This window comes from Corapipo altera, unplaced genomic scaffold, assembly GCF_003945725.1.
Source record: "Corapipo altera isolate COAL_440 unplaced genomic scaffold, ASM394572v1 2, whole genome shotgun sequence".
Classification (NCBI taxonomy): domain Eukaryota; kingdom Metazoa; phylum Chordata; class Aves; order Passeriformes; family Pipridae; genus Corapipo; species Corapipo altera.
Genome location: NW_020884890.1, coordinates 199,557 through 271,645, shown reverse-complemented (window position 1 = coordinate 271,645; position 72,089 = coordinate 199,557). Strand labels below are relative to the sequence as shown.

At 40.7% G+C, this 72,089-nt stretch overlaps 2 protein-coding genes across 3 annotated transcripts in view; both read left to right on the top strand.

The window, feature by feature from the left end:
- Positions 1 to 3,525, top strand: part of KLHL31 (kelch like family member 31) — an 8,753-nt gene extending 5,228 nt beyond the window's left edge. Inside the window, exon 3 of the mRNA XM_027644929.1 lies at positions 342 to 3,525. Coding sequence (XP_027500730.1) covers positions 342 to 1,074 — 733 coding nt within the window. The 3' untranslated portion in view covers positions 1,075 to 3,525. The remainder of the gene's footprint in view (positions 1 to 341) is intronic.
- A 29,227-nt stretch (positions 3,526 to 32,752) lies between these two features.
- On the top strand, positions 32,753 to 70,695 carry GCLC (glutamate-cysteine ligase catalytic subunit). Of its 2 annotated transcripts, XM_027644912.1 has the most exons (16): positions 32,756 to 33,132; positions 47,472 to 47,584; positions 48,909 to 49,091; positions 51,707 to 51,820; positions 52,592 to 52,650; positions 52,740 to 52,876; positions 58,566 to 58,640; positions 59,547 to 59,663; positions 60,497 to 60,635; positions 61,152 to 61,264; positions 61,938 to 62,030; positions 62,779 to 62,883; positions 65,000 to 65,081; positions 65,178 to 65,281; positions 65,374 to 65,494; positions 69,010 to 70,695. In XM_027644912.1, the coding sequence occupies exons 1-16, from the start codon at positions 32,983 to 32,985 to the stop codon at positions 69,213 to 69,215; spliced, it is 1,911 nt and encodes a 636-aa protein (XP_027500713.1). In that variant the 5' UTR covers positions 32,756 to 32,982; the 3' UTR covers positions 69,216 to 70,695. The 2 variants fall into 2 exon arrangements, with proteins under 2 accessions (XP_027500715.1, XP_027500713.1); XM_027644914.1 differs by lacking the exons at positions 60,497 to 60,635; positions 61,152 to 61,264 and having other exon boundaries at positions 32,753 to 33,132.
- The last annotated feature ends 1,394 nt before the right edge of the window (positions 70,696 to 72,089 follow it).

The following is a 72,089-nucleotide window of genomic DNA, read 5'->3' as shown; positions in this document are numbered from 1 at the left end:
GTGTAAATTGCAAAAAAAAAAATTTAAATTTCTATTGTATCTTGAAAGTATCTCTTCCCAGTATTCTAATGAGATTATTGTACAAAATCAAGTTACATAAGAATTAGATTTACTTCATTGAAATAATAGGTTTTAATGACACAAACAGATATTTCTCCCATCAAAACCTGAATTTATTTGGAAATTTAACGAAGAATACCAGTTTCATTACACTGACTTTTCATAGGCTAAATAACTGACTAAAATTTTAGCAATTTTGCTCTTGCAGCAGTGACATGGAAATCCTGTACAGTTTAGCAGAGCACTATGTGAGACTGTTACCCTCTTTTTAATGCTTTCAGATATGATCCTCGTTTCAACAGCTGGATTCACTTGGCAAACATGAATCAGCGGCGCACCCATTTTAGCCTGAATGTGTTCAATGGTCTCCTTTTTGCCGTGGGCGGTCGCAACTCTGAGGGATGTCTCTCCTCTGTTGAATGCTACGTGCCCGCAACTAACCAGTGGCAGATGAAGGCACCGCTGGAGGTGCCCAGGTGCTGCCATGCCAGTGCCGTGGTGGATGGTCAGATCCTGGTCACAGGAGGCTACATCAATAACGCTTACTCTCGCTCAGTGTGCATGTACGACCCCAGCAAAGACAGCTGGCAGGACAAGGCCAGCCTCAGCACCCCAAGAGGCTGGCACTGTGCAGTGTCCCTTCTGGAGAGGGTCTATGTCATGGGTGGGTCTCAGCTGGGGGGGCGAGCCGAGAGGGTCGATGTTCTCCCTGTGGAGTGTTACAGTCCTTACACAGGGCAATGGAATTATGTGGCACCACTTCAAACTGGAGTTAGTACGGCTGGCGCCTCCACCCTTAATGGGAAAATTTACTTAGTGGGTGGCTGGAATGAAATAGAGAAAAAGTACAAGAAATGCATTCAGTGCTATAACCCAGATCTCAATGAATGGACAGAGGAAGATGAGCTGCCTGAGGCCACTGTGGGTGTATCCTGTTGTACAATATCCATGCCCAACACGAAGACAAGGGAGTCCAGGGCCAGCTCAGTCTCTTCTGTCCCAGTTAGTATTTAAAGACGGGTCTAACCAGCAATAAGTTAAAAATGTTTACCAGCGCAGCAGTATAATTAACCCTTTAAGTAGAATTTTTGTGCTTATATGGAAAAAAAATAATTGGCTTTGCAAATATTTTAACAGTGCAAACTGGCTGGTTTTCATGAACTTTAGTACAGGTGGTGTGAAACAGCACATTAAGGATAAGATCAATTTTCTTAGCCTGAAGAGAGAGTTAACCCATAGCTGCAGGATTTCATTCTCTTCTTGACTTTGCCATTGACTTACTATTCTATCTCTGGCATATCATTTCATTTTTTTTATGCCTTGGTTTGCTTACCTGTAAAATTGAGATACACTTGCTGTAGAAGATTGTTATGAGGTTTTTTAATACTAAGCTTTAAATGCTTTCAGAACCCAAAATGAAAGTCAAATATGGCTAGTAATAAATCTCAACATAGATCAGAAATGGGCAATTCATCATAAAATTGCCATAAAATTCATCAGTTTTGTTATTTTCTAAGTTTTTTTTTTTTTTTTTTGGACAAACAGAAGGGAAAAAAGGCAAACCAAAAATATAGCATATAGCATGTGCATACTTTCCTTTTGGGGCAGCAGTATTCACAAAAAAATAAACTCCTTCAGAATTTAGGAAGAGAACTTCATCTTCTGCCATGAAACCCTTTAATTCTTATATCAAATCCTGTGACATGGCTTTCAAGACCTGAATCCACAAAATACCTTAATTCCTGTAAGCGCTTTGGGCCAGCCCCAAGAGCTACCTTGGGTGCCAGATAGCTCTCCCAACCTCTGTTTATACCAAGGAGGTGACCACCACCCCATCTTCCTCCTCATGCCAGGGAGACACCCCTGTCATTGCAGGTGGGAGGCACAAAGGCCAGTCTGTATGACTCTTCCTGTTCCTGCTCTTCCAATCTGTGTAGAAATGTATGTCTGGGTTATCTTCTCATCTGAGAAGGTCCTCAGCAATGCAAGGAGCTGGGAGCTGCTGCAAGGGCAAAACATGGAAGTTGAGTTCATACCAGGAGACACCAGGGGTTCATGGCATCTGAATACGAAGAAGATGCACAGAGCAAACTCTCTTAAGTATTATTCTGGCAAATAACCGGTGGAGTGAGGAACAAGGATATAATAAAGACTTCAGGATCTACCTTTCAGAATAGGACGTGTGGAAAACTGAATCATGGGAAAACTTTCCTTAATAGGAACAAAGAGATACCTTAACAGCTTTCTTACCAGGTGTGGGCACAACACCCAAAGTAACCTTCTCCTGGACATACCATTATGTATGTCCTTCTGAAGCCTTCATTGCAGCCCTTTCTATGGAGATTTTATTCACGTTATTCCAAAGGCTAGACTAACGCTCTGTGTGGTGAAGTCTGTGAATTTTTCCCAGTGAGTGGAGTCTTTAATCAACTTGGATTACCTTCCAAGAACTTTTCTTCCTGACTTCAGCGTGAACTGGGAGAGTTAAGCAGGAAATCTAAGTTTATTCCCATAGCCAAAAGCCCATCATGTCCCCTGAGGATTTGATACCAAAAGACTGCTGTCAGCACAAAATTTCTACATTCTTTTCTCTGGAGAGGAAATGGGGAATACAAGGAATTAAAATTATTTAATATAACCAAAAGGGCAGCAAGTCACTCACCTTTTTCTAAGGTATCCAGAGATAGTATTTAGAAATTTAAAAAACAACTATTCTGGCCTCAGACACACGTTGGATGAAATTGTCATGAAATTGTCATATGCAAGTGGCTCTTTTTTTTTTTAGGAATTCAGTCTCAAAGTGCTATGAATAGTCAGATGTTGCTCCATGCTTTCCTATTTGTGAGTAAACACTTCCTGTACATTGACAACCATTTTGGTTTTGAGTAGAAAGTTATTTGTGAGTGATGGGCTAAGTGCAATGAAACTAATTTCTACTACTTAAAGGGTTAAAAACTTTGGGGGCCAAATCCTTTTCATCTTACTCACAAAAACAGTTCCATTGATTTCAGTGGGACTACTGAATAAGATGTACAGGATTTTGAACTCTTGGCCAAATTCTGGCAGAACAGTAGATAAAGATGCTTGCTATAACTGTCATACCCAGAAGGAAGACTGTCCTCTGCCTCCACTGCCCTTCACCACAACAAATCCATGAAGGCATGTCCTAGGAGCCAAATACCAATGGCCACGTGTTCCTTCTGTAGCATAAATTAGCTATGTACTTTAGGACAAAAATCTTACACAGATTAGGAAATGTTATTGTTATCAGTATAACACTTCAGGGTGGCTTTATATTATTTTCTCTAAACATCTGTTTAGGCTTCAACTGCACATTGAGCCAGAATTTGGCCCTTAATATGTGACACTATTTGCTGGACTTAATATTATGTTGATGATAACATGTACTGAGCTATTTGTGATATTTTTATGTATGATCTTGTATTGTTAGAACTGTGAAAATTATTTGTATGGTGTGTTTTATGGGACAGTGTTCTTTCATTGTCCAGTACTGCATCTTTGATCTTCCAATGTTTAATAACAACATGTCAGTTGAACTCGAAATATTGTATATCCCAAAAAGAAGTTTTAAAATACAGTTTAGGAAGTACTGTATACATTAATATTAAGTAGAGCAGAGGACTTCTAACTGTATGAGATGTAGACTGTTAAAGCATTACAAGGGTCTTCTTTAATGATATACTAGTAGTAGGCCCCAAATCTTCGTTCGCGAAGCCTAGCCATGACTAGTAGTAGGAAAAAAAATATAAGCCGTTATCCTCAAAATTCCTTATAAAATGCCCATGTGTTTTATAGTCAACATCTGTGCTTCAAATTCAAATCTGAAAAATAAGCTTTCTTCAGTCTGTGAGTGAAGCAGTTTGCTAAGGTTTGTTTTCTTGTTTATTCATGATTGTTTAGGTGCATGGGAGAGTGTGTTACAAGGTTGTGAGGGAGGAACTTACTGTTGTAAAGTTGTCCTGAAAGGAAGATGTTGCGCTTAGTTCTTAATTGAGATGAGATCATGATCGTTTAATCTCTTCTTAAAGTTAACCTTCAAGATCATCTGTGGATCAGTCAAGAGTCCAGTAAACTTAAATGCCAACTTCTAGCTGGTCAAAGAGGGAAGCAGATAAAATTAACATCAACCAAACCAAATGAGGTGTTCAAAAATGCTTTGCGTTGAGATTTTTTAAATGGCAGTTTTTGCAGGAAAAAGTATGTGATAAATGAATTGACTGAGTAAGACCATGCTTTATATTATCCTGAAACCTAGATTAGTTTATCTCATGGTTGTAACTCTTCTCAAACCATAGTGGTTTTAGAGGGAGTTTTTCCTTAGTAGCAACTGGGTTTGGTAATTCTAGTTGCAAACCCGACAGTCACACAAATAGTTTTATGAGCATGCGTACCTTCTTGAATTCAGTGGGACTTCTGCTATATATGGTTATTCTCATGGATTTGTATTTGGAAAATTAAAATACAAGAACTAAATCCATGAGTAGACAAACATAATGGATTTTTGACATTAGTGACAACCAACATAAATGTATTAGACTGATCCTCAACATGACCATTCACTTACCATGCTGGCGCATGACATTTTTTTGAGACTCAATTACCCCATAAGGATATTATTTCCTGGGGAATTGTTGCTCAATGAAATCCTATGTATGCTCCAAGGATTTTTGTGCAACACACAGGATGGGAGATGCTTGAGGCTCCAGTCAGTAGAAAGGGGAAGATGGAGCCACTTATAAGAGTCAGTAGACTGAGATTTTATTAGCAATTCTCAAGAATGTTTGAGAAAAATGTGCTGGAAATAAGCACCTACTTCAACACATAGCTTTCTATAAGCAGCTTTGCTTATGTTGCATGACTGAGATGGGCTCCATAACTGAGATTTTTCTAATGAAAAGCAAGGCTCAAGTTTCAATTGCCTGTAACTTCAGTTCTCATTTGAACTCAATTTTCAATCCCTTTTAACCCATTTACCCAAGCTGGGAGATCTTGTTCCAAGTCTGGATTCACTCAGAGAATGCGATTAAAGCCAATAGTTAGTCCTTGTATAGTTCCTTGGGCTTTTTGCAATTAATCTTCTCATCTTTTTGCATAAGTACTCAAAAACATTGTAATGCACAGATTTATACTTTGATTCCTCCTTGCAAGAGGAAGGTCTCTTGTCCCTATTAGTTTCTCTTTTCTTATCCATAACTGAATGACTAAGAGGGTACCAAAGGAGATGCACAGATGTGAACAGCACATAAAAGCTCTGATTTTAAAAATGTCATTGCTGGTGGCCACAATAAAGAAACAGACACATTCTGAAATGCCTGCTGAAAAAAAAAAAAAGGTGAAAAATGAGTTACTGGTGCTCATTTGCAAGTGTGACACTGCTCAGAGCTCTGTTCCCAGGAATTTCCTAAAGAATAAAGGAAAATAGATGCAATTCTATACAGCTGGTATGAGAGATTTGGTTAATGCCAGATGAGTTTTGCCATGCAAAAGACATACTTGTCTCAATGAAAATTTTCAATAACAATATAAGCAATCTATAAACTTATAAGGAATATATAGTCAGTTTCTGTTGGTAGAATGGGAACACACACACTTATATAAACTGGATGTTATGCTAGTTGCAGCCTTGGCAGTTTTTTTGTCAACAAGAAAAAATATTAACTTATTTGTATAAAGCATTTTCCTGGTTTGTTAAGTGCTAGACATATTGCTTATACAGAAGGGTTTTCTAACTGTACACTTTAAGGATGGACTGTGATAACACAAGGGAACATATTTCAACAGAAAAAAAATCTGTAAGTGTAATGTGAGAATGTTACTACTTAAAAATTAAAATTTGTAGTGCAGCAGTTGTTGTTAAGAGGAAAACAGCATGTTGGTATTTTTCATTGTGTGCTTTAAATAAAGCTGGCGACACATGGTGCGAACAAATTATTCATATTGTAAAATCAGTTGGAAACTGCGAGACTGTCTTTCTGACAAATGGCTGGTTGCAGTTAAAATATGCTTTGTTTTCTGAGCCCCGGGTTGATCCTTGCTTTCATATCAGCCAACTGGAATGTTTGTTACACCCGGACTGTCAAACCACCTTCACAATAAGCTGTATAGTGTGACACTGGAGCCATTTTTATCTTTTCTGTTTCATTACAAGGACAACAACTTGCTTTTTAACAATAAATTTCACAGTCTTTTGTTGTAATCAAAATGCCTAACAAGAAGTGATGATAAATCAGATGTCTGATTAGTAACTGAACATGTTTTCATTTGGATTGTATGAGTAACAGTATAAAAAATAAAAACATCTAAATTTCAAGGAAAAAAAATAGTCCAAATTCTGAAGACCAAATAAGTTGAGCCACAGATGAGAGGATCTGAAATGCCAAAAATCATTCCACATGTTTTAACACCAAGGGCTTGGTTCAAAGTGTGATTCTGTAGATTTGGCAGATGTCACAACCTGAAGGGTTACCCAACCTGCAGCTGTGCAGAGATCATGACTGTGCGTTCCTAGGATTCTGTAACACACAAGGATGCAGAGGCTTTGTCCTCTAAAATTTTCTACTTTATTACAGATTACCACAAAAATCACTGCTAGCAAATATACTGGTAGTTAATAAAGCTAATATGATGATTAATAAAGTCAATATGAATGAATATATGTCAAGCTACTAAAAATTATCAGCAATCAATAATACAGTATCAATTAATAGTATGGTGTCAAACAATACTAGCTTCAAGCACTGTAGTACAACCAATGATAACAACAACCAAGTAGGTATATACTACTACAATTACTGTAACTTATCACTGGTGAAGAAAATTTATCAACAATAATATAATAGTATATATACTTCATATATATTACATTTACATGAAGAAAATTAGACAGACTTAAGAAGAAGCCAAACCATGTCAAAGGGAGGAACAAACTGATTCTGGAGGGGACACCCAACCAACCCCAAAAGAGGGGAGCACAGACACAAGCAGCAAGAGAAAAGACAGAGTCTCCCTTCCAGACAGATCCCTGACACAGAATCTGGAATCAGCCAGCATCCCCAGTGAGAGTCCAAGTGCTTGTGGACACTTCATGTGGGATTCAGCTGGAAAGTTCTCAGAAAGAGACTCCATTTTGGATAAAAATTAAGTCTTTTTTATAACAAAGGGACTTAAGCATGTAGGAGATCCTACTTTGAGCGGTTAATAGATGATGTTAATTTCTAGTTTTCATCTCTAACAGCCAATAGGTGATTCTGTTTTCTACTTTTCCAGAGCAATTTTATATTTCTGTGTTGTTTTCCATTTTCTCAGATGTTAAGTTGTCCTTACAGTCTCTTGGTCTTGTGTTTAGTGGTGCTACCTTGGGATGTCTCTGGTTTCTGGGTCCCCAGCTGCACTTTTCAAGGATGCTTGTGATTCCCAGGCCTAGTCTTCAGCCTCACAGTCCCATGCTGGCTGACCTTTCTCTGTCAGGAGTTTCAACAGACAATTTCTTCTGTGCAGCAATTTTCCTCTTCTAACCTTCTAACAGCAGGTGAGCCAAGGCAGCAGGGAGAGCCTGATGGCTATGAACCAGGACCCATGCACATCTGGAGCAGCAGCTGGGCTCCTTAGGGCACCTGAAAAGCTGCTACATGCCTGTGGCTGTGCTCACCTGTGCATCAAGTCAGGGGGTCAGGACTCAGTTGTCTGAATGTACCTTGTGCAGATGCCCCAGGTGCTGCAGAGCATCTCAAATGGCACTAGGTGTCAACCTGTGGGCCGTTAAATCAAGTCTGGAGACAGGGATTTATTTGACCCTTTAGTCCCTGCACAGCAGTCCAGAAGTGCATGGCTGTCCTGTGTGTATGCTAATATGTCCACTGGTCCTGGCTGCCTTGGGTACCTTCAGTGATGATGATTTTGAGGAAATAAGAGGGACGATTTTGCCTCAAAATTCAGGGGTGATTTTGAGGAGTCAAGCCATGAGTCTGTATTGTAAAAACTGCTAGAAAGACAGAACTTAAAATTAGACTAAGATATAAAAGCAAAAATATTTTAAGCAATTCTTGACAATGCTAAAGCAAACATGGATTCAAGTAGAAACTATCTGGATCCTTTATTTCTTAAAATATTTGCCTTGTTTCTGAGAAATCTTTATTGCAGATATATTTCAGAGCTTACTATGTCATCATTTGCCTTCCAAAAACACTGAAATAATATGAATGAAATATTTACTTAGCAAAAGCTGGTTTTCTGTAAATTATCCATAATTTAGCTATAGGTCTTGCATAGATTTATGGTGTCCATTGTAACAACTAAACCCCGATATGTAGAGGGTATAAATTGGTATGCTGCTTCTTTCTGTGAAATGTTTATAAGGTAAATGTTACCCAAGCCTATGGCAATATGTTATTTTTTTGTCTGAAGGACACCGTGCATTCTTTAAGTAGAATCCCTATATAGCACAGGAAGTTCCACCTGAATATGAAGAAGAACTTTATTTCCACATGTGACCATGGAGTGGAACAGATTGCCCAGAGAAGTTGTGGAGTCTCCCTCACTGGAGATATTACAGAATTGCCTGGATGTAATCCTATGCCATATGCTCTAGGATGCCCTTGGTTAAGCAGGGAGGTTGGACTAGAGGATCCACTGTGGTCCCTTCCAGCCTGATCCATTCTGTGACTCTGTGACTCTGTAGTCATATGAGAATAGCTGAGTAGAGTCAGAATTCTGCTGAATTTAATTACAAACAGACAAATGGAACAGACTGCTTTTTTTGGTGTTATTTATATATGGGATTATTCTGAGCCAAACAGTAAATTTGTTGAAGTTACTTATCTAAAGGAAGAGAATAAATTGAGATTAAAGGTCTTGCAGCCTGTAGCTTGTGTTCTTATCACTGAAACCGACCACAGAACAAATCACGACTTTTCATTCTATGTTGAGTAATGCCACGGTGCAAATGGTTATTCAGGGAATGTCTGTGATAAAGCAGCACACTGAAGAGCTGCTCAGACAACCAGGTGTACCTTGTTGCTTTCCTGAAGGTAGCAAAGCTTGCCTTCCTCAGCCTACCTTAATGTCAGCTTCTTGCCTTTAGTCAAGGACACGCGACTTGCCCAGTAAATTAAATTCCATCTTCAATTCGGCGCCAGATCCTCAAGCATCCCGATGGAGCATCACTCTACGCGGGATCTCCTCTTAAGGGCTCTGCTCCCCTAAGTTGTTTCGGGAAGGAGACACTGGAGGGCACCAGAGGGCCGGAGCTGGCGGCCGCCGGGGCGGTCGGAGTAGGGGCAGCCGGAGACGGTCCCCTGCGGCAGCAGCTGGAGCCGAAGCGTCTCTGCCAGCGTGGGCGTGATGCCGTGCTGCGGCATGTCCATCCATTGTCCGCAAACATGCGGAGAAAAGATTCGCACCTCTGGAGGATCCCAACAGGCTAGTGCCAGAATTCGAAAAATGCAGCCTTATTCAATGAGGATGAGATGAAAAATTCACATTCGGTAAAATCAAAGTGCACAATGGTGCGTGAGTTTTGACAGCACCAGGAAAAGGCTTCTCGGCTTCAGAATGAATTTTTGGTTATCTCAAGAGTACCATCCCTCTTTCACAGGGAAAAGGATACAGCCTTGACTGGGGAACATATATGTCTTTCATCTTTTTGGCTCACACCAGGAACTTGGTCTGCATGTTTCAGATACATGATCTCTCCATCAAGTTTTTCAATCTTCTCTGTCAGAGCTGTTCCAGTTTGAATATATAATTTAATATTTACCTCTGTTGCAGGGATGTGTATGTGAATACATTTCTTTTCAGCTTCCCAAATCAGTGCCCTAAATGTTGATATCTCAGCTCAGGAAAAGTTCTTGCAAGAACATATTTTGCTTTCATCCCAGTGCAGTATGAACACATTTTTTAAATTACTGACATTTAGCAGATGGGAAAAAAAGTTATTTCCTATGTTGCTGCGAGAATGGTGCTGCCAGCAGATTCCTGGCCCAGCTGCTGCTCTGAAGCTGTTATGCTGGTCATTGCATATACTTGAGAGTTCAGCCAGTGAATTATGGTTTGCTGTAATAAGAATATTTTGCTTTCCATTAGATCACACTCAGAGGAACAATAGCAAATGCACCAAAGCAGCAAAAGTGGCCATCAGTGACATTTCAGGGTCTCTTTGCTTCATTGCTGATGTCAAACAAGTTCTGGTAAAAGGATACCTTGGCCACATTGCCAGAAGTAACAGATCAGCTCTTCTGAAGGATAAACAGATGAACTGCTGGCCAGGTGAACTGCAAAGCACTTAGACTCCAAAGGAATCTTAACAAAGCTGAAAAAAATGAAAGTGAAGATCATAAATCATGTATTAAAGCTCAATGCAGAGCTCTCTTATGGTGTTATACGAGTACTAAATAACACCCTAAGCTGTTAGCAGCAACTTGAATTCTTCTTTTTCAAAACTCCCTTTGAAACAAAAAATACGTCTATCTCCTGGATCAAAATTGTTGCAGTGAGTCACAGAAAAGAGTTTGGTTCACCCAGCAGAAGCAGAGCAGGAGGATAGGTCACTTTGGGTCATGCTACCAGAAGCAGGATCTGTTCATATGAGAAGTAAGTGTTCAAAGAATTCCCATATGATATCTCTTTGGAAGGGCAGACCACTTAAAAAAAGGCCAGATCAGTCATGCAAGTCATGCAGCTGAGGAGTTGTAGGCATTACCTTCTGTGTAACCTAAACGCTTTCATATCTGCCACTGCTCCTTTGAAACACCCAGGGCAACCCAAGGTCAGAAAGCAGAGATTTAGGCATCTATATATGCACTACATGTTAAACCTTCAGTTACAGGCAATACAGCCACAAGTACAAAATCAGCCAATTCAGGCACATGAAGTGATTTATTTGGTCACCCACAAGTCCTACTTCAGAATGACATGAGTTGCCCTCGAGGCTTTGTTGACTGTATTGGCTAGAGACAAGTTTCATACATAAATGTCCAGCACTGCTTGAGTGTTGGGAAAGTGTCCTGTCTGGCATCCAGCCATCCCAAAAGGACATAGATTTCCCTTATGTTGTAAGTGTCAGGCGTGTCTCAGACTTCCGAAATACTTACAAAGGTACCAATATTTAGGCAACTGAATCAAGGCACCAGCCTCCATAGTCAAAAAAATAGTAAGCATATTTTTATCCATACCTACATGTAGGCACATGTAGGGCCTCCACCTTGAACTGAATTCCACCTAGATATTACCTGTTTTTCTCTGCACTTGAAAATTTTGTTGTCTTGAAGCTTCATTTTGAGGCTGTCATGTCTCTTTATTTTAGCCGCTCTCACACTTTGTTTCACTCACCTGAAATACTGTCCATCAACAGTTCGCATTCTTAAGCCTTAACAGGCTCGTGCAGAACAAATACATGTGCATGCAGGTAGCTCAGCATTTAGAGACTGCATTTGAGCCTTCCTAACTCTGGATTACTCATGTTTTGCAAGGAGGTCCCTGGAAGGCAGCCCTATGGCCCTCCTTCAGAGTACAGGGATAAAAAACTGTAGTTAAGGGTAGTTATGGGTGACACAGGAATGAAGGTATGTGACAGCATCAGCAAAAGCAGTAAAGTGAGGACAAAAACAATGGTTAGTATTTCTAACCAAGGGCATGAATGGAAGCAGTCAGACTGAAAAATGCTGAGGAGTGAGTTGTTCATAATTACCAGAAGGCCTGTGCTCCCTCACCAAGAGGATGGCAACAAGGATGCCACATGTGTCGTGCTTCCTTCTGCTGTTTCATGAGGAAGATGATGATACTCAAAAAGAGGTATCATAGACAACAGACAGTAACCTTTCTGGAGGTTATGGAGAATGAACCTTATGAGGATGAAATGATGATCTGGCATTCACTGTTCATCATTCAATATAGGACTCTGAACCACATTCTGGACAACATCAGCTTGGGAATGACTATTACAGTTCATTTGTTTTGAAGTCTTTTCTCCCAGCCCGCATTCTTGTTTTGTTTTTCCTGGAATGAAACACAAACAAAACCTGCCTGCCATTTGAACTGCTCTGCTGATGACTCACTGACCCTCTCCATGTCTTTAAGCAAGCAACAAGCTCACTTGCTATCTTAGTTATGCCTTCTGAAAAGCAGGGTAATAAGTTATGCTTTACTGATTATGAAAAAGTGAATGTGAATGGAATTGTTCCCAGAAAGTAAATTACTAAATAAATATGCATTAACAAGTGATCCTAAGGTCCTAAGAATGTGCTTGTGGGAGCAACTGCATTTTCACTAAGGTCAGTCTTGAATAACGCCTTGCCTTATGAAATACTGAGTCACCGTGAGAAAGCACAAATTGTTACCACGATTACTTAGGTGATGGTGACACTTTTCATTTCATGGTGTCAGCAGAAGATGTGGCCCTTTCTGGAGTTTTGTTTCCTCCTTTGGTTGTCCATAACTGCCCCTTCTGCAGAGATGGCTCCATCCTACTTCTCAATCTCCACAAACAACTGAGTGACTAAGCTTAACCAGGCAACCTCTCAGTGGTGAGTGTATTTTAGAGACATTGTCATAACAACTCCCAGACCCTTCAGTTAAGAAGGAACACCACTAACATTCATACATTCAGGACAGAAGGAGTACAGTAACGTATTCTCATTTATTTACTTGCATTACCATAAATTTTACTGACTCATGTTGACCAAGATTCTATTGTGCACAGCAAAGAATTGTCCTGAACCGAGCAACTTGGACTGAGAGCCATGAGGTAGAAAGTAACAGGAAACAGTAACAACTGATCTTAGGCAGCAGTTTCAGTATAGCAACCACTCAACCATCATTAAGACTTCAGCCAGCCTGAGGACTTTCAAAGAAAATAATTAGGTAACTTTGAGGTGTTTATAATGACTTTTTCAGAGAAGAGTGCTTCTGGGGAAAAAAAAAAAGCACAAAAAGTACATGTTTAAAAATTTGTTTCATGTTGGAAATGGAAAATTTCCAGTTGCATCATAAGCTGATCAGAGGTTGGGCTTGACCTCTAAATTCTGAAAGGATTATTTAAGAGTTGTTTTATCTGAGCAGTCACAACATGCAAAGTTGTGATGAGTTCCGGAATAAGTATTTACTTCTGTGAGCAGTAAACCTGGTGAAGCCTTGTTTATTTGAACTAGTGTCTTATTTTCTTACCTGCCCAACACAATAACCTCTCCTGACCCTAAAGCTCTTTATGACTTTCTCTTCACCTTGACTGCACACTCATTTTCTTCTCATGATCTCTAAATACCGCCTAGGTGAAGGGCAGCATGATCTCCCTCCACTCCCTGACAAGGGGTGTGTGCTGGCTGGCAGCTGGTACCCACAGTGACTGGCCCCACCACTGCTGGTGAACACACACTCCAGCTTTGCCTCATTAAATTTCCTTTCTTAAGTAGAGTCAGTCTTCAAAAATTGTGCAGAAAATTCCACTGTTACACTGTTCTTCATCTCAGCCGATCTTAACTAAGCAGAAAAGAGAGAAAGTCGCTCTTAGTCCATGATTCATCCCATCCCAAAATAGACATCTAAATCAGGTCACTTGAATCATGGCTAAATATGCCAGCTGGTCTACACTAACTGTAAGGACAACCTAAGGTGACTATCTGAGATGAAGACATTGATACTGTACAAGTCTAAATTTAACTTAATGAATCCTATCCTAATGCTTTTGAGCTGTGTATCACACTACTGTATGATATTAAAGTGTGGCAGTTGGTTTAAAAGTTTCCAGAGTGGGAGAGATGGGTGGACATTGTGATCACTGAAGTCTTCCTTCATCTGGATGCTAGGCTGAAAAATCAAAAAAATCTTCCCAATGGGAAGAGTGAGAAAACAAAAATACATTTGTGCATATTTCCACAAAGGAAGATGCTACATTCAGTGAATAAATTATTTGTTGTGTCACTCAGTCTGTTCTGGTTTCCATGCCTGTAAATCTGGTTTAAATATTTAAAGTCTGATCTCCCACCTAATAAACTGCATAAAGCTGCATTGAATAGTTCCTACATAAAATTCACAGCTGCTCATTAAAGTAGAGAATATATGGAAAAAGACGGCAAGTCTCAAATTAAGACAACTTTTTTCTTTGAAAAATAAATTCAGAAAATTCCACTTATTCCCATAATAGCTTTAAAAAATTTTGAGGTTCTATACAGCAGGTTTTTTAGTCTCCAAGCCATTCTCTGCCACTTTATGAGCTCTCTCCACCTGCTCAACAGCCCCTATACATGTGTGAGTGGTTAGAGCAAAGCACCTCAGTGCTGGTTTCACCACAATCTTCTCAGCGGATAAAACCACTGCACATTGAGAACAAGTACCAACAAGTTGACCTGTTCCACAAAGGTGAAATTAGTTCACTTACCTTTCTGAGTTTTGCAAGCTTTTCCAGGAATTAATGTATATTTTTTCAGTCACAGATAAAGAAAGAAGGTGATGAAAGAAAGAAGATGAAAGAAAATCACACAAGATATATTGGTTTCAACAAGATGAGAATATTTAGTTGTTCTGTATTGCAAAACAGAAAAAACAACCATTAACTAGTAAAGGACCTTGAAACTTTTTCTCACATGCCCTCTTTTGAGGACAGCGTGAGAAACATGCCTCTGTATCCTCAAGCCTGGAGCTAGCCTGCAAAATGCCTACTAAGGGCTCCTGAGCAGATGCAGAAGTGGTCCATAACTCAGAATTGATTTCTCAACACACAGAAAAAGTCTATTTTATGCAACTTCATTGTGAAAAAGTGCCCTGAACATATAGTTGTACAATAAATGCTCATGACTTACCTCATGAGTGAAATCCCAGGACTGCTGGGAGGGGGGCACCTTCCAGCATCTCCAACACACCATTTCACATACTCAGCCCAGGCTGCCACATGCTCATTACTGCAATTTTGGTGACTGCACAGAGAATCCTGTCTGAGGGCTCCTGCTCAGAGGTGGCATGATTGCTGTTCCAGCACTTCCATCCTGCTGTGGTGTGGGGCTTGGTGCTCATGTGTGCACCATCCCAGCACGGGGAAGTAAGGATCACAAGGCTCACAAAGCTCTGCTGGAGGTAGGTGTCATTGTCCCCATGTAACAGCTACCCCCAGGTTCAGCCATCCCATGTAACCTCACTCTGTGAGGAAGCACAAGCTCCCAGAGACCACCTTGCATCCTCCTCCCTAGACTCCTGCAGAGACAGCCGTCTCCCTCCCCTCCAGCCTCCTGTCAGCACACATGCCCATGTAGCTGGATGGAAGACCACACCACGACTGCAAGCTAGATTACAGCTTGTGTTTTTGTTCCCACTGGCTGAGACTTCACCTGGATTAATTCATCCGTTGTTCAAATCAGGCTTGTGCAAACTCAAGGGAGAGGGTAAGTATGTGCAGGTGAGGGATGCAGTGCTACATCTTTTAGCACCAATGCTGGCTAATGTCAGCTTAAAAATGCAATTCCTATCCCTGAACCAACTTCTCAGCCCTAGTAGAGCAATCCTTTTGAGCCTTTTTTCCATGAATGTGGAGAGCACATGACCGCTTCTGCAACTGGGTGGCATAAGTCACAGAGTCTGCAAAGAGCAGCCATTGTTTTGAACTGGATTGCAAACTGAAAATGCCAGGAGAGGAACCCTGAAAGTGTTTGCTTCAGAAAAGTCACCAGGTTTTTGAAAAGCTAAATGAAGCAGTCAGCTGCCCACATTGCATGGGAGCCTCGTGGCAGCCCTCAGGGCACACTGCCTGTTCTTTGGTGGGACTGGCAGGGTGAGCTGGAGCAGCCAGGTTCGTGGGCTCACACCTCTGGATCTAAGCGCAGACCTGCCTAATCTTCACACAAAGCTGAGAATGTCACACTTACCACTCTTCCAGCTCTGCTGCAGAAAGCCCAAGCTGCCAGCTTATGGGCAGACAGCTCAGCAAGGCTGTGTCCTGCTCACCACCCCAGCCCACCAGCTGTGACCTGACAAGTTCCAGGGAGACCCCTCTGGTTTGTCGCAGTGAACAAAACCAGTGTGTGCCTACAAAACATTTCCAATGAATCTGGCAGTTCCTCATGAAAGATCAATCTTTCAGCAAACTTCCTTGGAGCCCCAGCCCAGTGGCCAGGGTTTCTTTCATGGAGGGATGAATGAGACAGGGTCAGAGGCATGAGAGAGTCACATGGACAAAGGAGCATCTTCTAAATCTCAGGGAACTGGCCCACAGGTCCAAGTTGCTGGGTCCACTGAGAGTCACAGAAAACCACTATTTTGTGGCAATTAAGATTACAAACACAAGAAAAAATAGAAAAAATAATATATTCCGTTTAATGTGTTAGTAAGACATTCAGTTTAATAAAATGAAGACTATCTTCAGTGTCTTTGATAGTGTTTCTTGTTAGCCTGGTCAAGGAGCATTGGCTTTCTTCTGCTGACAGCATAGCAGAGCTGTGCAATGACAGTCTGTCCAAGTGCCACGTGGCTGTAGGTGTTTCATGCTTAATATATCATGCTAATATAAAGTTATTGGTTTGCTAGCAAGTTTACTTATGTGAAATGAGGCCAACAGATCATCCTCATGAGGAGAAGCAAAGGGGAAAGTACTGATCTCTTCACTCTTGTGACCAGTGACAGTGAATCTGAGTTAGAGGAGGTTTAGGTTAGGTATCAAGAAAAGGTTTTTCACACAGAGGGTGATCAAGCACTGGAACAGACTCTCCAAGGAGCTGGTTACAGCACCAAGCCTGTCTGAGTTCAAGAAGCCTTTGGCCAACGCTCTCAGGCACAGGGGTTACTCTTGCAGTGTCCTGCACAGGGCCTGTACATCGAGTTGGACTCGATGATCCTGATGGGTGCCTTGTAACTCAGCATATTCTAGGATTTTATGATTCTATACCTGGGCAGAAAGTACTGGGACCTTTCAGATCATAGAAGCACACACGACACATGAGACATGGCAAAGGCTGAGACTAGGGACATTCAGCAAATCTAGAAACAGGTTACAAACAACTTTTGCTTTCATTATGTGATGTAGATAAACATATATAGAGTATATAGAGCATTTTGTGTCATTATTTTAGATATGCGTCAAGCTTTTTGTGTCATTATTTCAATTATGCTTCGGCTTGGTAGTGACTAAGCAACTTCACAAATTAATTAGTAGATTTGAGTCGTATCAGACCATGAGAAATATAAGAGGCACCTTCATGTGTGCTGTTCATTGACATGGTCAAGAGAGACCTGGACGCAGTGCTCTTCCCCCAAGAGGGTTTCTGGACCAGTCTGGTCCTGTGCAGTGGACACATGCAACAAATGCAAAGCATTTGTCCACACGAATGCTTTGAGGCTGCCTCCTCTGGCTATGTATCTCTTCTCTCCACAAACATAAGTGCACTTAAAAGAAAGTCACCTGAGTTTAATTCCTGAAACTATTTTACTCTCATAAAACTCCCGTGCAAGCTGTGCTCTCTGGAGTACCAAAGTTCTGTTTACATCTGCATCTTCCACTTGAAGTTTTTGGAAGTAATTTATAATGCAGAGGATTACAATAAACCAAATCACCAGCCAAAAGAAAAAATATTGCTTGTCACAATTATCCCTTTTCTGTTTTAGAAAGTTTCCTACCAGTTTTGTTTGGAAAGTGGCAAAGTTTGTGGCAAATTTGATCTGACAATCCAAATGAGGAATTAAAGTCATTTAGGAAGAACAGGTGCCATCTGGAAAATAAGCATAGAACCTAAAAACAATTAAGGCTAAATGTATTCATTTATTTGCATTCCAGAAGGCCGCCCTTTGGTCTCTCCTAAAGATAACACATTAACATTAGGATGAAATGCTGACATGCTGTCCAAACTTTTCCCCTGATTTTGAATTGCAAGCTACAGATGCTGAGTCACTGATCTTTTTATTAGCTCAGAGAAATAACATGGCATTGCTCAAGGATGGAGACCAGCCAAAGTCTTACAAAGATAAGATATGGATGAATTTTCTCTGAATAAAGAATTCCTTATCTTTCTGGCTTCATTTGGTGATACATCAACAGAAAACCAAAATGAACTGATAAAAAGGATCTGCTTATTTATTTTTTTAAAGAATATTTGATCCTTTTAGATGATTCCAAATAGCATCATATTGGGCCTCTGACTACCAAGGAATTGGAGACCTGATTTTCATAGCACCGTTGCCACGTATTGATGCAGCTTACCATGGTAAATATACTATATTGATTATATATAACCATAGTATGGCCAAACAACAACTACAAAGAAACACATCCACAAATTGTAACCATTTTCAACTCCAAGTAGTCTGAGATTGAGGCAGAAAGCAGAGATTTTAGGGGAGCATGAGAACAGCTACTTAGTTCAGATGGAATTGGTCAGGTTGACAGAAGGAACAGGGAATGTGGTCAGTATTTGCTAAAATACAGAAGCTTATGGGTTTGTTATAAAATAGTGGTGTTAAACTTTCAGAAGCACAGACTCTACTGATGGGTCAGTAATTAATGTACAGCCTGATCCAGGAGAGCTCTTCTATTTGTTCAGTGCTTGCTGACCAAAAGCAATAAAATATTTCTCTGGATTTTTGGCAATTAGTTACTTTTGGTATCATCTCCACAAACAACAATGTTCCATTTCAAAGTTGCAGTTTATATTTTTAGACCCTTTAGTATTTCAAAAGTATTAGAATATTTAAAATCAAATGCACCCTTAGTGCAGTCAATCAAACATTTCCCCATCAACTAGGACAATTTCTATCTTCTGATTCCTCTCTCAGGTTTAATTCTATTTTGGATTCTGCTACTGAGTGGCTCTGTAGGTCTTGAAGAAGTTGGTGTGCAAGTGGGACAACTTATTAAACGCAGAAATCTGAGATGCAGAAACTTGCTTCCTTCACAAATACAAGTGTAATATGCTACTGAATAGCCTCTATTGTCTTCATTTTATAGTGGGGAAAATGAAATTATATTCTGTAGGGAAAAAGAGCATTTCAATGATAAAATCAGGACAGAAAAAAATAATTTCTGACTGAGTTCTGTTTAGTGTTTTCTGACTGGTACCATATACATAACTGGCAGCAGCATCTACAGGAAAGAGCATCCAGCAGCTCTCACCTAAAGTGCTTCTTATGGCTTTGCAAGACTTTCATACAGCTGAAATTTTTCAGCCTTGATATCACTAAGAATGCCCACCACTAGAAAATGTTGACAAAAATGGTTGTCATTGATGAGAATAAGAAAAGACAGGAAATACGCCTTCTTTTGGGGGGCGAGATGTGGGGGCTTCAGTCGCTGTCAAGAACGTGAGCGGATGGGTGATGTGCCATGTTTCCTGGGTTAGCAAAACTACAGTTGGTCCTTCGGGAAGCTCTTCAGCAGCTACGAATTTGATGAAAAATTTCCCATTTGGAGAGGAGAAAGTTGGACTAAACGAGAAACTCCTCAAATTCCAAGGACAACAAATATGGGATGGAAGTTCTCAGGAGGCCCTCCTCCTCCAGTCTGTGGAGGTTTCTGAACAAAGCAGGGTCTGACAGATGTGCCATCCCTACACTGCAACGGTGCAGCTGGGCCAGCCCCATGCTCTTATGAAGACTCCAAGGCAAGGATCAGCACAGAGCCAGTGGATCAGCACCAGAAACACACTTAGCAAAAAAACTGATGAAGAGCAAATGGCCAGACAGTTCTGTGCTCTGTTCATCTCAACTTCTTCTGGAGCTGGGAACAAACAAGTGTCTTTTATCAGCATAAAAAGTGTGAAAAGCAGTGGTAACACAGGTATCTTAGCATCCATTTGGGACTGATTCCCTGGGGAAGGTAGCCTGTCTCTGAGTGCAGAAGTTCAAAGGGCAGAGGACAGCACTATGAATCAAGAACAGCTTAACTTGCTGATGAATGCAAAAATGCCAACATGCATGGTGTGTACATTTTCACCTTCTCTAGAATAACCAGCTAGGAGGTTATTCACACACACCACCCAAGCAAAAATGGCCCTGCACTGAAAGAAAATTATTATAGCAAAGTAATTCCCTTTAATGCCATGAAATGCCAGAATTAAACTTGCCTTTAATGTGATATCCTGTTGTCCACATATTATGATACTTTTTTAATGATACAACTGCATTATGCTCCTTTCAAGAGATCCCTACTTCATTCACTACACAGGAGAGATTTCTTAATGAGAATGTAGGTAGGATTTTTATTAGTACTAATCTTCTGCACCCTCTTTTGTTTACTGAACTCATTCCCAGTACAGGTCTGAATAGGAAATTAAAAATGTAATATTTTATTTAATTATTCTTAAAGTTCAACACAACTGCAGCTGAGTTTCATGACTCATTAATCCAAGATAGTAAACTAAAAATTGCAGATTAAGTAAGCTGTGAAAATCTAGTTTTCTGATCTTGTGTCCCAAGGCTGTGTGACAGAGCCATGTCCAGCTGCATTTACCGTGGCAGTACTCCTACCCTCCTTGAAAGTTCCTCACTCAACCCTAAAAGCGAGCCTTTCATAGAGCGATATGTTTCAGCTCAACCACAGAAAATATACACTTTTTACTCTCGCTGGGCACAGTTACACCAATGTCCTCAGGCTGACTGAGTGTAGGATATGTTTGCACAGTATAGAGTACTACAAGGTAGAGAATACCGGAAGGTATGATAGGAAATATGAAGCTGAAAGCCTGAAATTTATTATCTGTCCCAGGACTGACCACTGTATCCAATGCCCACATGCACACACAAAGAAGAATGGACTCCTCTCTTCAAAGGACATTTGTCCACCTGAAGGACAGATTTGTCCTTGGGTTTTGGTTAATCTGTCCTCTTGAAGGTGGACCATTCCTCCAGTTTCCCAGGAGGCAACATGAGTGATGTGTTTGTAAGACCAGAAGCACTGGGCTGAGAGCTGCCTGTAAGGCAGTGGCAACTGCAACATGGGAACATCGACCTTCAGGCTGCTAAGAGGTCCAATATGCTATTCCAAAGAGAAAAAGTGGCGCAAATAACTTGTTTCTCAAAAAAGAAAAAAAAGAAGTGAAGTGTAAACCATAATCCATTTAAAGGTTTCAGAGGAGAATCTGTTCAGGAAAACCAGCAAGTATGCTCGCTGTGTGGGTTAGCTCCTTCACCCATGACTTCTTAACACACCAGCTCCAGGGATCTTCAACCAAGATGTAGGTTTTCATGTGTAGGTGCCCTCTTGAGTACTCTAGCATATCCACCAGCCCCTAGCCACCAACACAGAGGGCATGAGAATCCAGCAGGTCCTGTGTTGTATCTTCAGCCCTGTGTGGATGTCTTGGCTACCCTCTGTAGTTTATGTCCAAGGAATCTGCCTTGCTCCCCAACAGCTGGGGCTGTCAGTGTTTTGGCATGTATTGTCCTTTTGCTGTCATACATCCGAAGCTCCCACATAGTGCCTGCTGCACCTGCCTGGCCAAAGCAGGGTGCCAAAGGCAACAGTGAGTCATTGCCGTGTTCACCCCAAGACACTGTTGTGTGAGGAACATGAGTTGTTCTTGCTCTGTTTTGTTTTTAATGGAGATGAATCTGTACTTCCCACAGAGCTTAAAGAGTAGAAAAGAAAGCCTCAGATGACATTTCAAGGGAGGATAGCTTGGGAGGTGCCTTCTCTTTTAAGCTAACCTCAACAGAAGAATGAGAATACAATCAGATAAATGTCAAAATGAATGATGAATCCACACATTAGACAACTGACCTAGTTTTGAAAGAATGTCGTACTTTTTTATTTTAGGTTGAAAGACAGGACTGTTCAAAACTTAAGGGATTAAAACTGCCCCAGCTGCAGCCAATGGAAATATTGTCTTTGACCTCAATAGAAATAGAAGATGTCTTCATTTGATCTGGAAAAAACTTTGAAATGCTGGAGTGATAACTAGTTGCTGCCACTCATTAGTTTTCCTCCTTTTCCTCCAACTGAATGATGTTAAATCTTTCATGGGCAGTATATTTCATTGCTATTTATTTATTTGCTGTCTTGCTTCTCTACAGATTTTTGAGAAGAAGATGAAAAGCTGATCTGTTTCCAGAATTTATGATAGGTAAAAAACCGAGCTAAACAAACAAACTGGGGGGGAAAAAAAAGGAGAAAGAAAGCCTACCTAGGTCCCATGGAGATGGCAAGAGAGATTGTTATCTCTTGGAGGAAATTGAGAGACATGCTTACAAAATATGCCAATATTATTTACCATCTGCCCTCTGATGTCTCACTGGTTGATCTGTAATATTGCAATCCCAGCTTTATACACTTATACCCACTCTGTGAAAGACAAATCCATAATGACAAACAAAGATAACATGTATACGCAGGATGATGCTGGAGGTGAACTGTTCACGAACAGAATTTGGCCATTTGTTATTCAGGGGTGGTGGTACTTTACCACAAAGCACATTAACCAGCTTGACACTGCTATAAAGTTCTCGTTTCCTTTTCCTCCTCTTCCTTTCCCAGACCCAATCACACAATCCTGTCCCTTCTTTTGCATTACCTTTGGTGGTCTTCAATACATTCATGCTTTGAGTCAACTCCATATGCCATCACAAACGATTCACCTTTTTTTCCAGTTTAATATTCTTCTCAGTTCCAGTAAATTGAATGGGCTTGGTGCAGGGTCAGAAAACACAAGCCAGTGCACTTAAGTGGAGGAGGGCCAAGGCAGAAGCAGGACAGGGAGAAGAGTACAGAACCTCTCTTATGTGGAAATGAGCTGTTAGACAATCTCAAGCCCAAACATGCAACTTCACCTGTACAGCTTTGCCACAGACATTTTAATTCTTGTTTTATGTCCTGAAGGCTTGTCCTGGTAGCCATCTGCAGCCTCTCAGTAATTGTATAGTCTGGCTCAGAGGATTGAGCAATAATGTGATAAGGTGAACATAAAGAACTTCAAGAGGAAACTCTCTGAGAGACCAGATATTTAATGTGTTTAGAGGCCTGAAGTGTTGAGTAGCATCTACCGAGGTGTTTCCAAAGCAGTTGGAAACTGCTCCCTTGAGAGCTGCACATCTCTCTAGTTGTAGTGTCTTTGTCTTTGTGAACCTGTCCCTCACTTCTCGACAACCTCCATGGTCATTTAGAATTGTGTTTTGCTTCATACAGCACAGACTGAGAAACAAGGATGGTAACACCACCAAAGACACTGCAGCCTGTGATCCACCAACAGCAGTGTTTATACAGCGTGGGAGAGCAGCAGTGAGACAGCAGCTGGGAGCTGTTCCCTCACATAACATGGTTCCTCATGGGGAGAAAGCAGAGCTACTGAGCTCATATTCCACCCACTTTTCAGGACCTGAAGGTCTATTCAGAAAAACAGTCTGGATAAGAAAGAAAGAAAGATACAAGTGGGATGTAAAATTATTCGAATACCTGAACTACTCAATGGAAAGTCAATGTTTTGTTTTTTGATATAGTTGGTCTATTTGCAAACTGGCATTTCAGCTTCACTAGTATTTGCTGAGCTAGCTAACAGTGTGTTTCAATTGAGATGCCTGGAACATGTTTAGGCTTATTAATAAATTTAATCTTCTGTTACATATAGTAATAAACAGGTTTCTACTTGGGATTTTGAACAACTATTTCAGGATATAGTTTAAGTCTTTTCCTTGGTGGAGTGCCACAGAATTATACAGCTCTTATGAAAAGGAAGATTAGAGCACACTGGTAAAACTGGAGTCATAAGACCTTTGAGAATAACAAAGGTTTCTCAGGGGGTGATTCATATGACCAAAACCTGCACACATACATACACTAAAAGGGAGGTTATAAACTGCCATAATTCTTGTATCAAAGCTCAAGAAAAAAATAACTAGCATTAGACTGAATTATTTTAAGCATGGAGTCTTCTGGCTGTGTTTGCTGTTCTTTCTTCTAGCTCTGCTGCTTTATGTCAAGAACAGCCTGCACTAAGGGAACCTTGCAGCCTTCCCTGCCCCTTTGCACCATGCACGGATCCATGCAGGGCACAAACCCAACAATGCTGCCTTGGCGCTGCTACTCAATGGCCGTAGCTTCGGAATGAACCAGCAAGCAGTAGCTAATCCCACATGCAAAACACAGGAATCCTGGTGTCAGCGCCATGGAGAGTGGGAGCGCTGCAGGTTTGGCAGGCAGATGGTTGCTCTTTTACACAACTGTGCAAAGTACAGTTCTTGTGATAAAACATTACAGGTTATATGAGGCAAGGGTTACATTTCCTTGGTTCTTATCTTCATGCCTGATACATTCTTTGGCAGAAATGGGAATTTGGACAAAGATTAAAGAAGTTATGGATGTGAACAACTGGGTTACCACATGGAGACTGTATTGCTATTAGTGGTAGTACTGTGAGAGGTTAGAAATGTGAGGCATATAATCATTTACAGGCATGGGAGAGAAACCAGGCAGTTATTTTCTATAAACCTCAAATACTAGAACAATGGAGCCTTGGGGGTTTTGGTGATGCAAAGCGGGGTTTGGGTTCCAACTCTTACCTCACCTGCTCAGGTTTAACTGTTTCTTCATACCTGATGTAAAAGTCCTCCTGAATGTCATCTGAAAGGCATATATATATTACAGAGCCCAAGCAGAAATAGGGAATATAAACAACTGAAACATGAACCTTATGTAAAGAAAGGTTATAAATACCTACTCAATTATATGAAGGTGTATCACTATTTTAAAAGATTTTTGCATATATTTCTTGTTTTATCATCATAGCTTTAGTATCAGCTGTTGCATGGCCAGAAGAATATGGTTTGTCAACCCTACGCAGGGAGCAAATTTAACAAGAGGTGAGGACACAATACACACTTTATCTACCTCTCCTCTGATCTTCTGTACAGGGAGATAAACAGGTCACCATACCTCTCTGAGTCTGACATCATGGCTTTGCTAGGGAAGATACAGCTTGGACCAATGTGTCCCTCAGTAGGTCTGACCTTTTCACAACAGTCCTCTTTGACCCAGTGCTCTCTCCTGCACTTCTGAGTCACTGCTTCTGTATTAAACACCTTTCTGAGTTACAGTCCACCAAGCACAGAGTTTCATAAGTGCTTAAAGGCTAGCATAGGACAGGGATGCCACTAATCAGTTCCTGGCTCTTATTAGCTACAGAGATGCATGCAGAGGGATGAGAGAGACCAGGACAAGAATACATGTCTGCTGAACCACTGCCCAGTTCACTTCCTGGGGGTCCCTGCTGGAAGAGGGGCACAGCAACAGGCCACAGCATGGAGGGAAGCTGTGTGTCCTGCCTCCAAAGCACTCTGCATCCCACAGGATGCTGCTCCTCACAGGCATGCTTGTCACTCTCCACTGGTGGCCTCCATGGCAGGCTGTCAATACTCTTTGTTATGCAGTAATTCCATGGCAGACTTTAGGGGAAACTGAGGCTCTTACCCAAAGATAAATGCATCAAGGCCTAAAGTGAGGAGTCTAAAGGTAAGGTAGGCAATAATTGGTTTAGGTACTTAAATTAATCCTTCTGTATCCCACCCAAAGCATCCTGGCATCTCTGATCCTCTGCTGTACACAAGACCTCTTCAGTTCCTCAGCAGTGCTATAAATAACAACAACATATTAAAAAGTGCTGTAACTGTAAGTACCAGACCAACTTTTAAAATTGTATCAATTAGTCCACCTACAGAAATTTCACAAGAGCCATTTTCAGTATCTCACATTTAATTTCTCCTTCAAATAGAGTCTCCAAAACATTTCTAACCTGCCTCTAGAAGAGAGACCCTGAGAAGTACTGATCTGGTGGAAACACCTAAGATGTATGAATGGTGATAACAGTTACCTACAAAGGGTATGCCATAGCAAATACCGATTGTCTCTCTAAATGTTCTCTTTTGTCAAGGTTTCTTCTTACTATTTTGATTTGGCACTCATCTCTGTCTAAACTCTTTTGAAAATCACCAAACAACCAATTTCATTCACAGAGAAAAGGGGAATGCATTTCCAATAATTTTCAAGTTTTCAGTATGCATTTCCAATAATTTTCAAGCTTTCAGTAGAACTTTATACTCCATATAAAATTGATTATACACAATATACAATATGAAATAGAAGAGATGAAAATACTTTGTAATTAAAGATTTGGAGATAAACTTGCAACTGAGGAAGGCATAAATTGATCTCTGGAGACTATTCAGTGCGTGCTTACTGGTGGACTATTTTCTCCACTCTGGATATTTAATGCATCCTATTGATTCAGTATATCCCCAAAAAAGCTACTTTGGTGTCATATTATGTCTGCAAATAGATTAGCCTTCACTAGCTATCAAAAGCCAGAGGAACTAAGGTGTGGCACTCAGAAATTTGAGATTGCTTTTCATTAGTTTTATAATGGCTATTGCTAAATTGTTTTATTACCCTGTAAGTTATTATTTTTCTTGACATGTGATGTGTGGGTTAGTTGTTAAGTAGAATGATGTTGTGGTTATTAGAAAAATAGTGAAAGGTATTTGCTGACTGCCTCAGTCTTTCTAACTAGATAACAGTTCTTGAGGCTAAGCTACTGCCTGGGACTTTGTATTTTAGACAAAAAATTCAATATAAGGAAACTTATACGTAATCTTTTTGTGACGATCCCTGCTTCGAATTGACAAAAAGATTAGGTGTTAAAATCAAGTAAGTTTTTGAGACTCTGGATTTACTTAGGAGATTGAAAAGCTTTCACTATAAGAGTTTTAAAAACTCTTATCAAATCCTTCTCTGCTACCTCATTTTCTTCCTGAAGGTTAGGTTGTTAGGTGCTATGGTTTTATCTAATGTACAAACACCTGTATGTACGGACCTTTAAAAGCAAGAGGATTACTCCCATCTGGTTCATCGTTACCTGACCAAAAGCCTACACAATGAGCAATCTTGTAAATATTGACTACACCCACCAGGAACTATACTTACACTACAGTAACAATATTGAAGGATGAAAAAAGGAGACAGAACTGCAACACACAAAAAGCTGCCAGGCAATGAACAAACACACCAAGGGGGGAAAAACAGATCCTGTCTTCGGAAAGTTGTGGTATTCCCAACTTTGCAGATTTAATACTGTGGTACTTTAGTACCTTGAGCCAGACCTGACATGAAGACATGTGGGTATGGAAGAATCAAATTCATACGGGGTATCTACACAGCTATCAGACATCTGCTTTCTCTGATAGGGAGACTTCACTACATTATGGCACATCAAAGTGCTCCCAGAATGGGAAAAGCTTATGGCTCTAGGTTGCTGCCTGGCAGAGGAATATGCTTCCAAGTGGGACTATTAAGCCCAGGCCACCTGCCCTGGTCCACCCCAAGGCAGGAACACAGGACAGTGCTATGGCCCCTCTGCCTTTCAGTGGCTAGGGGTGTAGCTGGCAGAGCAGCTCACTGGTTCTGCTTTTATTTCCCAGTCTGGAAAACAGTTAATGCTGAAAACTGGTGTTAAAATAGATATAAAAGCTGCTACTAATGCATTTTACTTAGGAATTCTGCTACTTTTTCACTATGGATCTGTATTTTATTCTTAGCTGCTAAACTTCTCTATGTGAAAAAATATGCTACAGCTTGAGTGTGGCAAGAAAGATGAGACAGTTGCTAAAGAGAAAAATATGATTTTTTTATTCTGCTTTTGAATGCTAATATTCAACTAATATTTGGATTCTTGTTAGGAGATATTGATAATGGAGTTAGGACTTTTTGGTGTATCCTTTCAGTGCAAGAAAAGCACACCTGCCTGTGGTGGGAATTCAAGTAACTAAGGAATTCAGTCAGTTACTTAAGCTGACTGAATTACACGTCTGAATTCAGGCCTTGGTAAAGCCTAGTTGTCAACAAAGTCTTTGGAAGGACTTTTCACACAGCCTCTGTTTAAGGTAATGTCTCTATTGGGTCTCTTACCTTATGTCTCAAAAGGAATTTCACTGCTGATACTCACAGTGAATGAAATGTTGCATTAAAGAAAACAACTCGGCATGCAGAGAGGATGAGAAGGTAGTCAGTCTTCTGTTTTGTTATTGAGCACCTGGTATTCTTTTATTTTATATTACACAGTTGTTATCTACACCCCACAAGTCAGCCTGTGGAAAAGAATATAAAGATAATCCTATAATAAAGGCTCTCCAGTTTAGAAGATGCTGGAAAGAAAATAAACCAAGAAATAATTTGGAAGTTCTTACTTCCTGTGGAAGTACTTTGTATCTTGTGGATATCATCAAAGAGCCCTCTTTAGGAGAGATTCAGACACAGTGACAGGTAAGTTGGTAGGACAGGGCACCTCCAAGGAAACTGGTAGTGGTAGGAGAAAAGGTGAACAGGATGTAATGGGTGCCAGTCACCATGCCAGACCACTCTGAGAGGCAGCAGCTCAGCAATTTGCATACAGAACAACTCACACACCACAACCTCTGCTGTTACCTTCAGCATTCATGACATGATTAGATATGGCAGACTCAATCAAGGCACCATAATCAGGCCCACAGATGCAGCAAAAGAATATGTGGGATACTAAGAAATGAGAAATTCAAGTTCTTTGCAAAAGAAACATGCTCATACAGACCAAAGTGGTGAAAAAATGTGATGATATTCACTTTTTACATAAACACGTGAAACTTTATAGACTGAAATGCTCAATTCATCCCTACTGAAGTAAGTAAAAAACTCTGACCCTCAAAACCATCTATCAATGAGAAATTCACAAAAAAAAAATCCTAGAAATAGACCACTCAGACTCATGACATTACTTAATTCTACTACAGTCATTTCCACATCAGGTGACAGCAAAAAAATGAAATTTTAAAGCAATACTGACAAGCCACAACAGTGTCTTTCACACACTAATTGAGAAGTTAGCTTAGAGAGGACTCAACATTATAACTTAGACTGGAATAAGTCTCTGTTAGTCAAATTCCTCACTTCAAAGCAGGAAGACTTGAACATGAAGATACATCAGAAGATCTTTCACTTGAATCTTTTCAGTGTCCTGACTTCCTTCTCCTCTTCAAACAGATTATTTAATCCAAGCTGCTAGTCAGCAAGACTTTCTGCATTAAGATCTCTCCAGTGCCTCAGGAAATGCCTGGAGACCTCCCCACTCAAAACAAAGCAGTTATTGCATCTGCTGCTCATCTGAGTCAATTGTACTGGGCACAAGTGCACATCACAAATTATAGACCTGGAAGCATAAAAATGTGATCAAACAAATTATAATGATCTTTTTTTCTACCAAACATACCATTCCAAAACTTTGAAAGTGGATTGGTTAATCTGAAGTGTTTTCATTTTACTCAGAGATTAATACAATATTCAGCAATGCCAGCTCAAAAATCACCTCAAACAAAGCTGCTTTAAAATTCTTTTTGCAGATGATTCATGAAGTAAAACAAATCTTTCTTTCTTCCTTGTAATAACAGCCTCATCACAAGACGTCTGCTTTTTACTTATTACTTCTACTGACAGCCAGTAAAAGAAAGGATTCTGTAGGAGTGGCCTCACCTATGAGTCTACATATCTTTCACCTCTCCCAGTGGGTATATTCTCAAAGTGCCAAGCTACTCTATTTAGATTTAGTGGCAGCTGATTTGAATAGCTTTGCAGCTACACAAAACACAAAATGAGTTATCCTCTGTGGAGAAAGGCAGGAACATGAGAAACAGCTCCTCATTGTGCAGGTTCCAAGTCACATATTCTCCTCCCACGAATTTACTGTCTCTAAATTAAAAGTACATCAGCCTTTTCCCTTAACTATTCCAACTATAAAGCATTTCCAGATCCCTACTGATCTTCATCTAAATTCTAACAGTGTGTCTTTCTAATGGTTTTCAACACAATGATCAGTAAAATCTCCTATGATTTTGTAGCTTTAGTATATCTTAATTTTTTAGAGTATTTTTGTTTCCTAGCACAGACATTTCTGGGGGCTGTCATGCTGCATCAACACTATCATAAAAAAATAGCTGAATCTCACCTGGAAACAATTTTTCAATCTCTGTAAAAAATAAATAGTATTTGCTTTTTACAATTTGATGCAGAAAATATGTGTTCTTTTTCATCCAAGGCAAGGCTTCTCCATTAAGTTTCTGTTCTAAAACGGAGAAGGGAGGAGAACAAAAAACAAAAGCTCAATTTTCCTTTGGACTGTACAGAGAAACTAGTCAAGTCTTGGGGCTGGGAATGTGGGTATGGAGTAAAGTAATAACATCATCCAAAGTACAGCCTGTATGTTTAGAAAAGCTTTTTTTTTCATATTAAGTATGTTGGAACTAATTGCACACGATACTCACTGTACCGGAAATAATTATACAACATTATGCATGTAGGCAGATATTATACAATGATGGTTTGTCTTGAAGTCATATTTTGAGTGATGTGCAAATGAACACTTCTGCATATGATGCTGTCAGCCTTAGAATGCCTTAGTCCTTCCCTGTTCCACAGTTTCCTGCAAAGGAAAAAGACTACGGATCGCCCCACACCGCCAGAACACATTCATTGGAACTGAAGGAAAAAAAGCTTCAGCTGAATGTGGTGAACACCTCATAAACAGACCTGATTTGTCACGCTGTTACACTAGAGATTACACTGCGAGAAAAGATTTATATCTTTATCAGTTTTACTGATGCAGAAGGAAAATATTTTGGGTTTCTGTTATAAACAACGTATTAGCTCTATTGTTGATAAGACTAAGCAGGCGGGACTGGAAATAGAGCAGATATTGGCACTAAAATAACAAAAAAATGAGCTGAGTTTAAATGTCGAGAAAGACAGACACTGAAAATGTGCTCTTGAATTTCAGGTCAAAGAGTAGCATTAGTGGTCAGTTGAGGAGTACAGACTGCATAATAGCAGCCTGCATTATAATAAAGCTCATCTCAGTTTCGGTCTTAGTTTCAAAATTTTATGTATGTTGCTGGAAATATTTACAGTCCATTATACACAGCAGCACATTCAAAGCATCTGGGATCATACTAAATACCCAGTTTTTCAAAAAACTTTCTCAGCAACACAGTGCTCTCGCTATCAGCCAAGTGAACTGGGAGCAGGGATCCCAAATAACCCAGACAGGTTTGCCTGGATTCATAAGACAACAATGTTAAGTTTGATCTCATATAATAAAGTTTGCTCCAAAACCAGACTTCGCTGTCCCAAGAGCAGGAATGGGGCTAACACAGCTGTTAGCTGTGCTCCTTGGTGCTATATGTCACTGCATGGGCTCCTCAGGTGCTTCAGCTCCAACTTAAAGCTGTGGAAAACCTGAGGCTGGATAACAGCACAGTGGGACCAATGTGGAATCTTTTGGTGCAACTGCCCAACATGCAACATGAAGGCTCTTTATCCCCTCAGGTCTGAAATAAAGTACAGCTTGGCTTTTGCATGAGTGATACACCTCATCAGACTCCCATTGCCAAGTATGAGACTTTTGACCTCCTGACTTTTCAAAAATAAAAAAGGCTGAGGGATGTTTTCAACTAGAAAAAAAGATTATTTTCTTCTCCCTCAAACTAACCCAACCAGCCATCTCCAGATCTACAATAGTACCAACAACAGCATTGCTTTCAATTAGATCAGTCTTTACAATTTCAATAAAGAACATGACTTTTTAAAAAGTCATGAGCCCTTAAGAACAGCACAGTATAAATTAAATGTTTGTAATTTTAATGGCCACTGCTTGTTCTTGTTCTGTCAATGCTGCCCTTTCTGTAGAAACTTATATCATTAAAAAAATATTTTTGAGTGGTTTTACTGTAATATTTGATATCTTCCACTAATGCATTTTAGATATATCATTCTAATGTGTTGGGAGCTTTGAGGCACCTCATATCCTGGAGGAAAGACAATTAGGCAGTTCTTGTGAGTATTGTCATTCAGTTAATGAAATATCTAACAATACAGTTCATCCATTAGTGGGCTATACCACAATTTAAATACCTTACAAATTCACAAAGCCTTAGCTTATCCTACTGCCGTACTTGTCCCTAAGGCCTATGAAGAGTTCTGTGTATACAACAAAAAAAAATCCAGAAGTAATGAATTTCTGCTGCTCAGCAGTGACAGCCTTTCCCCCCACATTAATGTTCAGTGCCTTTTGTATCTTCATTTTGTAAAGACATAGTACTGATAGGCCTTCCCTCTATTTTGTGACAATGCCTTGACATGCTCCCGCATCCTCTTTCCTCAGACAATGCTGTTCTGATTCGGTCTAGGACAATTCCCAGGTAACAGACACATTTTCAGCAACTTCACGAGACGGGCCTGTGCTTGGCACCACGAGATGTGGGTTCGGCAACCCAAGAGATGCAGAAGAGGTCGTCTCCCGGGAGATGAGGCGTCACCCCTCTGGGTCTCACTCCATCCACTCCAATCATTATTTTCTATGTGATGTGTGCTCTGATCTATAATAAATACAAAGCAGCGCTCACACACCGTCCGTGCTTTCACTCAGGAGCTTTATTTAGGCGCTTTCAGTCACACAAGGGTCTCTTTCCACTCGGAACACCAGCCTGGCAAGCCCTGCCCTGCCCTGCCCTGCGCTGCCCTGGCCGGGCCGCGGACACCCTCCCGCCGCCATGTCGCCTTGCGCACGCGAGCGACGCCTCCTCCCCCGAGCCCGGGGCGTGCGCGGAGAGAGCGGGGCAGCGGCGCTCGCGGGCGCTGCCGGCGCTGCCGTTCCCCGCATTCGCTTTCCCGAGGGCTCTCCCTCCGTTCCTCCCCCGGCAGCCCCGCGCTGAGGACACCTCGGGACCGCCGGGCCGTGCTCAGCCCGCGGGGGCGGTGCCTGCCGACGGAAAGTGCTGAGTCACGGCCTGACGCGCGGCCGCCGTCACGTGCGGCGCCGGGATCGGGGCGGCCGCCGCAGCGGCTCAGAGTGCAGAGCGCACCCGCGGCTCCGAGCGCACCCGCTCCGCTCGCTACGGCTCCGCTCGCCTCCCGGGCCTCCCCCGCTCCCGGCCGGCATGGGGCTGCTGTCGCAGGGCTCGCCGCTGAGCTGGGAGGAGACGCGGCGGCACGCGGAGCACGTGCGGCGGCACGGCATCCTCCAGTTCCTCCACATCTACCGCGCCCTGCGCGACCGCCACAAGGACGTGCTCAAGTGGGGCGACGAGGTGGGTGAGACCTCGGCCGGGCGCGGCCTCCGCCGCGGCCTCCGCCGCCTGCGCGGGCGGGCGCAGGTGCCGCTCGGGTGCGGGCCGGGCCGTGCCCGCCGCAGTGCCCGGGGAGGGCCCGGCCCTCGGCCGCGGCGGCTCTGCGGGAGGGGACGGTGCGGGGCTACCCGGCGGGGCTTTGTTTACCCCGCACACACACACACGCTCGCCGCCTGTCGTTGCGCAGCACGGCTGCCCTCGCATTACCTCTCGTTACCAGCACGGCTGCCCCACTCTGAGCGTTTCTGAAACGCTAACACAACTTCCACTGTTCCCGCCTGGCAACGGTCGGTTGGCCTGGGCAGCCCCTCGGGAGGTGTATTCCCGGGGCGGTGATGCCCGGCAGCACTCGCTCCTTCCCCGGAGTTTATGTTCTCTGGAGCGAGGTCTGAGTGAAGCATGTGTGTGCCTAGACTCCGCAGAAGTGCCAGCTCAGCCCCAGACTCGGTTTTTGGGAGGCGAGCGAGGGAAGCGGGACCGAGGATGTGCGAGTGGCTCTGCAGTGGCGGCCCTCTCGCCGCGCAGTGTCCCTCCTGATCCCTGTGGAAAGAGACCTGCCGAGCCTTGCTTTACCCCAGAGTCTCCCGGGCGTCCTGTACATGTCAGCCTGCCTTCCAAACAAGGATCAGGATGATTACTTGGGTCATGACTGGAACTTTGTTACAGGTGCTTTGTGCTCGAGCACCGTAACTTTAGCCACAGGTCTTAGGCGTATTGCCTTGTAAACCTGTGTTGAATTGCACTACAGCCTGATAGCACTCTGCGAGGAGCAAAGTCTCCTCTATTGATCCGTAGGATTGGCCGAGGGACTCAGCTTTCCCTGGAGACAGGGAGCAGCTTCACATGTGCTGCACTAGTGGCTATTCTTGATCATAGTGTTGGTGAGGTCCAGCGTTGGTCACTTAAGAGGTGCCTGTGATGTGACTCCAGGGCAGTTGGAAGAGCAGAGTAGGATGTGAACAACGTGGGAACTTGGCCATTGCATCTCTGTGTCATGCACAGTTTGCTTTCTGAATGGCAAAGGGACTTGTGAGAAAACTTTTTCCAGGTAGTACCAGTAGCTGTTCACAGATGCTCTTTGCCAAAGGAAAGTGCTGTTCACCATCAGCACTTTGAGAGAACTTGTCTCTTAAAGTCTGTACTTCTTTAAGGAATTCCTGTCACTGTTCACATAACAGCAGGAGCTGCTTCTGTGAGTGAATGGGGGCTTGGCTACTAAAATCTGTTCAGTGAAAATATGTGTTGTCTGCACCACAGAGTTTTGCAGCCAGAGTGGCATGGACTCAGGAGATTTAAATATACTTTTATCTACCCCTCTCTGATGTCTCTGTGTTCCTACGTCTTATATGACTGAAATTATGCTGACAAAAAAGCCTCACAGCCTTGAGTCCAGGAATATACACAGTCTGTGTATTGCTCTGAGATTTAGCTTGAGGGTTTTCTCATTAATCTTTAAGATAGGATGCTCATTTTTCTATGGATGTTAGATTTTAGTTCTCCTTGCTTTCTCAGAGAGATTTCACAAGATATCTTAGGTTCATCCATTAGCAAGCTTCCCTTCCAGGCTCCAGACTTGTGTTTCTGCTGCCTGCCTTATGTTTTTACTGACCATCTGAGTTCGAAAAGCTAACCCAGCAGAAAACTCTTCTCCCGTTCAGTTTTGAGGATGGTTTGTTTTCTCAGCAGAGCTTCAGCTGTTTCACTGCTAGATCCAACGAATTGTGCTTAATGTGAGGAAAGTAGCAGGAGCATGTGGAGGAAAGGGTCATGCAGAACCAGCCTCTGCAGCACCCACAGCTGGTCACTTGGTAATCTTAACTGTATGGTGAGACTGGACTCTGTCAGCCTCTTTCTTCCTTCAGCTGGGGGACCGTACTGAACAAAGTATTTATGCTCAGTAAATAGCAGTGCATTATGTTTAAGGAGATTCACAGTTTTCTTCTATCATGCCCAGCATGGCAAGAGGCAGAATTTTAAGAGCAGTATCATTAAAGCTATTATTTTGATGAGAAGTAAGAACAGTTTTTGAAATGCCTGTGAACATTCAGAGAAGGTCAGGTAACCCAGTTCATCAACTACCTCTTCATTTTAAGAAATGATAATAAACTCAGGTGTGGCAACTTACCTTTGTTCTACCACGTTGTGCAATCATATATTTTTATGTAACACAGCATTTAAGAGTGTGTTAATGGACCAGGGACTTGTAGCCAGTCTGCTCCTGTTGTGCAAACACAAAACTGTATCTCTGCCCATAACCTCCTTGAGCTGTGCTGTAGATAGACTAGTGCAGAAAGCAGTAAATTTGTTTTCCATTTTTCCTCTCAAATATCTAGTTATTAGAAAGTGGCGCCACGTTTATATGCACCTTAGATGAATCAACTGACTAATTGGACAGTTTTCATAAAAAGCCTTTTGTGCACTTTGACCTTCATGTGCAAAGTCATAGCCTGAGGGTGTTTAATTATTTTGAAAACTTCTTGAAGATAGAAATCAAGAATGAAGATGACACCCCTCATGTAATGGTAGAGATAAAATCAGAAAAAACAAAATTACTTTTGTGTTCAAGAGATGTTTCTGAGACAATGTTTGGTGAAAAATGTATTTTCTAATTTTTTTAAGGAATACTCATGAGGAGAAAAGCCAGCTTTGTTAGTACATGCTGAGTTTGTCTTTCAGGGCATATGTGTGAATACTTTAAAGGTTGTCACCATCTAGGTGATGCCATTGTGAAAAGGAAGTACTGTGTTTACTCAGTGGTATAGAACTAGTCTTTGCTTTGGTTTTGTTTTCAACAGGACTCCACTTTTCAGTGTGTGTTGTAAAACTCATTATAAAACTGTGGTGGTCCTTTGGGATCACAGAATATTCTGAGTTGGAAGGGACCCACAGGGATCATCAAGACCAACTCTTAAGTGAGTGACCCATACAGGGTCAAACCCACAACCCTGGTGTTATTAGCACCAGGCTCTAACCAACTGAGCTAATCTCAAGGATGCTTGTAACCTCCTAGGGCCTCCATTCCCTGAGATCCCAAGGGAATGAAACTGGGAAATCATCGTGTGCTTTCTGTTCCTTGGGTGCCAGGGAGAAGTGTTGAGGCTAAGTGCTAATGGCTGGTGGCATCTGTTTGGAAGGGAGCAAGACAGCATCACAACTTGCATTGCAGGGTAACATTCCCTAGTACTCTTGTCTTCTCCTGAGTAAAGAGCTGGAAAGGTCAAAACACTGTGCTGCCTCTTGAGAAGTCAGCTCTCTTACTGCTTGCAGGGTTAGTAGAACCAAGAGCTGCTATCTCTTTTGAGGTAAGTCCTTTTTTACTCTGTTTTCTGCAGCCGTGAAGTCTTTGCAATGGTAAAAAAAAAAAGCCTACAAAATGTGACTGTAACAGAATAAGATTTGCTTTAAAAAAAGCTTTCTAAAAGGTCTCTTTGAATCTGCATTTGCAGGTAAGGTCTTTTGCCTCTTAATCATCCTTCTACCTCATTTAAAACTGACAGTTGGCCTCTCTGTTTATGCTTGACTTCTCCTGACTGTGGGGAATACAAAACAGTGAACTATCTCATTATCCCTCATCAAACCCTGCTTTACTATCCGTGCCTTAGTGCTCACAAAAATTGGGCAACAATTAGATCTGCTGATGAGACCCTGTCGGGTAACAAGAATAATCTCCTTGTGTTTTCATCTTCCTCTTCCATGCAATAATGTATGCTAAACTTTGGATTTGCAGAGTCATGATCATTAAGTTTTATTTTGTTTTGGTTTTTATTTCAGAATTAAAACCCTGCAACTTTTCAATATTGTGTGTTAGGACTCCAGTGGAGTTAGCAGATACTATGTGAAACATTTAGTTTGTGCAGCTTGGCAGATCTTAGTAGTTTAAAACCAGAAGAGTTTAAAGGGTTTTAGCCAAAGCCTATTCTGCCGCTTCCTACTTTTGTCCCAAAAAGCTCTCTTCTGTGCCAGTGCATTATTAGTCTCCTGTGCTGTTTAGTGCCTCTTGTGTGCTGATTGCATTCCTCTAAGTGATGGACATTGCTTAAATTTCTCTTTGCAGCTTTATGTGGACACTCAGATCAGACAAGTGGAATGGCTGGCCCTTGGCTCCAGCTCGCTGCTGCTGCTTTGTTCTGAGTGTGCACACAAGTGTACGAGTCACGGCAGCTCATGCTTAACTACAGATACATGTGTTCATATGTACATGTAATACTTGTCTTCCACAGTCTGCAAAGACTAAGGAGGAGCTGCTTCAGCATATGAAAATTTCAAGAAAGGTGTGCTGGAGGGAGATCCCCTCAGAAGGAGGGGATGTAAAAAGCAAGCATGGGCAAAACACAACAGTTTCGTTTGAAAGTATATGTGAATGAAATGGGAATCTGACCTTCTCAGCCTTGTTTAGTGAAATTGGACATAATGACCCTTTTGTTGTGTATGGGTCTTATTCCTGTCAGTGTTGGAACCCAGCACACAGTAAGCATCTTCAGCTTTTAAAAACTTGTTTTCTTAATGGAAACTTGAAGTGAAATTTGAAGACCCTTAAATAGGTTTGATAATGATGTGTATGAGGCAGCATGAAAAATGTGCCACTGCACTGCTTGCAAGTTGAAATCTTACTGAGTCAATTCTAGTTTCATTTTGGGTTTGGTTGTTTGTTTTATTTTCTTCCTGTTACTTCTTTCTCAGCTCTTTTAAGCTTCCTTTGGTCTTTGTCCTGTACATTTGATTTATTCCCTTCCTTATCTTTTAGTTTTTTAATTATACCTTGTAAATAAGTTAAATGAGAACTAAAAAGAACAGCTGCTAATCAGCACTTCCTCGTACAAGAAGCAAAGCAGCCCTTCTCAGGTGCTGCAAGAGGCCAGAGGTTTCTTACCAGAATGTCCCAAAGGTATTGCTCCTGTTTAGAAGATGCGTGACTCTTTAAAGCTTTCTCCCTTTTCCTAATGAAAGGCTGGGCTGTGAAAAGAGCTGCATTTCCTTTTGAGTGATTCTTCCTAGGTAACTAGCAGTTGCATTAATGTCTTGCTAGAGTTTATAGCCTGTTCTGGTTTTGTTTTTTTTTCAGGGCAGTAACAATATATAAGTGATAAGATCAGAGATGTTACTTTACAGTCTGCAGAACTTCAGACTGGTAAAATTATTGCTGCATCTTAAGGAAATGGATTGGGGTCCAAATGCACACAATTTGAGACTCTGGTTTGTCTGTTACCCATTTAAAACCAGGAAAAAATCTAGGGCATTTTTTAGCAATGGTGAATCTAGCTCACCAGCTGCATAAAATAAGTACAGCTACTATCTCTAGAATACACAGTTGAAGTTTTAGTCATCTCTTTGCTAAAAGACAACAATGAGGCTTAGTGAGAGACATTTGTGCACAAAAATGTTCAAAAAGAGATAAGAAAGGACCAGAAATGATAAACAAAGGAATAGGTTCAGAGAGCATCACAGTGTACAGGAAAGGTGGCGTTCTTTTCTCACTTTACAAGAAATTTGGCTAACCTAATAGAACAGAAAAGCAGAAGATGTCCTTTTAATATAATTATTTACTTTACAAAGCCTAGGTGTCCTGTAGAACAAGATGCCACATGATAGCTTTGAAGCTGAGATAGACAGTTACAGGAACAACAAGAATAGACAGTTTATTAGGATTTTTTTTAAACTCCATGTGCTGCAAGATGTTTGTCCATTTATCCAAACCACTTAGATAATTGTAGGTGACTTGCGGGGTTTCTTTAGTGTTTGTCTGAAGCTTTCTAACTAGCTCTTTGTTGTATATCTTATGAATAAAACAGAATCACAAAAAACAGTGGTTGCATTTTCCTGAATGTCAGTAATAGGGGGTCTTTAAAAAAAATTCAGCCAAATCGTTATACAGATTCATCATCACTGTTGTGATGGTCTCACGTTCTCACTTCATACAAACTGCTGCATTATACCAGTGTGCTGAAATTGCTTTGTTTTAAAGCTTTTCCTGGGAGTCTTGTGCTTATAATAAAGCTAGCATGGCCTAAAGCTTATGAATTATTTTTTTAATTTGAGTTCTTGTCATTTGAAGACAAATGCTTTTAGTCTTGCCCTCCCCCAGCAAAATTCCTCAAACAGAATGCGTTTTTGAATTTCTTTCATGCAGAAATTCCTCATGATGGCCCCTGCCAAATGTGGCATGTGTGGATGGATCTCAATGGGAGCTGTCTTAATCGATGTGCTTGCCTGCGGGCCGCTGGGGGGGAAGCAGTACTTGAACGATTTGGTTGTCACGTGTCTGCTTGTTCATCCTTTCTCTCTGAGCTTTATTTGACTAAATAAAGGGACAGTGGAATTATTTGTTTACAATAAGATTTAGTGCTTCCTTAATACCTTTTGGTATGGATACTTGCTGTTTAAAATAGCAGTGTTGCTGGGGCGGGGTCTGAACGTATGATGTTAGTGCCTCAGCTCACACTTCGTGACAGCTGTGAGTGTATATATGCAACCTATAAAATGAATACACGACTGCATGTAAATATAATTCTTTAAACCTTGACTTGAACAAGATAGGTGGCCTTGAAGAGTCTTTGTGTTTATTCCTTCCCTGGTTACTTGGGCTGATGGTCACGAAACTACTTTTTCTGACTGGCTTTAATCCTCATGTCAGAGAAAACCTAAACTAAACCCTCTAGCTCTCAAAACATGCACAGTGTGTTAACCCACCCAGTGGCTGATAATTTTGCTTCATCTACCTCCTACTCAGTTCTTCCATGTCTGGGTGGCAAGATATGTATGGGTTGTAGTGCAGCACTAGGGACCTACCTGAGAGCTTTGGTGTTGGATGCACTATGCATGGGACAGTACAGGACTTACTGTAGTTTATACTGAGATGCTCTTTGAAAAGTTAATTTTGTAATTAATGAAAACCAGTTTGGAGGTTTGGGGGTTTTTTTTGTTGTGGAGTTTTTATTTGTCTTTTTTTGGTTTTTTTTTTCCCCAAAGCAAGGTGCAGTTTGTCATAAATAGTGACCAGCCCCCATGGTCAGCATTGATTTCCTCCTTTTTGAATCTCAGATTTTAATAAGAGAAGCTTAAATTACCTACTGTTTTTATATTTCTGACAATGAAATATTCTGTTCACAGTGGACTTCCTTCTGTGGATGTCAAGTGGTGGATTGTTGTGGTTTTATCATGGGATATTTTCTATTGTAATTCCTCTTTTCCCACAGGACCTATTCTTACTGTGCAGATGCCTTATTTTAGTTAACAGTATGAGAAAGGATGAATTAGAAGGATGAGTACAAGAAAGATTTTGTTGTTGATGCTGCATATTTGCATGTTTGGTTTTTCTACTCTTGCTTTATGATGCAAAAGGCAACTTAGAAGCTTGCTGCATCTTGTTTCACAGCTGAATAAATAAAAAATAAAGTTGTCTTTGCTGCAGAAATCTAAAATTAGCATTATCCCAGTCTTTTTAACAGTATTAACCTCAGGTGTTACATAGTACAGCAGTTAAAGAAGACACTTTTTTTCTGCAATGCACTACATCTTTACTTCTTTAGAATCATGCAAATGTTTATACCTTCTCGATTTTAATTTTCAGTAACCCAGCTTCCTGGTTTGTGGTGTGTGCAGCAAAGAATGTCCTCTATTCACGTTGTGTCGTGCAAAAAAGAAAATTTGCAGCCCTGATGTTGGCACTTGGGAAGAGAGACAGGCAAGAGCACTTAGCTGGGGCTTGCTCTATTTACTGAGATGAGAGCCCCTGCATCCTCTTTGTTTTTTTAATCTATGGTCGTCTGTATTGTGGCATAGAAGTTCTTGTGGTTTTTTTATTATTGTCTAAATAATGGAAAACAAGAGTTGTGCTTTTGTTTCTGGGACATGGTTTCTCTGAGTTGGTTTTCTACAGAGCTGGTGATGGTGCTTTGTTTTTTGGATTGGCCACTTCAAATCTGCTTAATGAAAATTAAGCATATTGGGAATTATATTTGAATCTTGGTTCAGCTGTTTGTGGCAGAATTTTGCAATTATCTCTGTTGCAGAGAACATCCATAGTAATTTCATGAGTGTGGACATTCCTTGTGTCACAGTGTGCAGTTTTGGGGCTTGCTGGCTAGAAGCGGGGTAAGCAGCCTCTGTGGCACTTCCAGACTTGTTTCTCTCTGAATTTACCTCCCTCGGGGCTTAAACTCACCCTTGTAAGCCAGTAAACCCTTCATTAACAGTATATTACCAGCTGATTATTTCTGTGGCTCCATGTTTTATCACAGCAGTAGCAAGAAAATAACTACATTAAAAAAAACATCTTGAATATTATGCTCTACATGCGTCAGAAGTATTTGTACTTACAGAAAATACTTGTTTTTTCCATCTAACACTGTGGCAGAGGTTCTTTAATGAACAGTCAAGTTATTAAAAGTTTGTTCTCCAGACTGTCATTTAATCGTAGTGGTATTTTAATGATACATTAACTGACCAAATGTATAGAGGAACTACTTTTTTTTGTCCAAGTGAGCTTAATAACTGGGGAAAAGGGGTTTGTTTCATTGATGCTCTTGAGAGGAAAGTTTTACCTTAGTTTTTGTTTTCTACTGTATGCATAAATATATGAGGCATACTACATGATAATACTTAAGTGTTGGTAGTGGCTTCTGGTAGTAGTAAACAAAGCCATGAGACTTCATTGGACGTTTAGGAAAAAATTTCAATTTCTTGTAGAGCTGCATGCCTGAGGGAAGGCTTGTATGAAGAGATTGCTGACAGTTTCTCCAAGTATGTGTGGCAATAGGTGCCAAGTGGAAGGAGAAAGAAACTGTCATTAAGATTGCCTTTGAGAAACAGCAGTAGACCGTGAGTCCCTTGTGATGAGGTTTTTTAGAAGCACAGAATGGTTTGAGTTGGAAGGGACCTTTGAAGATTATCTACTTGAACTCCATGCTGTGGGCAAGGACATCTTCCATTATACCAAGTTGCTAAAAGCTCCTTCGAAACTGGCCTTGAACACTTCCAGACATGGGGCATCTACATCTGAGATGGACAGTCAGGAGTGTGGTACAAGGCTAATGCAAGGTACTGTTTTTCACAGCTACAGAGTGTGCAAGCTTGCATTGCTTTTCTCTCAAAAAAACTTCTCTTCAGATAATTCTTCTAAACTATTTTCATCTCTTCTGTCATCTTCTCAGCACCTTACTTCTGAGCTTACTTAAGTCCAGACTCTGTGCTTTCTTATGTTCTGGTAGGCAGAAGTAACTCGTGGAAAATACTTGTTAAAAGAATTTTAACATTAACTCTAGAGCAGAGATTTTACTCTCAGCTGTTACGTAGTTTTTGTTCCCTGTGTACTTAACATGATGGTGTTAAACTGAGTGTTTGAGGAGGGATTTGATATTGGGAAGCAGACCACTGCCAAGGCAAGTATTTGGACAATTGATACAATGTTGATATCCAGGTGCCGGAAAGACAAATTACTTGTCGGTAGAATTGCCTTGTTAAGGTTTAGGGCTTGACATACTCAGTGATCTCAGATCTAGGAGGAAAGGTTAGTAAAGCTTGGGCAGAAGGATGTACTACTGATAGTGGGCACAAAGAACACAGAATTTACAGGCCACAAGGACATTTGGCACAACTCCCAAGATAAGGAAAAAACTAACAAAGCCAACTCAGCAACTGTGCTGAGATTGGCTCCAACTGGATAAAAGGTAATTTTGGCAGAGGGAGCTTCCCAGCACTGACTCACAACCCACCAACTCAGGAAACCAACCAACCCAAAAGAAGAGAAAGACCAAGCATGCGGACTAATTAGCATGAAAAACGAGAGAGTCATTTAACCAATAGAAGGTAGAGTACTAATTAATAAGAGAACTATGTAAGTTGTGGTCAATGAACTGTGATTTCTTCGTTTGCTAAAATGTATAAATGGTATAAAGTTTTGATGATCAGGTAGCTAGCGTTTTGTGGGTTACCACCTAGCTCCCTACTTTGCACAAATTAAGAATAAAGCCTTAAACTGATACAGGGGAGATTCACATTAGATATTAGAAAAAAGGGTGGTCAGACATTGGAATAGGTTGCCCAGGGAGGTAATGGAGTCACCATTCCTTGAGGTGCTTAAGAGGTGTCTGGGTCTGGCAGTGCGTGATACAGTTGAGTGATTACAGTGATAGTGCTGGGCTGACGATTGGACTGGATGATCTTAAAGGTCTCTTCCAACCTTGACAATTCTGTGATTAAATAGAAATACCTTGTCTTGGTGTGTGAATTGGCACTACACACCAGGCAGTGAGCCTGCATTGAAGACGACAGTTTAGCATGTGTGACAATTTCGGCTCTCCTCGTTCCTTTGAATTAATACTAAAGGATTTTTTGACTGATAACACCTTCATTTTTAAGAAGCGCACTTTATGCAGAAATAATATATGTGTAATTATGGTCAAATAACTCAGACATTCAAACACAATTTCAGACATGCTTACCCATTGCCACAGAACTATCATCTTTCACTTTGCCACCAGGCAAGACTAGCAGAACTGTTTGACTTAATGAATGGAGAGTGGTTGTGGTTCTCCACAGCCGAGAGGCTTCAAGGTCTCTCTTGTATTTACAGAGGCGACATCAAAGAATTTTCAAAAGCCTGAAATTTTCTTTGTAGCAAACTTGGAGAAATAATCGTAATAAGTGAAGTAATGCCGTTCTGGGGGCTGTTCTGCTAGCAAGCTAATGGTGCATTCTGCTTCCCGAGAAGGGAAGAAGCTGGGAGACCACATCTTCACACAAAATCACACACAGAATATGCTGAATTGGAAGGGCCCCACAAGAATCATTGAGTCCAACTCCTAGCCTTGCACAGGACCATCCCAAAGAGTCACACCTGAGAGTATGTGCCTGAGAGCATTGTCCAAACGCTTCTTGAACTCTGTCAGGCTTGGTGCTGTGAACATTTCCCTGGGGAGCCTGTTCCAGTACCCTTCACCCTCTGGGTGAAGAATCTTTTCTTAATATCCAACCTAAACCTCCCCTGACACAACTTCATTCCCTTGGGTTCTGTCACTGATCACCACAGAGAAGAGATCAGCACCCGTCCCTCCTCTTCCACTCATGAGGAAGTTGTAGACTGCAAGGAGGTCTCCGTTCAGTCTCCTCTTCTCCAGGCTGAACAGACCAAGTGACGTCAGCTGCTCATCATACGGCTTCCCCTGCAGGCTCTTCACCATCCTCATTGCCCTCCTTTGGACACTCCCTAATGGCTTAATATCTTTCTTATATTGTGGTGCCCAAAAGTGCACACAATATTCAAGGTGCAGAGCAGAGCGGGACAATTCCGTCCCTCAACTGGCTGGAAATGCTTTGCCTGATGCCCCCCAGGAGAGGGTTGGCCTTCCTGGCTGCCAGGGCACAGCTGACTCATATTCAACTTGCCATCAACCAGGACTCCCAGGTCCCTTTCTGTGGCACTGCTTTCCAGTATCTTGTCCTCAGCAGCCTTGCAGCAGGTACTGGCCAGAGGATAGAGATATGTAGGGTTTGCTGCAGGGTGAGAGCACTGACTGGGAACTTGGGTCCAAAGTGGCTGCCTTCCTTACCACAGCAGTGTGCACTGTCCTAGCTGGCTCTAAGTCAGCCATCTGCATCAGTGGTTTGACCTGATATGTATTTTGCTGCTTGCTAAAGAGCCTTAGTTAAAATTAGAGGGAAAAGTGAACTCTGAAGAGCTTGGCAAAATGATGAATTATGAATGTTGGGTGAAACCCCACATATTTGGTGGCCCTTGGACTCGAATCTCTACCAGGCATGTCGATTCTCTCAGCTTGGCTGCATTTCTCTAAACTTTATTGTGGATCAAAAACATGTGAGAAGGCTGTGAATGATGAGCTGAAGTTGAATGTAAAAATGTGTGAACTCTGCATTTGGTTTTTTTTTTCTTTGTAGCTGTAGGATAAATCTTTTGATGAGCCTAAATTACATTCTTTAAGGATGCCCATTCAGTCAGTCCCTCTGTTGTCAGGATACTCTGTGGGTTACTTGGAACTGTTGGCAGCCGTCTGAAGTTTTTTTTCTTTTCTCATTAAAATTAATGGCAGATATTCCCTGTGTTAAGACGGCTTTGAAGATTTAGTCAATGTTTCTGGAGGCAAGAGTAATAATTGTTTCTAAAGCTAGATGCATAAATACAGTATATTCATTACTGTACTTGGAGTATGAAACACTGATTTCTTTGGGTTTGCCTTCTTGGCTTAATGTTTCTTTACACTTTTGGCTTATTTTCTTTTGTGAAACTTGTAATTCCATTTATAGAGAAGTACAGTGTTCTCACCAGCAGCTCATTACAGCTACCTTTGGAGGGGGATTTCTAAGACAAAAGGCTAATGGTAGTAGCATATTTATGTATTCACCATGCACGTGGTGGGCTTGATGCCCATTCTGTGTCCATATGTGTGGCTCACACCTGTGGACTCACATACCCTCTCTAGTTTAGGCTGGCTGCTAGTGAGAATGCCTTTACAAAGCAGCAGATGATGTTGAACGTGTAGGAGACTGGAAGGTGTGAAAGTCCATTTTTCTTGCCAGTAATCAGGGTCAAGTGTTACTGGAGAGATTGGTACTAGGTAATAATTAAATCAGTATTGGAATATGTTCTGGTTGACTATAGTCTGTAGTTATCTCAAGATAATGGTGAAGATTATGGTGGCATAGTACACACAAACCACAAAGAAGTGTTGTCTTGCACAGAAACTAGAAATCATTATTTTTCTTTAGGGAATTAAAATTTGATCTTAAAAAATTGCTGAATGAGTCCCTCCAGAGTTTGTGTCTGATCAGATTCTGTAGAATTACAAACACTCTTGGATAATGCTGCTTGAGATTTAATTGCGAATCCCAGCAGTGGATTGTATTTTTTATCGCAGTAGCAAGCAATAACTCTTCCATGGACACTGAAGCAACCAGCAAAAATGAAACCTACAAATCCACTTCCAGCATGCTGGAAAACATGGCAAAAGTTCCCTGTGTTTTGGCAAGTTACTTTCCTGTACGCATCAGACTTCTATACAAAACAGAAGTTGCCGTGAGTTGGTATCCATCAGCATCTTGCATGAATCTGATCTCCTGGATCTGGAGCAGTCATATCTGTAAAGCACAGAAGGATGTGGCTCTAGACAGTGTTGGAGAATGAAACAGAGGAGCACAGTGCAAAACCGTGACGAGTTCTAACTGTGAAACTGCAGCCTGAATTTTTAACTGTAAGTTGATGTTTCAAGTAGATGATTTATGGAAGTCTTGGAGGCAGCAGTTTGAGAGCCTTTCCAACAAAAGCACTGGATATGACTGCTGGTCCAGTCAGGGGGTTTGAAAAACAGTATCCTGGTAACACGTTTCTGTGTGTGACTTCTGTTTTTACATGATAGGCAATACATTGCACTTGGGCAATGGTTTGTCTTTCACACTTCCCAGAACATTGCAAAGCAACCCCTGCCAAATAGGGGTTAGGAAACAGAGTGTATCAGTAAGTATTTAAGGGCTACAAGATCCAGGAGGCTGTTAGATTGCTGTGCTGGGTAGCACTTTAGAAGTCTTTACGGGAGGTTTGACAGCAAGTATGCATGGAGATTAGAAAGTTTGAGATGAGGGTGTTCCAAGTTTGGCTGCTTTCAGATAATCTCTTTTAGGGAAACAATATTCTCTAGTGCTGAGATGCAGCAGTGCTGTCATTAGTGGCTTGTTGGATCGAGTGTGGGTTGCACACTGGGGTAGTAACAGGGGCAAGGAGGCAGAGGTCTAAGGGAAAGGTACACCGCTGGGCAGGAGAAGAAGGAAATATGGCAGCAAAGCTGAATCAAGTAGCAAGGGAAACAAACCCCTGTCCTGTGCCTAGTGAGGCACTGTGCTAGTGCCTTTATTAACTACAACAAGTGATGGGTGTAAATGGATGTCTTGTAGGATGACTCCCCTTTTTTTGTTTGTTTGGTGGGTTTTTTTGGCAGCACCAAAGGTTGTAACTCGTGGAATGACAGTGAAATGTTTTAATTTTTTCTTGTCTAAAAATAGTGTGGAGGCAAGTACAAATTCAGGATTTTTTTTGGTGAAATATCCCAAATTAGAAATGGAGGGAAAGAAATTTCAAGGCTGATTTCAAGGAATTTGCATTCTTTATTAAATAAGCCAGCATACATCTACATCAGTACTGCTTACCGCATTCACAGTTAGTGATGGTTTTTAGGCTTATGTAAAGTTCAGTGTGACATCTTTTTTCCAGTTGATGCTTAAAAAACTGTGTGCCACTGTGTTTGTGTCAGAACAAAACCTTACTGTTTGTTTGTTTTGTTTTTATTATTTACAAGGTGGAATATATGTTAGTAAAATTTGACCATGAGAATAAGAAAGTGCGCCTGGCACTCTGTGGTGAAGAAGTTCTTCAAACACTGCAAGAAAAGGGGGAGAAGGTAAACCCAAAGTGAGTAGCTGTTTCCTGTTTCCTTTTTTTTTTTTTTTAATCCTCCTGCTACGGTACTGTACATAATTTGTAAACCGGGCTTAACGTTCAAATCTGCTGTTGGTAAAACTGTAAACCACAGATACTGGTATTTTCAGATAAATCTGGGGTTCAGGAAGTGAAAGATTTTGAACACTCTTGCAGGCAGTCCATGTGCTTTTTATATTATGCTTTGAAAAAAATGAGGATGTAATGGTGAGCCCACAGAAGTTGTAGTTTGGGTATTTTTTTGTCTTGCTCTGATTTTGTGCCTGTGTGTACACAGTAATCCCTGCCCTATAAAGCATATGTGTGTGTGCACTTGTTCCTGTATGTCTGACTACAGGAGCAAGTGAGGGCTGTATAGGGAACCCTGTTGTCTGTAGGAGCACTCTCCCATTTGTGGGAGAATTAGGAATGTAGATGTAAGGTTGGCAGGAAAGTTTTTCCCTATCCTCCACTATGGAGTTTTGAGGAATAATCAGAATATGTCCCTATTTCAACTATTCAGAGAACTGTGAATTACCTTCTGACTGACGGCAGCAGAGAAATGAGACCAGAGGCAGCAAAGTGTTTTGGCTGAAGAGAGCCAAAAGCAGGTCACAACTTACAGGAGGGTAGAGAGGAAAGGCTTTTGTCCCCTGGGCCTGTCAGCTTCTCTCTATCTGCCTTAACCTCCTCTTCCAGTAAGGCTTCCCTTTCTGTCTTTCTTGGTAGGGGGACTGGTGAAAGCCTACGAGAAGGAACCCCTTTGCTTTTAGCATCAAGATGGCTGCTGTCAGGAGAATAGTAAGAAGTTGCTCTGCCTGTGGTAGGGTGTGCTCCACAGAGTAGGCATGGCTTCACAAGGGCATGGGAAGGTACTTCTTTTAAGGGATGAGGTGCACTTAAACTGCATTTTAATCTTAACCCGATAAATTTGTAAAACAGGACAGGCAGTAAAAATAAGAAATGGAACAAAACTTTTGTCATACCTTGCACTGTGAAAGCAGTAGAGGGTTCTGTACTTTCCAGTTTTAGTTAAAACCCCAAGAAACAAAGCTTGGGACAGATACTAAAGGTGATTGCAATTTGATGATGTAAGCAAATTCTGCTTGCTGCACTATACAGCTACACTATTACTGCCAAACTGTGCCTTATTTTCTTTGTACTGCCTCCTGGCAGTGAGGTACATTGGAAGGTACATTGTGTTACTCTAAAATAATCAAATTTAGGAGGTTTTTCTTGCAAGTGGTATTAATTTCTGTAATTCTCCCAAATAATTAATCTTTTTTAAAGTTGCTGAAACATTTACATTTTACTATAGCCACCCAACACTCTGGAGACCAGAATATGGAAGTTACATGATTGAGGGGACACCTGGGCAGCCATATGGGGGAACCATGTCCGATTTTAACACTGTGCAAGACAACATGAGGAAAAGACGTCAAGAGGCTGCTTCTGTACTCAAAGAAAATGAGGCTGTTTGCACTGTGACATCATTTCCAAGGTGAGATGGTTATTGAAGAGTAATGCCATGTTTCCTATTCTCCTTATACAGTTTTCTCCTTACTGCATATAGCTAACTGTACAATGAAATAGAGAAAAACATGATTCAGTTGAAGTACTTTGGCTTGATGTTCCAGTCATGTTTCCTAAAGTTTTCATTGTGGCAAGACAAGCAAATAAGCATCTTTTATATTTTTAGCTTGCTTTTAACCTGTGACAATTTTGTATTAGGAGAGAATACCCGAATATTCATAACATATATTCTATATGTTGTGTATAGAATAGTCTGCCATCTTGAGTTGATAGAGCAAATCATATATAAAAGGTTTCTCTTTACCTATTAATCTTTACTTTTAATCTTTATAAATAGCAGTTTTGCAAAATATGGCTAACCTGATCTATTTTTTAACACTACTTTTTCACTGAAGTGCACGTAAGCTTCTGGTAGTTTGGAACACACAGACTTAAGACTTCTATAATACAATACTGTACTTACTGAATCTAGAAAGGAGAGCATCTCTCCTGGGTGAATAATACCCTTGCAAAAAAGGGTAGATTTCCTCCTTTTTATTGTTATTAAGACATACTTGAAGAAATTAAATTTAAGATGTACTTCATTACCTAGGAGAAACTGTACTTTATGCATTCCTTTCAAACATAATTCTAGGCAGGGATTTATTATGTTCGTTCTAACTAGCCTGGTCAGTGAAGAGAACGAAGATAGTTATGCTTAAAATGGTAAAAAAGTTGCTCTTCAGTAGAAGAGAAGGAGCTGACCTTACTGGCTAGTTTCTTGGGTAATACAGAATGCAGTAGCCCTAAATTCTTGCTGAGAGCAGGAACAGTACAAAATATGACTTAGCAGTGAAGTTCAGGTGCCAAAATGCCTGCATTAAGCCCCATGAATGCTGTTTTCTCTTTATCGGAGCTGTACTAGGTGTAATAAGAACTTACCTAAAGTCCAGTGGTTAAGTAGTTCTCAGTGTATTACAGAACTGTGGGGGTTTTTCCCTGCAACCTTATAAATATATTATGTCATTAAATAAATTTTCTGTACAAACATTTTTGACCCAGTCTTGCAGGGAATAAAGGGAGAGTTCTTTGTCACTTTATAAATACAAATAGATACTTCTTACATCACTGTAGGAGCAAGACATTGCACCTCAGTAAATGTGTTGCTAAAAGCTCAGTAAAAGCTCATAAATAATAAAATGTAGTTTGTTTATTACTTATGCATCCTCCCAAACATAGTTTCGTACCTCAGAGGTTGCTCTCCCCAGACTAGCCTAATTTAGTTTACTTCTTGCACCTTTCAAGGCCTGTTGGTTTGACTGGAGTCTTGGTAATATATTTCTGAGGTTTCATGGGTTTGGAGTTTTATGCCATGTTCTCTCTACAACGACGTGTACGTATACCTGTGTGCATCTGTGCGTGTACACGTGTGTATAATAAAAAAAACCTGTGCATTTGAAAAGGAAAAAAAACTTGTCAGAGTACTGACAGAAGAAAGGTAAAGAAGTAAGTTTATTCAAATTAAAATAACTCAGTTAAAAATTAACAACCTGAAAATGCTTAAATATTAAAAATTTCTAGCTTAGATGCTAGGTAAGTGTCTTTAGTTCTTAAATTCGTGAGCCTCTGCTGCTGGACCAGAAAGTTGTTTTCTGTCTTGAGGACCGGAGGGATGCAGTTTGCAGTGTAGCACTTTCATAGGTAATGAAGCTGGGTTTACAAGTTGCAGGACAACTTGTATACATAAACTAGGAAGAAGAAAACAGTAGTAAAATACATGCTGAGAATAAATTATATTTTCAGAAATGTGTTTCCTAGTATTTTGTGTACTTTGTTTATAGCTTTATCAGCTAACTTTTTTTTATCCATCTAAATACTAGAGCCTCTCAAGATAACATAATCTTTGCCCTTTTTACTGGGCAACATGGAGAAATTAATCTTCTGCTTCTTTACCTCCACCTTGCCAAAAGTTCCTTTGTCTAAACTGTACTGAAAGCTAATTTTTGTTTCAGGTGACTCTGAAACTTAAATGGAGTTTCCTAAAGGGGAGAGTTATATTCTGATTAGCTTGCATTTCTCTCAATATTTTACAACTAATAGCTGCATTTTTTTCTTTGGTTATTACATTCCTCTCATAGGAGTTTTCAGAGTTCTAGAATTACAAGCTGCTATGAAACTCAGGACATATCACTTGAAACTACCTCTGATTCTTACAGAGTTGGTTAGGTATATATTTTAACAGGGGTAGATTATTGGAAGCAGAGCTGGATAAATGACTTCAGCAGTCAGCATTAACCTGTATCCTCTAGAGAAACTCTTGAAGGCACAGAATGCAGTTGCATGTCAGTATTAATGACGAGCGCTGACACACTCTAACGTGTATATACTCTACACAATACTGTGAAGTCTCCTGCTTCAGCCACTGAAAATGTCCATAATGGTAGACTAGTGGTTTGAAAAAATAAAAAAAAAGGCTGTCTTAACCACCATGGAAGCTAGTTGTTGGCTGGTTGTCTACGAGGATCCTAATCTCTGATCATCTGACCATTTTAAAATCATAGTCTGTTTTCATTACAGCTTGGATCTCATTGTTGTGTTACATAGGTTAGGGTGTCCTGGGTTTACACTGCCGGAATACAAGCCAACACCAGTAGAAGGAGGAGCTTCAAAATCCCTCTTTTTTCCAGATGAAGCCATCAATAAACATCCTAGATTTAGGTAAGAATATTTGGGAAGTCTGATGAGAAGCTGAATATTTTTTCTTTGCCTAAATATCTTAGACACACCTGCAAATTCTTTACATTACTGGAATAGAGAGCACTGTGTCTAGTTGCTGCAGATATCGTAAGGACTTGGACAGAAATGGTTGTGATGACATGATTTTTCTTTTTAAAGTGATTTAAGAAAGTAAACTGTTAAGTTCAAGTACCTTATATAGTAGTTTATGCTGTTATGGGGCAAAAGGTTTTGATTTTGCTACTGCCAAATTGTTTCCGGTTTGAAATCGTGTGGCTAAATGCTTCCTTCCCATCATGGTTAATCCAGCTCTCAGGTATGTTACAGCGACATCTCAGCGTACACAGTAGCTTGCCCTAGTTACTCTGAAATGGATCATGTTCTACTTCTGTAGTCTGAGAGGGGTTTTCACTGTAAGGTGAGACTTTGAAAAATGAAAATTATTCTATTTAAAAAGTAAGCACACCTTTTAACTTGCCCTTTTGTTCTTCAGGTCTTTACCTTTTACTTCTGACTATTTTATCAGCGTAGTACTGTGAAGTCCATCAAAATAAGACTGACTTCACAGGATAAAAAATCGGTGCTGTCTACCTTAAACCAGGAAAAGAACCATCCTGAAGGAAAATGCTCAAAATAAATAGGAAGTTGACATTCTGAATTTGTTGACATGCAGAATTGTTAAGCAATTAACTGCAAAAACATTTGCATAAAGAGAAAATTTCAGATAATTCCATGAACTTTTTTTTGTTTTAGTACACTGACCAGAAACATTCGACACCGAAGAGGAGAAAAGGTTGTGATAAATGTACCAAGTGAGTAAATTCAATCTTTCTTTTTGCTTTTTTAAAATAATTGTTCAATCTCCTGCTCTGAGTTACTGTTACCTGTGTTTTTCACACAGTATTTAAAGATAAGAACACAGCATCGCCATTTATCGAAACGTTTCCTAATGATGATGGAGAAGCAGCAAAGGCAGCTAAACCAGACTATATATACATGGATGCTATGGGGTTTGGAATGGGAAACTGTTGTCTCCAGGTAAAGTGCATATGCTTTCAAGATATTTCTGCGTGTTTTTTCCCCTAAATGCTTCCCATTTTAAGACTTGCCTTATGTCTACTTTCGCTTTCTTAATTCAGCTGATGCGTTTTCCATCACTGGGGCAAAAGGGGAGATAGAAGAACAAATGTAATGTTATGTCTGGTAATCTAGTTTTAAAATCCGGGTATACTGGGTTTGGCTGACCAGGTTTTGGTCACAGAGGGGCTGAAGGGATGGCTGTTCTGAGAAGCGGCTGGAAGCTTCCCCCATGTCCAAGAGAGCCAATGCCAGCTGGTTCCAAGACAGACCCAGCACTGGCCAAGGCCGAGTCCATCAGCAACAGTGGTAGCACCTCTGGGATAATACATTAAGAAGGAGGGAAAAAACTGCCCAACGGCACTGCAGCCAAAGATAGGAGTGAGAACATGTGAGAGGAAGAGCTCTGCAGGCACCAAGGTCAGTGAAGAAGGATTGTGAGGAGGTGCTCTGGGTGACAGAGCTGAGATTCCCCTGGAGCCTGCAGTGAAGACCATGATGAGGCAGTAGGATGACAGTGGAGCAGAAATCCACCTGCAGCTGTTGGAGGACCTTACACCGAAACAGGTGGATGCATGAAGGAGGCCTGTGGGAAGCCTGCAATGGAGCAGGTTCCTAGCAGGACCTGTCACCCCATGGAGCACCCATGCTGGAGCAGTCAGTTCCTGGAGGCCTGCACCCTATGGAGCAGTTCATGAAGTGTAGCCCATAGGAAGGGCTGTCGTGGTTTAAACTCACCCAGTAAATAAATACCATGCAGTTGGTCCCTCATACACATGTACACCCCCACCCCTGGTGGTGTGAGGAGGAGAGTCAGAAAAAGGTGAAACTCATGGATTGGGATAAGAACAGCTTAATAATCTAGAATATAATTGTGCTAGTAATGAAAATGAGAGAGAGGGGAATAAAACTCAAGAGAAAAGTGATGTTCAGTGATACAGTTGCTCGCAACCTGCTGCCAAATGCCCAGCCAGTCACTGAGCAGCAGTCGGCCCCTCGCGACTAACTCCCCCCAGTTTATGTACTGAGCATGATGTCATATGGTATGGGATATCCCTGTGGCCAGTTGGGGTCCTGGCTGTGCTCCCTCCTGGCTTTCTGTGCACCTGCTCTCTGACAGAGCATGGGAAACTGAGAAGTCCTTGATTTAGAGTAAGCCCTGCTCAGCAACAACTAAAACATCAGTGTGTTATCAACATTATTCTCATACAATCCAAAACACAGCACTGTTCCAGCCATTAAGAACAAAATTAACTGTCCCAGCTGAAGCCAGGACAAGGACTCCTATTGGAGCAGTTTTCGGAGGACTGTCCCGTGGGAAGCAGCCCATAATGGAGCAGGGGAAAAGTGTGAGAAGTCCTCCCCCTGAGGAGGAAGGAGCAGCAGAGAGAACATGTGATGAACTGACCCCAGCTCCCATTCCCTGTCCCCCTGCACTGCTGGGACAGGAAAAGGTAGAGAATTTGGGAGTGAAGTTGAGCCTAGGAAGAAGGGAGGGCTGGGTGTTTTAGTTTTTATTTCTCATTATTCTACTCTGATTTGACTAGTAATTCAGTTAATTTCTCTGGGTCAAGCCTGTTTTACCTGTGACAGTAACTGGTGAATCTCACCTCACTGAGTTGGGTCAGGGTGTGGATCTACTGGAGGGTAGGAAGGCCTGCAGAGGGACCTGGACAGACTGGATAGATGGGCTGAGACCAACGGCATGAGGTTCAACACAACCAAGCATTGGGTCCTGCACTTTGGCGACAGGAACCCCAGGCAGTGCTACAGGCTGGGGCCAGAGTGGCTGGAAAGCTGCCCAGCAGAAAGGGGCTTTGGTGTGCTGATTGACAGCCAGCTGAACACGAGCCAGCAGTGTGCCCAGGTGGCCAAGAAGGCCAATGACATCCTGGCCTGTATCAGGAATAGTGTCACCAGCAGGACCAGGACAGTGATTCTTCCCATGTACTCAGCACTGGTGAGGCCACATCTCAAGTACTTTGTTCAGTTCTGGGCTACTCAATTCAGGAAGAACATTGAGGTGCTGGAGCGTGTCCAGAGAAGGGCAGTGAAGCTGGTGAAGGTTCTGGAGCGCATGTTCTGTGAGGAGTGACCGAGGGAGCTGGGGGTGTTTAGCCTGGAGAAGAGGAGGCTCAGGGGAGGCCTTATCACTCTCTACAACTGCCTGAAAGGAGGGTGTAGCCAGATGGGGGTCAACCTCTTCTCCCAGGCAACTAGTGACAGGCAAGAGTCTTAAGCTTCACCAGGGGAAGTTTAGGAAAAAATTCTTTACAGGTGAGATGATTAGACACTGAAATGGGTTGCCCAGCAAGGTGATAGAGTCATCATCCCTGGAAGTGTTTAAGGAAAGACTGGACATGGCACTTAGTGCCATGGTCTAGTTGACTTGGTGGTGCTCAGTCATGGGCTGGACTCAATGATCTCAGAAGTCTTTTCCAAGCTAGTTGGTTCTGTGATCTCTCCCTGTCCTTATCTCTATCCATGAACCTTTCATCACATTTTCTCTTCCCTGTCCATCTGAGGAGGCAAGGTGGCTTTGGTGGACACCTGGCATCCAACTAGGGTCAATCCAACACATCAAGTTTATTTGTTTGCATTATGTTTATTTTCTGCTGATATTCAAATGTGGTTAGATGACTTGCTGGAAGGGTCAAACCACATTTGATCAAGTACCTGCTCCTAGAACTCCAGCACTTTCCAAGTGTCAAAGATCATCTTCCATTCTGGTCATCTTTGAGGCATAACCAAAGGACACTGTGAAGATGGAAACTGAGCTGTCTTGTAGGAATGTGAGGAAGTTTTTGGTTATTCATTTTGGGTATTTTTCCTCTTCCGTATTCTTAGAACAGCAAAGGAGGGAGTGGCAAGAGGTCATGGGAATATTTTTTAAAATAAATAGCTTTCTGCTCTTGTATAATTTTATTTTATTTACGAACATCATGAACTCCTGTATAAAGTTTCTCATTCTCAAATATTTTATCTGTCTGATAAGGACTTGTCTTCTCCCTGGTTGTACCATGAACCTATCAAATCCACATGGATAGCTGTCTTCTGTTACTATGTGTTGGGAGACATTCTTGGTCCTGTTTTCTTATTTTCATTCATTTGCTGAGTTACTCCTATCTTACAGTATCTTCCCTTTAAATCCAGCTGCTGAATATTGGGAGTGCTTTAATCCTTCCAATTTCTGTTTGTTTTTAATGTTTCTCTGTCAGCCTGATGCTGGGGGCTGACTGATGCCTTAGGTAGTTGCAGTATATTTGACATTGATAAAATGTGCCTGTTGCCACCACCATGTTGGAAGCAGAGCTAGGAAGAGGCTAGTGTAAGTCTTTATGGAATTAAGGGAAATTCTCCAGGCTCTTCTTGTTTCATAGCAGTGGCAGAAATAACCCCATAAAAAGCACTTCACTTTGAGACTGAAAAACTACAAAAACCGAATAAATAGAAGTTATTGACAGCTGCTAAGTATAGTTTCTTGTCAGTAAGGGCAAGTTAGGGAGAATCTGATGAAGTGGTGAAGTGTACATAATACTGTGTGGTTTTACAAAGTGTTAAGTTTGGTATGGCATATTTTGTATCATCTCTCTCTTATTTAAGACCAAAAAAAGAAATCCAACCTTATAGTTCAGTCATTGTATGAACTTCAAAAAAAATTAGTAAATTCCTGTTTAAGGAATACCATTTCACTAGTCCCCATTCTTGTAATCAGTGGCCAAATTCAAATTTGGTAGTCCTGTTATAATCAAAGGGAGGATGAAAACAAGGCTGGCAGCTGCTTCTGGATCAACTGATAATTCCTGATAACTGACTAAAAGAAAACATGTTTTCCGCGCCTATTTTTATAAAGTAGTTTGCAGTATGCATACTTCCTTTTGTGTTTTGGGAATGGTTCTGTTGGTTTGGTTTTTGTTTTGTCCCTTTTTTATTACTGTGCACCAAGCTACAACTTGGTGTGATGTATTTCCAGGGTTAAAAATAATGTCCTGATGAGCTCAGCTGGGACAGCCTGCACTGGCAGTGGGGTGAGAGGTGCTGCCCCTGCAGTGCCTATAGCCCTCCTCTGGAGAAGACAGCCATGCCCTTTTTCTCTGTAATGGGATGTTTGTCTAGAAACCATGTTGAATATCATATTTATTGTGGTTTGGAATAAACATAGAAGGGGAGGCAAATATCAGTGTCTGGGGAGAGAGTATAGGTGGCTGTCAACCCACCTCCACTCCAAGGCTAGCTCTCTAGTGCTGAATGTCCCAAGTTAGTGATAAGAAATCATACTTAGCTGCTTCTCTGCAAGATAATTAAATAATCTTGTCCTTTTAAAGTGTGGATTTTTGTTTGCTTGGATTTTTTTGTGATAGCCACTTGAAGGATAGACACAGAAGAAATATATTGTCTACAGCACAACCGTTTTCTAACTTGGAATGTTTTAGTGAATGTTGGCTGCAGATTTAAAAAGACAAACAAAACAAATACAAACAAATCCCATATTCTTCCCACACCACCGTCACCAACACCCCCCTAGAAAAGCCCACCACTGAGGCACCAATGAACTCAGGGGTTTTGGAGGGATTTGTTGGTTGGGTTTGGGTTTTTTTAAGTCTTAACTTGAGGTTGTATTGGTTTTCAGTGGCAAGCTGAGAACATTTATGTTTTGTGGAACTCTAATTATTATCTGTGGAACAGGAAAGTCTGTGTTTAGCTGGCATTCTTCAGGACAACAAGCAGTGATGGTGTTCTAGAGCTGAAGTGTGTTGTATAATGTAGTGGTAGTGGTACAGGGGTACACTCCCAACTGAGTTATCCTCTGATATGTAAATATGTAAACTGCTAAGATGAAGAGACTTTTGAGGTGATTGATCACTCTGCATTTTTAAAATGCATAAAGTGTCGGTTTGAGAAGTCTAGAGGGTAAGGTCTGCTCCTAGAAATGTATCTTGTGTTTGATGTTGCTCTCAGCAAATTTCACAAAAAGATTACAAAGCAGTTATATTTTCCAGTGGCCTATATGTGGTAGGATTTCCACAGTATTAATGGCTTCTGCAAGTAACTTTTCTTTTCCATCTTTTACTGTGTTCTGACCTCTGAAACAGGCAAAACTGGACTTTTTTTTTAATGAAAGTTACAGTAGACACACGGATATTTATTTTTTTGCAGTTTTGCGGGATCAAAGGCATCTTGAAATGTTCTTTTAAACAGGATTAGCGTCACATAAAACAAATGTTAGATCTACAGTAAAGTCTGACTGTTGTTCTAAGTAAGTAGGTTCCTGGCTTATTTCCTGAAGGTGCATTACCAACCCTTGTGTATTGTAGATGTTAACTCAGTTTTCTTTGATTCTGGCAAGTGTTTGTATATTTAGCCTCATCATGGAAGACTTATGGTCTGCAATCTTTTAATAAACACGGAAACAGCCTGGAAAAAAAACTTGTAATATAAATGCTACTGATAGGTGGGCAAAAATGTGTCCAAGACATAGGAGGGGGATCCACACAAAAAACCCCACCCAAAGTCAACCAACCAACCAAAAAAAATCTACAATTTTTGGTATTTAAATAATTTTATTATATCATTGATTTTTAAATCTAGGAAGATGATACTTGTAGTATGATTATAGAAATGGTGATAGCGACTGTACTACTTCCAACAGGTAACATTCCAGGCTTGCAGCATTTCCGAAGCAAGGTATCTCTATGATCAGCTAGCCACAATTTGTCCCATTGTGGTAAGTAATGGACATGTGTCAGATGAACTTTTCCTTAGTGTCAAAAGCCACTACGTGTAAAAAAAAAATAAAATTTAAATTACAAGCTCACAAATTTGGTGCTCTGGGAGAAGTGTCAGACTATTTCTAGGTTGTCACATGAGCTGTGTTATCTATTTAATGTGCAAACGACACCACAAAACAGATGATACCTGTTCTTTCCCGGTCCTCGTATCTGTTTCTTCTCCTCTGCCCTCACTCCCACATGCACAAGACTCCTGTTGAGTAGTTCTAAATATACATTCGGGGTGGTTTTTCTTGGAATCAAGGCAAGTTCACTCCTGAAAACAGTTTTTAATTTTTCAACTCTGCACTGGTGTTACAGAGGATTTCAGCTTAAGTTGTTTAAAGCTGTCCCTTTTGTAAGCATGTGGTCATAAACAGATGTTTATAGCAGGTGTTACAGAAATAAAGTATCTCTATGGTCTGGATGGTGAGCAGATCCTGCCCTGAGTGAGGTATGTTCCAGCTGTGTTGCTAAGGTACTTGACCAAACAAAAATTAACAAAATAAAATGCCTGCCAGGTGAACTTGTAAAGTTTCAAAGTGTGCAAGCAGAATACTTGCTGATTTGTCGCAAAATTGCTTCTGCCTATGTCATTTTTGTGTTCCTTAAATGCTGATCTGTAGAGGTAAAAACATTTGGAGAGTGTCAGATGCCACTTCAGTAATGCAGCCTCCATCTAAGCATTTTCTGGAGGTAGCAGTTGAGAAATTTTCGGTTATACAGGCTTTGGCTGTACGTTACACTGAAGTATATACTTGAGTTACTTCTGGACCAGCATGTTTCCCTTTCCAGTAGGGCTGTATTTTGCTTTTGGTTCCTTGGCCTGTCCTTTGTTTTCATATGAAATTGTTTTATTTTAGATGGCTTTGAGTGCTGCATCTCCATTCTACAGAGGCTACGTGTCTGATATTGACTGTCGCTGGGGAGTAATCTCTGCATCTGTAGATGATCGAACACGCGAAGAGAGAGGGCTAGAGGTGAGTAATGTTAGGTTGTAGATGTCTGGGTTTTTTCAGGTAAAAAAGTTAAATCTCCTTTAGCATCAAATTCTGCTTGTGCTCATCAGAATCCCTAAAGAGGGAATATAGTGGGTTTTTTGGAAAATATAGGAAAGATGGTGTAAACGCTCACCTTGGTTGTACAGTTTGTCTTAGCAAATATATATTTTTAATTAGGTATGGAATCCCAGTCCTCCACAGCTTGCTGAAAAGGGCCCCCTGTGATGAAACTTCTCAGTTTGTGCTTGAGCCCAAAAGGCAAAAATTGCTCTGGATTAAATAGCAGGTGCTGTGCTGCCGAGTAATATAAACTAGAACTATGTGAAGAGAGCCAGATGTCAGAACTCGAACCTAAAGTTTCTCTAAGAAGGAATTTGCATTCAAGGCACTTAGAAAATAGTTTTAATACTAAATCATTTTAAAAATCTACTTGAAATTTAAAAGCATCTCTAACAATGTACATGTAGTGAAACTGTATTGGTATGTGTTGCAATAGTTGTAATAATGCTTTCCAGGTACTTGGGGTAATGGTATATTACATCAGGAAGAAGTTTCCACTTCTAGAGAATTCTAGTCAATGTGTGATGACTGGTTTTTTGCTCAGATACATATGTCTGCAAACAAAATAGTCATAATTCCAGGACTGCTTTCTATTGATCCTATTTAAGACTCATGCTTTTTTAATAATTTTAATTGAGACTGTAGGGCCTTTTTAAACAGGGTAATAATTCTCACATAAGTGTCATTAGTGAGCGAAACTTAGGTAACATTGTTAACAAGCTGTTAAAATATTGTATTCTTAAATTATATAGCCACTGAAGAACAACCATTATAGAATCAGTAAATCCAGATATGATTCCATAGACAGTTATCTATCTGAATGTGGTGAGAAATACAATGACATTGATTTGACAATAGACAAAGATATCTACGAGCACCTAATAAAGGAAGGTAAGTGCTTGCTTCATTATGAGCAGGTTAAGAATTATGTTTGCAGTGTGTGGGGATATTTTGGTTTTGTTCTTGTTTGTTACAATCATTGTGCAGCCCTCAGAGTTACTCCTACTCAGGAAGTGTCTGTGTAGCGTGGTCTTGAGAGTTTTTTAAAAAGGATTCATTTATAACAGAAACTGTCCCTAATGCATCAAACTGAGTTTCTCAAGCTGGAGTTAATATTTTATCTTTATGGAGAGAGCAGAACTGCTTTAGGAAACATGGCACAGAGTGCATCAGAAAACAGGAAGAAACAGGCAGCCACACCAATATTCTGCCATTTCCAAACAAGAACCTGTTCTTTTTTTTTTTTCTTTAATCATTTCCTTCCTTCCTGAAGTCATCATTTAAACTTTAACAGGATGTGGTGGGTTGAAGGTAGTGTTGCAGAGTTGGATGTTTTCAGTCTTGTAAAAAAATTTTTCCTAGAGCCTGTTTTGATATGTGTGAATTGTTTGAATTTTCATTTTGTAGGTATTGACCACCTTTTGGCACAGCATATTGCACACTTGTTCATTCGAGACCCATTGACTTTGTTTGAGGAGAGAATACATCTAGATGATGCAAATGAATCCGACCATTTTGAGGTTATGTCTGATTTGGAGGAATTTAGTAAATATTTTCATATATGTAATTGTTTATTCTTTAGTACTGCTTAACTGGAGGATGGCTGTATTAGCTAAGAATTTTTTCATTGCACTTTCACTTCAACTAGTTCTTTAGCATGACTTTGCAGTTATAAGCATATTATTTCTTTTTTTTATCTTTTATTTAGAAGGTGATGGCTTATACTTTAAACCAAATAAAATAAGAAGAGCCCAATTTATAGCTATGTATATAAGTGTTAAGGGGAACTATCTGTTTTTGTGGCCTCCTAAAAACTGGTTTGCATTTTAGTTATGTAGAAACGTCTCTCTTTTACAGTTTTGTGAGATAATAGCTATGGTGATATTAGGTATTTTTAGTTTGGGATGTGTCAACCCCTCCTAAATAAAAAAGTCAGCTATATACTGGTGCCCTAGTATCTTGTACATAATACTCAACCACAATAGCATGAGAAAGTGTAACGTATTTGCTCCTAGAATGGGTACTTCTATTGGGGGTTTTAGGAAGTCGTGCCACTTTGGAAGCACTTCCCTAACTTGATTGGCTGTTCCAAGGAAAATATCAGGACTATAGTTTATCTGCTTATTTTTCTTTGATTATATTACAGAATGATGTGTATCTTGACTGTGACAGATTATTTCATGTGCTTTGCAGAATATTCAGTCTACAAACTGGCAGACAATGAGGTTTAAGCCACCACCTCCCAATTCAGATATTGGATGGAGAGTGGAATTCAGACCTATGGAGGTAAGAAAGACGTCAGTATGCACAAGAGCGCATTTCCTTATAAGTGGAAAAGTACCAGGCATTATGCCATCCAGTATCAAACTCTTATTACTTGTGCTGTGGTTTCTCCCCTCTGAATTGCTAGATGCAAGTGAAGTGGACAGCAGTGTTTAATCAGACGTGAACTGTGGGAATGTAACTGACAGGTGAATCCACTGCAGCACAGCAACGCATGCTAATGGATTTGGGGTGATGGGGAAAGGAATTAGGCTTGTATTAAAGCAACAGTAAACAAAGCCCCATTTAGCTTCTAGAAACTGTATTTTTCCAGTACATTTCCTGGTACTGAACAATTCTACTGTCATTGTTTTGTTTTTCATGAGTGCTTTAATTCTGTAGCTGTCAGTTTCTGAGCTCTCTGAATTTAATCCCTTTAAGGAGTTGAAATTTAAAAGCTACTATACATCTGTAATTAGACAGAGAGCCTGAAGGTGCAGCTTATTAGATAGTCTTTTGAAACACAAGTGTGTTTTGGTATCGAATTGAAGGTTGAGTTTGTTGAAGCATGTGTGTGTGCATTGTGCATTTCCAGTCACTGCTGATGATTCCTGTGTGTGCGTCACCATCTTGGTGGGGGGGGTGGGTATGTGAATACAAGCACCAACGTGAACATTGGAGTCAAAGTGTTTTAAACTGTCCTCAGTATTTGACTGCTTGCACGAGTGTGTTCTCACTGCAGTAATTGACTTTCTAATCCTTTCATGTCTAGGTCCAGTTAACAGACTTTGAAAACTCTGCATATGTTGTGTTTGTGGTATTGCTAACCAGAGTGATTCTGTCGTATAAACTGGATTTTCTCATTCCTTTGTCCAAGGTAGGTGTGAAAGATCAGATCCATTAGAAATAAATGCAATGTATTTGCCTGATTTTTATCCCCTGCAAGCTAGGAAATAATATTTGTGCACTTACAGAATAGTCATTTTATCTTTCAGTCAGTTTTCATTTATAGCAGTTCTTTGAATTGATGTCAACTCTACAGTATTAAACAATTTTACTGCTGTCTCATGGAATTAAACTTATAGACAAATGCTGTAGGACTTTCTGTGGTGCCTAGCAGTGTCTGACTACTACAGAAATGTCAAGAAATACCATTGCCACAAGGCTGTTTGGAGGCTGGGAAAAGGGCATGTTTGGACTATTTTACGTGGTCGGGGAAATAACCCGTGGAGGACAAAATAAAAACTTTAGGTACTTATTTTAGCATGACTGTTGCCTATGTCTCATGCTATTATTCTCTGTTTTGTTTGTATCTGGTGGAGAGGGAAAGGAGGAGTCAGCATGCTTAGTGTTACACAGTATTTGAGTGGAAACAAATACTGCTGATTCTGGTCGCAGCTGTGACTTGTATTTAGACAGACCAGCCATGCAAAATGTGCTTTTGCCTTAATCTTGTCCTCAAAATTGCTGAACTGTTTTGTGTGAAACTGTCCCTGCATATCCTCTTTCTGAGGCCTTTGACCAAAAAATGTCTTTTTAGATGTATATTCCTGCAGTGTTATAGGTAACTTTAAAAAAGGTCTTGTAGTGCAGAAGGCTTTTGACAAACTCTATACTGGAAAATCCTGCTTGTGTTGGCTACAGCATAGCCTTGTATCCTGTGGCTTTTCATAGTGTTTTCTAATTAAGCTGGAGAAAAACACTGAAGTTGTAAATTTACAGTAATGATACCATACATTTGGTATGACTTCTAAAATGAGATGTCGGGGAGTTCAGACTTGGTAAATAATGCAGCAATTTAGCACTTATATTACATAGTTACATTGTTATTTGAAGTGTCTCAAAATGACACAATTTTTAACTACTAGTTAAAAGTGAAAAAGAGATTAGCTGCTGAAAGAACCTGAACAGAACTGGGGGACTGGTGGGCTTAAAATTGCTTGAGCTCACCAAGTAATTTGGCAGGTAATGCAACATAGAATTGCACAACCATTGGTAAGCCTGCCTCTTTCAAGTAAAATAATAGGGAGTTATGGGGCTAATCTCACACTAATCTTTGCTGTCTGATTGAATGCGGTTGAACACTCATCAGCTGGGACTGGAGTTCTTTCAAACTTTCAAAACAGCCTGTTGTGTAAATAAGTTTCATAATATGAATAAAAGTAGACATTTGAAAGCAAAGCTTTGAAGGGTAAGAAGTAAAGATTTTACATTGCCCTTAATTAAAGGTCAGACAATGAATTCAGCAAATCCATATCCTTTCTTCTGAAGACAATACGGTAAAGCCGATGTCCTAAAGCTGTATGATGTTAATTCCCTGAGAACATACCGACCAAATAAGTTGGACAAAATCTTCCATCCAGAAAGACAGAGCAATGCTTATGTCATTTGCAGAGCACATGTACTTTGTCATTTGCAGAATTTTTGAGAAGTCTGCAATTTAGTACTTCTTTACTAGCAGTCTTAAGTTGAAACATCTAACAGATGTTTGGGAATGGAATAGATACAATTCCCATACAAAGTTACTTGAATGCTGTTTCCAAAAGTTTGTTTAATACGGTGATAACTCTTCTAAAGGCAGCAATGATTTTGTTAATAAAAGAAGCAAGCTGTGGCTAGGGAAATAGCAATTTTCTTCTTCTGTACTCATTTGAATTGCATCTAAATATGCAAAGACATCTGCCACATGGGATGCAACCTGTTAATCAGAAATTTTCCTGTGTTTTCATCCAAACTTAAATTAGCATAGCATGTTCTAACAGGAGACCATTACCTTTTTCCACTGGAGACCCAGTTTCATAAAAAGTCGTCTCTTCGTGGGTTTGTACTGGACACTGAAAAATGAAATCAAACTTATATCCACAGCTTGACCTGTGCGATGAAATAATAAGAAACATAGTAGATGTTTCAACTTATGAAACCAAAATGTGAGAGTTTGGTAGAGTCCTACTGCTCCAAAGGGTCACACATCTCTGAAATACTTCTTTTGCCAGGTGGATGAAAACATGAAAGTGGCCCAGAAAAGAGATGCTGTCCGACAGGGAATGTTTTACTTCAGGAAAGATATATGCAAAGGTATCACAACAAGCAATCTGACTAACACTGCTGTCAATGGTAAGTGCATCTGCTGCCTTCTAACCATTTCATCCTTTCCTTTTGTCACCCATGAAGGAGGAAATGCTGTTGTGGATGGATGTGGCTCTGCACAGAATGGGACAAGCACCGACACAGAAGAGTACACCTTGATGAGCATTGATACTATTATCAACGGAAAGGTCATAGCCTCTTCTACTTGGAACACACTCTATTCTGCCCTCCCAGAAACCAGACTGACTGTGTTTTATGCTGATTCTGTTCTCTTACACAGGAAGGAGTCTTTCCTGGTTTGATCCCAGTTTTGAATTCCTATCTTGAAAATATGGAAGTGGATGTGGACACAAGGTGCACCATCCTAAACTACCTGAAGCTAATAAAAAAGAGAGCCTCTGGTATGTTTGACGTTTTTGGACATCGGTTTTCCTGGCATTTTCCTGCTTTCAGTTGGGTAAAACTGATGGCAGTGGTGGCTGTCTGGTTTAAGTGTTGAATCATGAAAGCAAAGGACCTGGAGCATGTTCTCTGGCTTTAATCTGATCCTGTTTAATTTTGATTATTAATGTTTAGTGATCCATTTTAGAATTTAAATTAGTAACCAATAAAGAAACAGTTACAGTTTAGAGGGTAGCATATGTCCAATCCAAGATTTCTCTGTTCAACACCACTTACTGCTGCTTTGGCCACTTTGTAGTAGTTTGTACATATACTAACCCACTTTTCCGTGTCACTTGGGAGCTGTAAGAGTGAGGCTGGGTCTGGTAGCCTGCTTGGTGTTACTGGCGTGACTCCAAAGCATGCTGCTCCAAAGGATTCATAAGTCTAAACTCAGGTATGTCAGAGCATAGGACATAGGCTCCCTGATAAGGAAGCCCTTCTGTGAGTAGCAAAACTCCTTCAACACAGAGCAAACCAGGCTTTTCTGCTGTCTTTCCCATGTTGCAATGTTTTTCAAGACAGGTGGTATAAAGACTCTTTATTTTCCTTCTTAAAATGCAGCAGTATAATGAGTAAAAAATGTAGGCTGAACTTTAATTCAGAACTGAGCGCTTAGCACAGACTTCAGCAGCTTTTTAACTTTTTCTTTGCAAATCCGTTGAACACCTGCCTTGCAGTAAATTTAGCTAGATAATTTTAGTCTCATAATTCAAGAATTTTTTTCCTTTTTTTTTTTCCTCCCCAATTTTAAGCTGAAGTATTGCATTCCTTTTTAGTTCTTGAAAATTGCTGTAGAAACTTCTACAGCATGGGTATTCTAGGTAAAGACCTTTTCAAAGCTGAGCTGGAAATCTGGACTTTCTCTCACCTGGTAATTCAGTACTTTAGCAGTACTTCAGAATGGTAATAAGTTTTTAAATATTTGCTTGTCTGTTGTTGTTTTTTCCCCTTCAGAGAAATGCTGTTGAAAAAACAAGGAATGCATAAGTGACCTGGGTCCAACCCCTAGTGGCAGGTGTTTCCCTCCAAAGAACAGCTTTGCTACCTGGTATGCAAAGTTGCAGTCGTTGCAAAAGTCAGTTCGTGTATTTACACAGACCTAAAATGTGTGAGAGTGAGGTAGATAAGAATCTAGGGTTTATAGTTTAGCTCTAATGAACTGAAATGACTTTTAAATGATGCTTCTTAAGAGCCAGAATTCACAGAATAAAAAGCATTAGTTATTGTATTACTGTGCCGTGATGTTTCTCAGTTGTGAGCTTTAGATTATTCCAGTTTACTCACAATCTTAAATCAAATGTTCCTGATCTGCAGCCTGTCTAGCATGTCATGTCCACAAAGAGTGGCCATTTTTCTGATTTCTCTCCTCAAATGGTGAACACAGCACTCATGAGTTAAACACTGACACTTTAGCTGCTGTGGCTGTAACCTTGCCCTGATACCATCCATCTCAGCTTCAATTACATCCTCTCTTGCAGCACAGCTGGGTATTGCCCTCCTAGTCTCTGTCTAGGTGGTGTGTGACTGCCACCACTCAGTGAGACTACAGATTTGGTAGGCAGGCAGCAGGTGCTGACCACCACCAAATATTAATGAGAGCAGTATTGAGATAGAAGCATCAAGCAATCCTTGTCCTGCTGTGCTCTCCTGGCTCCCGGCTGCCTGCAGTGTGGGAGCTCTCTCGGCCGACGCTGGTGCAGTAGTCACAGTGCTTGATGAACGGTCACAAATGTGATTTCCATGATCTTTGCCTTGCCCTTGAAGCAGTTACACTTTTGGTTCCCATAAAGTCATACAGTAAGAAATGCCACAGTTCTATTATATGCACTTAAAAAAAGTAGTTCCTGTAGTTTTGAGTGTTTAGTTTAAATGCTCTTCCCAGTTATTCCATGATATGCCTTCTAGTTCCTATGTTGTAGGAGCACATTTTTCTACTCAATTCTCATCAACATTCATAATTGTTCAGACCTCTCCAGTACTTCTGAACAACTTCAGTTGCTTCTGAGCTTGCGATTCCCTTTGTCTTGTCTCTCCTTGCTTGGAAGTTGTCTCACACCTTTTGTCTATGGTATGATCTTTGAGAGCCACAGGCTGTGCTGCATGTTTACACTGTGACAAGGATGGGGAGTGCCTGGCCACTAGGTGTCTATGTTGGTGTGCACTGGACTGCTCCCAGCTCCTCCTGCATAGACAGCCTGTAAGGCTTTCAGTCCAGGAATGTGTCTCTTTTTTATGCCTTACTCTGCTCATCTCCTGACTCCACTGCTTTTCTTGCAGGCCTCCTGTTTCTTGTTGGTATGAGAAAGTTTTCCTGCGAGTTTTTATTGTCTTCAATAAAAAATGTTTCTTGGGTATTGGGTTTTTTTCTGTGCTCTTCTATAGAAATTCTGACCTCATTCCTTAAAACATGACTTCTGGTTTTTGAAGGACATTTTTATTTCTAATAACCTTTTTTATTCTGCTTTTCTTTCCTGTATTTTTTGCAGTTTTTCTTATTTGTGTTCATGTACCTCTGTCCAAACCACTGCTTGCATATTTTTAAACAGTCTTGGATGCTTTTTACTTTTTATTGTGTGTTCCTCCATGCTTTCTCCAGCTAGATTCCTCTTTCTTTTTATAATATTCTTAAACTGAAAACTTCTGTGGTGGAAGTCCTTGATTCTTTCCACTCTCATGAGGAAACTGATGTTCCAGTAGCTAGCCATAAAAGTTTTGCTAGGCTCTTCGAGCATCCCATCAGCCTATCTTAATGTCTTGCTGTCAGAGTTACCTTAAACTTGTAGTAGTTAAGGTTTGCCTGCATATGCGGCATTCAGGAGCAAGATTTAGCAGCCTGGCCTCCAGCTGCTACTTTCTAGGAATGTCAGTTCTCCTGCAAGTGGTGTGTGCTCTTCAATGACCCTGTACAGAAGTGTCGGGGACCTTTAGGCACTTGCTGACCCCTCAAAGTATTGTGTAGTGAAGCAGAGGCAGTGTGTACAAACCAGAAATTGGTACAATTGGGAACCTGCCTTGTTTTTGCTAGAGTAGCTGCCAGAGGGGGAAAGAATAGTAAGCAAAGGTGGACAGATCAAAACAAGCAGCGGAACTGGATGGATGAACTACAAAATTATTTTGTATATATATAGTTGTGTAGAGGTGTCTGTTGGCTCATCTCAGTCAGATTCTGTTAAAAGAAATGTTTAGGACATCTTGCTGTACAGTCTCTTGGTAACACCTGTTCCAGTAGCTACTTCTCTCTGCACTATGTCATTGCAACATCTGAGAGTTTGAAGATTGCACCAGACGAATGGCTTTTAGATCACCAGTGGTATGTCAGCTTAACTATGCCCGCAGTTTAGCCATATTTGAAAAACAAGAAGTGTTTCTCGTGAAAGCATGGACTACTCTTTAACTGCATATATAATGCAGAGAACTGTAGGTGCTAAATTAGATATATAAACTGTGACATTTGACTTCCCCTTGCCCACAGGAGAATTAATGACAGTTGCTCGATGGATGAGGGAATTTATCGCACAGCATCCAGCCTACAAGCAAGATAGTGTGATAACTGACGAAATGACTTACAGCCTTATTTGGAAATGCAACCAAATCGCACAAGGCCAGGCAGAGTGTCCTGAACTGTTGGGGGCGGGATTTAATAAGAAACAAAGTGGAAACAAAACTGACTCTTTGTAATGAATGAATGCTTCTTAAATAAAAAAAAGTTTAAGCCTTTTAGCAAAGCACTAGCAAAGATGCTGTGAATCTGATACAGTTTCATGGTGTGAAGACCAAAACAGGGTTACTGCACTATAAAATGGGCCGATCTGCCTAAATATTCGTTTAAGGCATCCTGAAATAGGCATATTCTTATTGCTGAGGTTTATACAATATACATGTAAATAGTAAAATATTTTTATGATTAACATCAATGTATTTTAATAACATTGTAACTAAAGTTATTGTGAATTAGCTTGTAACTTTTTTATGCTTATTCTAGAAAGAAAAATCGCCCTGAACAGCTTTGTAAATGTAATGTTACTTGTATATTATATGCATTCCAGTTACTGAATGTTTACTGTAATTTTTTTAACCTGGAATGTGCTAAGTAATTTACCTTATTGTGTAAGAAAAAACCAATTCTTCTGGATCTAACTGAATCACAGAAACTTTTTCCTTCCATTTGGGTTTTGAAAGTATGTAAGAACAGATAAATGCATGTGCATCCTAATTGTTAATCTTTACAGCAGTTTCTCAGTTGCCACAAGACTTGCATCTACTTGTAAACTGTAAAACTCAGAGGAACAGATCTGTATTTATTCAGATAATGCAAGTCAGCCTGCCTGCAGATGCATCATTATTTTCTTCCCCTCTGAAATAAGTCTGTGTGTTATCACAGTTCAGAAATTTGCCCAAGGATTTAACAAAAATGTAGTAATGGGAGATGTGGTGAAATAGAGGAGGAAAAGCTCTCTTCACAAAGGAACCAGAGACACCCACTCTGGACTTTGGCATTCCTTGTTTCCTGTTTCTCCCACATTGCTGATGTTCCCACAGTTGACAGTGACTGCAGCACAAAACCAAACTCATGTCCATTCTTCCTAAAGGTTGAGTTTTGTCATTCATTATTATAAATATTTTTGTCAGCATGTTTATTTCCTAAAAAGGTACATTATGTTGGTAGCTGAGGGTACCTACATAGCTGTAGTTTTGGACAACTTAATCCCCTCTAGAAAATAGTTACAAAGAGAAATTTTGGAATGCACTAATCCTTTGAATTTGGAGCAGGTGCTGGGAGTGACTGTAAAGTATTTAAAATTTAGCCATTGCAACTGTAAATAAAGCCAACTTAAGGGGCCTTTTTGATTTAGCTTCGTAACTGACTTCTAGATGTGAATTGCATTATGGGTAGATGATGCAGAGCTCAATGCAAGCATATATAAATACTTGAGGTGTAATGATTTTTTTAAAAGAACTAATGGAGAAACTGCAATGAAGAGGTGCACTAAGAAGAAGCTTTTATGTACTGAAATAGACTTTGTTCTGTGTTCACAGGTGTTCTTTAGAGAATAAAAAGAATGCTCTTTTTCTGCAGTGGTGAATTTGTTTTACTTAAGATGTAGGCATATGCTGATTTAGTTTCTGTAATAAGGAAATAAAAATAAAATTTGCAGTATGTGTTAGTCACTTGCATGACTTGAGCCCACATTTTCAGATTCAAAAAAAGAGGAGTTGTTTACCTGGCAAGTACAAGTCATCCAGACTCACTTTCGTCACAGTGGAGCTTCTCGGGACTAATGGCAAATGATCTGCCACCCCTGCAACAGAGAAATCCTTGCCCTTGTCAAGGTAGCATCTGGCTGATTGCACAGCATGAGCCGCTATGCTTGGAAGACCCCTAAAAATAGTTAGAGTGCTTTCCTGCTGGTACTGCATCAATACCTGTCCTTATTCCATTTCAGTTGATATCAAATTACCCTTCTGGCCTACTATGTGTCCTGTAAGTGAGAGAACATTTTGTCATGATGCCCTAAAAGTTGTGGCTGGAAGTTTCCCTCATGACTTCTTGTATGCATATTTTCAGAAGGAATAAGAGGCATCAAACATGGAGCTGCTGCTGTTTGTTGAGACATCCATGGTTGCAGTATCCAAGCAGTTTACATTCACTAGATGAAGAGTTAAGTATGTGCTCCAGCCTGCTCTTTATGGTGTGGCATATTGAGGACTCTCACGAGGGCAAACCAGAGTTGCTGCAGAGAGGGGAGGCAAACTTTGCTACTGGTTTTGAATATACCTTAGAGGTGGCTCTGTGGTATCTGCACCCACTCCAAGGTGGGGAAGCAAACCCTAGGGCAAGCCTCAAGCTCTGGCTGACTATTGCAGAGAACATGAGAAACTCCCTTGAGCTATGAATTTGGGATTTTTAGTCCTGCAGTCATCAAGTGCTCTCATGGGATTAATGACCTTTCCAACAGTCACCTGAGTAAAAAGGGAGGAGAAGAAGCATCAAGTAGCTGAGGTGAATTGTGATGATTCCTTGTCCAAATACTTTAGGAGTGCATCAGTCATGCCATTTCCTGTGATTGTTAATGTGTTGGCCCCAGTTCAGCCCCAGTAATATAGTTTCATGCCTTCCACTCAGTTTTCAGCTAAATCCTGCTATGATTTCCAGAGCTCTTGATGCTATAAACAGTATTCTGATGCCAGTTTTCTCTAGAGAGTCAGAGTACTTAATGTACAAGTGTATTTATTTCTGGATTATTTTAGTCATGCTTTTATTATGGCCTAAATCCTTAAAACATGGCTGGCTCCTTCTGTGTGTGCACAGAGCTCTGCAAGCAGCTTGCCTTTCTGGAAGTGATGCAGCAAGAGCTTCATATAATACTTTGGTCCTGTAAAAGCAACCTAACCTCTGAAACTAGCATCGTGCAACTTGTGGAAGTTGCACTTGAAGATTCTTGTTTGCAGTTATTTTGTTTACTTTTAAGTGGATTATATTTGATGTACTAATGTGGTTTTGCAGCAAATTGGAAAGGCACCTCCTGCTAGGTGGTGTCTTCCTCCTGCACA

Bases quoted from the DNA above. Each gene is read 5' to 3' on its own strand.
- GCLC (XM_027644912.1), top strand. From the start codon at position 32,983: ATGGGGCTGCTGTCGCAGGGCTCGCCGCTGAGCTGGGAGGAGACGCGG. The intron at 33,133-47,471 runs GTGGGTGAGACC...ATTATTTACAAG, and splicing joins TGCTCAAGTGGGGCGACGAG to GTGGAATATATGTTAGTAAA. The intron at 62,031-62,778 runs GTAAGAAAGACG...TTTCATGTCTAG, and splicing joins TGGAATTCAGACCTATGGAG to GTCCAGTTAACAGACTTTGA.